The following is a 72,089-nucleotide window of genomic DNA, read 5'->3' as shown; positions in this document are numbered from 1 at the left end:
CCCATCCCTTGGTTGAACTTGATGGACATGTGTCTTTTTTCAACCGTACAAACTATGTAACAAGGGTAATTTTTTGCGTCAATGTCCCCAGAAACCGTGAAACCTTAGCACCTAGTATTTATTGTTTGACTGACTACCCAGGTGAACCGACGCCTTCTACAAAATTCTCTCCCAAACTATGGATTCCTGTGACAATCTCCTCTGGTGAAGAATCGCACACTGTTTCCGTTATCTGGATTCTGGAGCGGCCGCGAACTTCATCCATCAGGCCTTAGTAGACAGTCTCCAGTTGCCCACGACTCCTCTGGAGAAACCTCTAGCAGTTGCTTCTGTGAATGATAAACTTCTGCCAGACCCAATTCTTGCCAGGAACATATTGCCTTTTATGTTCTTCCTAAGGCTATTAACCAAATCCTGCTGGGACTACCATGGCTTCACCAACACGCTCCTGTCCTCGACCGGGATCCCCACTGGAGAACCTCTCTGGAATTCCAATGTCTACACCGATGCCTGGTTAAGGTTCGACCCTGTCCAGTCCCCGTTACCTCAGTCGCTCTCTGGTATGCCTCCACAGTATGCCTGTTATGTGGATCTCTTCAGCAAGAAGGAGGCTGAGATTCTGCCTCCCCATTGTCCCCTATGACTGTACGATTGAATTGCTCCCGAAGCTTCACGTCTTCATGGACGGGATTATCCTCTCTCCTTGCCTGAGACCCAGGCCATGAAAACCAGGTATACGTCAAGGAGAACCTCGAGAGGGGGTTGATCAGGAAATCTATTTCTCCAGCCGGAGCCAGAATCTTTTTTTGGAAAATTAAATATGGTTCTCTTCGGCCTTGTATCGATTTATTGTGGTTTGAAACAAATCACTGTCGAGAACAAGTACCCCTTACCGCTGATCTCACAGCTCTTCGACAGAATACATGGGGCCAAGATTTTCACAAAGCTGGATCTACGCGGGGCTTAGAACTTGATCCATATCCGCAAAGGCGACGAATGGAAAACCGCATTCAACACCAGAGACGGTCACTACAAATATCTTGTGATGCCCTTTGGATTGTGTAACGCTCTAGCTGTGTTATTCGTGAACAACATATTCTGGGATTTACTATATGTCTGTATGGTGGTATATCTGAATAATATCTTGATCTTCTCCCCAGATCTGACGACTCACCGGAAGCATGTTCGCCAAGTCCTGTCGCGATTAAGGGGGATTAACCTCTACGCCGAACTAGAAAAGTGCCTATTCGAAAGTAATTCCTTGCCCTTTCTGGGCTATATAGTTTCCAATCATGGACTCCAGTTTCTCCGGATCCATCTGAAGTCCGTCTTAGAGTTGCCATGTCCTCAAGGGCTCCGTGCCATACAAAGATTTCTTGGCTTCGCAATTTTCGATCGCAAGTTCATCCCAAACTTCCCTTCGCTTACCGCCCCTATCTTTGCTCACACCAACATAGGGCGGGAACGCTGAAGTCTGGACCCCTTAAGCATTTATAAATCTCAAGAGGGCCCTCACTTCTGCCTCCGTTCTTCACCAACCTGATGTTTCTTGCCAATTCTGGTTGGAGGTTGGCGCTTGTTCCATTAATGCTGGAGCACTTCTCTTTCAAACTCAAAGGGTAAGGTGGTTTCCTGTGGCTCCTTCTCTGCTGCAGAAAGAAACTACTCCTATAGGGACCATGAGAAAAGTCTTTAAAAAAGTGGAGGTATTTGCTAGATGGGGCTGCTCATCCTATTATCTACACTGATTTACAAAAATCTCACTTATTCGGTAGATGCAGATCATCAGGATTCCTGATGAAGTGATGATGTAGCAGGCTGTGAGCTGCATGCCCTATGGAGAGAAGCAGGTGTGATCTTCATACCCTGTGCTGTGCTCTGAGTATGCTTTGTGCGTCTCTGGAATGTTTCATAGTATCTGAGTGGCCAGAAAAAAACGATGTGCTCTCTGCGCTCCTGCTATCAACCCCCTTGCTACTTGGAGGAGACTGAGAAGGGAGTAAACGGCATGTGAAGACTGGAAAGCCTGTGTCTAACCCCCAGCTGTGATCTTATCAGAAACGCTGCTGAATGTTGTTGCTGAGTCCTTTTGCTACACCACTTCCTTAAGGTGAACTATCCTGCTGGAGAAGGGGAAGCTTGGGGACAGGCTGTCGGCCATTGTGAGGGTATGTTCACACGATAGCAGGCATTTACGGCTGAAATGACAGATTGTTTTCTGAAGAAAACAGCTGCCTCGTTTCAGCCGTAAATGCTCCTCCTCGTAATATACGAGGCGTCTGTGACGCTCGTATATCTTGAGCTGCTCTTGATTGAGTTCAATGAAGAACAACTCAAATTACATTGCAAAGAAGTGCCCTGCACTTCTTTGCCGAGGCAGTCAATTTACGCGTCGTCGTTTGACAGTTGCCAAACGACGACGCGTAAATTACAGGTCGTCTGCACAATACGTCGGCAAACCCATTCAAATGAATGGGCAGATGTTTGCCGACGTATTGCAGCCCTATTTTCAGACGTAAAACGAGGCAAAATACGCCTAGTTTACGTCTGAAAATAGGTCATGTGAACCCAGCCTTATAGCTACAGGAACTCTGCTTTGCTAGGTCGGTGAGCTTAGCACAGAAGATTGACAATCTATTCTATAAAGGAGCTGGACATAGCAGTGCTGTGAGGCCGGCACCCGTGCTGCAATACAGTGTTGCTGTAGGAGGGGAAGCTTGGGGACAGGCTGTCAGCCGTTGTAATAGCGTTGATAACACTGAACAGCTACAGGAACCTTTACCCTCAGCTTTGCCTGACATTTTAAACCCACTTTTTCCCTCCAGTCCACTGGCTGGTGGTGTCACTGAGAGAAGGCTGTTCATATGATAATGAAGTGTACTCCTCCACTTACACATTTCTATTGAGATACCCAAAAATGGTCATGTTTTTTTGCACGGATCTTCTAGAAATATAATACCTCCATTCACCTGTGCATACATTTACCAACCAGGGCATATCAAACACCACTGTAATAGGCCCATGTTTTTAGCCAATTCCGTGTAGTTTTTCTGGGTGTGTGTGTGTAAAGGATCTGCCTGACACAGCTTCTGTGTCGACGCCCATGGTTACTCACTCTACACTTGCTCCTAAGTCTGGTCGAGTGACCCCCTTCTTCCACCAATCAGCCAGGGAGGCTGAGGAGTGGGAGAGCCTATCACAGCCTGGCCAGACGGAGCTAGCTCCCGCCCTCTGTCTATTTATACCTTCACTTCCTGCTCCTCCTTTGCCTGTGATTCTTTCAGTCTGTTTCCTGGCCCTGCTGCTGCTGCTTACTATTTTTCTTCTGCTTCATATTGACCCTGGCTTGACTGACTATTCTCGTGCTCTGCGTTTTGTACCTCCGCCCACTCCTGGTTTGACTCGGCTCGTTCACTACTCTTGTTGCTCACGGGGTTGCCGTGGGCAACCGCCCCATTTCCCTTAGCTTCTGTTACCCTTGTCTGTTTGTCTGTCGTGCACTTAGTGAGCGTAGGGACCGTCGCCCAGTTGTACGCCGTCGCTTAGGACGGGCCGTTGCAAGTAGGCAGGGACTGAGTGGCGGGTAGATTAGGGCTTACCTGTCTGTCTCCCTACCCCGCCATTACATAATCACAGGCCCATATACCTAGTCTACCCTGGTCCCTGACACAACTATGGAACCCCTTGAGACCCTGGCTCAGCAAATGCAGGGCCTCTCTCTACAGGTCCATGCCCTGGCTCAGAGGGACAATCTGCATGATGCTACCCTGGTAGTGCCCCCACCTCACCTCTTGAACCCCACCTCAAGTTGCCTGACCGGTTCTCAGGTGACCGGAAGACTTTTTTCTCCTTTCGGGAGAGTTGTAGGCTCTATTTTCGCTTAAAGCCCCACTCCTCAGGTTCTGAGAGCCAGCGGGTGGGTATAATTATGTCCCGGCTCCAGGACGGGCCCCAAGAATGGGCCTTCTCCTTGGCTCCTGACGTCCCTGAACTTTCCTCCGTTGATCTTTTCTTTTCTGACGAGACTGACAAGACTGCCTTTGCCGAGAGTCAGCTGGTGACCTTACGTCAGTGTAAGAGACCTGTAGAGGAGTATTATTCTGACATTAGGAAGTGGTGTGTAGCTTCTCGGTTGAATGACCCTGCCTTGAGGTGCCAGTTTAGATTGGGTCTGTCGAACGCCCTGAAAGACCTGCTAGTTAGCTATCCCTCTTCTGACTCCCTAGATCAGGTTATGGCTTTAGTGGTACGACTTGACCGACGTCTCAGGGAACGACGACTTGAACGTTTTTGTGCCTTCTCCTCTGACTCCCCCATGATGCCTCCCGAGGTTCCGTTGCTTCGTTCTTCCACGGAAGACTCTGATGTACCTATGCAACTCGGGGCCTCCGTGTCCCCCCAACAACGTAGAGACTTCCGCAGGAAGAATGGTCTCTGCTTCTATTGTGGGGAGGATAAGCATCAAGTGAACAACTGTCCTAGGCATAAGAATAAGCAGCCGGAAGAGCTTCCGCGCCTAAGTGATCATCGGGGAGGTCACTTGGGCACACAGGTATTTCCCGTAAATATGAAACCTAATAAGATCTTGCTTCCCTTTTCAGGTCTCTTTTGGTGGTAGGTCTGCTACCGGCAGTGCCTTCGTGGATTCAGGGTCTTCTGCTAATATTATGTCTGTGGAATTTGCTATGTCTCTAACTATGCCATTGATTGATTTGCCTAAACCTGTTCCGGTAGTGGGTATCGACTCCACTCCACTTGCTAATGGTTATTTTACACAGCATACCCCTCTTTTTGAACTCCTTGTTGGCTCCATGCATTTGGAGCAGTGCTCTGTACTGGTTATGCAGGGATTATCGTCCGATTTGGTTTTAGGCCTTCCCTGGTTGCAGTTGCATAATCCCACGTTTAACTGGAATACTGGGGATGTTACCAAATGGGGTAATGAATGCATGACGTCAAGTTTTTCTGTTAATTTTATTTCTCTCCCTGAGGAGGTGAACACTCTACCTGAGTTTATTCAGGACTTCGCTGATGGTTTTTTCTAAAAAGGCCTCTGAAGCGTTACCTCCTCATAGAGAATACGATTGCGCAATCGATTTTTGTACCAGGAGCTAAGCTCCCTAAGGGTAGGATATTTAATCTCTCTTGTCCCGAACGTGAAGCCATGAGAGAGTATATCCAGGAATGCCTGGCCAAGGGTTACATTCGCCCCTCTACTTCGCCGGTAGGTGCTGGCTTCTTCTTTGTAGGGAAGAAGGACGGTGGTCTTAGGCCGTGCATTGATTACCGAAATTTGAATAAGGTCACTGTAAGGAACCAGTATCCCCTTCCTTTGATTCCTGATCTCTTCAATCAGGTTCAGGGGGCCCAATGGTTCTCTAAGTTTGATCTACGGAGGGCTTATAACCTTATCTGCATCAAAGAGGGGGATGAGTGGAAGACTGCGTTTAACACGCCCGAAGGTCATTTCGAATACCTCGTCATGCCCTTTGGGTTGTGTAATGCTCCCGCGGTCTTCCAGAATTTCATAAATGAGATTTTAAGAGACTACCTGGGGGTATTTCTTGTAGTGTACCTTGATGACATCCTAGTGTTTTCCAAGGACTGGTCCTCCCACATTGAGCATGTCCGGAAGGTGCTCCAGGCCCTTCGGGAAAACAAACTGTTTTCTAAAACCGAAAAATGTGTGTTTGAGGTGCAGGAGATACAATTTTTGGGTCAAATCCTCACTCCTCATGAATTCCGCATGGACCCTGCCAAGGTTCAGGCTGTGGCGGAATGGGGTTTGCTAATTATTACAGGAGATTTATTGCTAACTTCTCGGTCATCGCTAAGCCTCTTACGGATCAGCCTAATCAAATGGAGCCATTTATCGTGGAGGTTGACGCCTCCGAGGTGGGAGTGGGTGCTGTTTTGTCCCAGGGTACCAGGTCCCTCCCCCATCTCCGTCCCTGTGCCTACTTCTCCAGGAACTTCTCACCCACTGAGAGTAACTACGACATTGGCAACCGCGAACTCTTAGCCATTAAATGGGCATTTGAAGAGTGGCGCCACTTCCTGGAGGGGGCTAGGCACCAGGTAACGGTCCTTACTGACCACAAGAATCTGGTTTTCCTAGAATCTGCCCGGAGGCTAAACCCGAGACAAGCTCGATGGGCGTTATTTTTTACTAGATTCAACTTTTTGGTCACCTATAGGGCTGGGTCTAAAAATAGCTTCATGGCCAGCCCTCCTTCGGAGGAAGATTCTGCTTGTGTTTTGCCCCCAGGTATAATCATTTCCTCTGATTCTGATTTAGTCTCTGAAATTGCGGCTGATCAAGGTTCAGCTCCCGGGAACCTTCCTGAGAACAAGCGGTTTGTTCCCCTGCAATTCCGGCTAAGGGAAAATCATGACTCTGCACTATCTGGCCATCCAGGCACCCTGGGTACCAAGCACCTCATTGCCAGAGACTATTGGTGGCCTGGGTTGCTTAAAGTTGTTAAGGCCTACGTTGCCGCTTGTGAAATTTGTGCTAGGTCCAAGACTCCCAGGTCCCGACCAGCGGGCTTACTATGTTCTTTGCCCATTCCCCAGAGACCTTGGACCCATATCTCCATGGATTTTATCACCGATCTGCCTCCATCTCAAGGCAAGTCGGTGGTATGGGTGGTAGTGGACCGCTTCAGTAAGATGTCCCACTTTGTGCCCCTCAAGAAACTACCAAATGCTAAGACGTTAGCTACCTTGTTTATCAAACACATCCTGCTTCTCCATGGGGTTCCTGTCAATATTGTTTGTGACAGAGGGGTACAATTTGTTTCATTGTTTTGGAGAGCCTTCTGTAAAAAGTTGGAGATTGATCTGTCCTTCTCCTCGGCCTTCCATCCTGAAACTAATGGCCAAACTGAGAGGACTAATCAGTCTCTAGAACAATATTTAAGGTGTTTTATCTCTGACTGTGAATATGATTGGGTCTCCTTCATTTCCCTCGCTGAATTTTCCCTTAATAACCCCTATCAGTAAATAGTCAGGGGTCTCCCCCTTTTTCTGTAATTTTGGGTTCAATCCACGGTTCTCCTCCGTTTCACCTGGTGGTTCCAACAATCCTGAGGTAGATGTCGTTCATCGGGAACTGTGCACAGTCTGGGCCCAGGTTCAGAAGAACCTAGAGGTGTCCCAGAGCATACAAAAGACCCAGGCAGATAGAAGACGTTCTGCTAACCCCTTGTTTGCGGTCGGGGATCTGGTGTGGCTGTCTTCAAGAAATTTGCGCCTTAAAGTCCTGTCCAAAAAATTTGCTCCCAAGTATATAGGGCCGTACAAGGTCATTGAAGTCCTTAACCCTGTCTCCTTCCGACTGGAGTTACCCCCGTCTTTTCGAATACACGATGTGTTTCATGCCTTCCTCCTGAAATGCTGCTCCCCGTCCTTGGCTCCCTCGAGGAAACCTCCGGTCCCTGTTCTCACCCCTGAAGGGGTAGAATTCGAGGTGGCCAAGATTGTGGACAGCAGGATGGTCCAGGGCTCTCTCCAGTATCTGGTCCATTGGAGAGGACTTGGGTACCCGCCCGGGATGTTCACACTGCAGTATTGCTCAGGAGGTTCCATCTTCCGTTCCCCTATAAGCCAGGTCCACCTAGAAAGGGTCCAGTGGCCCCTCATAAAAGGGGGGGTACTGTAAAGGATCTGCCTAACACAGCTTCTGTGTCGACGCCCGTGGTTACTCACTCTGCACTTTTCCCTAAGTCTGGTCGAGTGACCCCTTCTTCCACCAATCCGCCTGGGAGGCTGAGGAGTGGGAGAGCCTATCACAGCCTGGCCAGACGGAGCTAGCTCCCGCCCTCTGTCTATTTATACCTTCACTTCCTGCTCCTCCTTTGCCTGTGATTCTTTCAGTCTGTTTCCTGGCCCTGCTGCTGCTGCTTACTATTTGTCTTCTGCTTCATATTGACCCTGGCTTGACTGACTATTCTCCTGCTCTGCGTTTTATACCACGTCCACTCCTGGTTTAACTCGGCTCGTTCACTACTCTTGTTGCTCACTGGGTTGCCGTGGGCAACAGCCCCATTTCCCTTAGCTTCTGTTACCCTTGTCAGTTTGTCTGTCATGCACTTAGTGAGCGTAGGGACCGTCGCCCAGTTGTACGCCGTCGCTTAGGACGGGCCGTTGCAAGTAGGCAGGGCCTGAGTGGCGGGTGGATTAGGGCTCACCTGTCTGTCTCGCTACCCCGCCATTACAGTGAGGTTGTGAACTTAAAATATATCCAAAGGCTATTTTCCCTGATCATAACTACCTATATTGGTCACTCCAAATATCAACTATGATGGGGTTTGCCTTGATGAATCCTATTTCCTTTAAACTTAGGCCATTGTCACACGTTTCCCCAGGTCAGCATGGCAGACACACAAGTAACCATTTGCATACCTTTTGATGACTGGTCAGAATGTGTGGGTAATTACTTCCAACCCTGGGTGGGAATGTTATCTGATGCTAGATACAGGCCCTAGTGACAAAATTCTTAACACTTCTTCACCTTGGTGAGGAAAGGGCCAATTAAACATTTGCCTAAGAGTGGACGTCCTTTGATGGTCAAAGATTGCATTTCTTAAGGAAAAACAAATGCTTTTTCTGGTCCAGAAGGGGTTATGAACTGACCACTTAATAACCACATTTTTATGATTTTACCTAGAACACCACAAATTTGTATGATTTGTATTGTTCTATTTGTAAAATAAAGCCAGTCCCTTACTATTTACATATATAGTTTTGTCCTGAGTATTTATCAGTTGTACATATTTTGTCACATGGACACCAATATAATTTACACCAGTATGCCTGTTTTTTATAGGTTGTCTCTATATTTCTGTCATAGCCAGCATTACGTTTTTCAGCAATCTTTCCTACAGTAGTTCTCCTGTGGGATCAGACCAGATGGGCTAGCATTTGCTCCCCACATACATCCATGTTCGTGTTGCTGGTTGTCCTACCTTGGATCACTGTTGATAGATACTAACCACTGAATACCAGGAACACCCCAAAAATCCTACCGTTTTGGAGATGCTCTAGCCCAGTCGTCTAGACATCATATTGTAGAATTCCCTATAAAAGCGGAGGTGTCATTGTTCCAGGGTGCGCCAGGGCACGGAGCTCTTACCCCCTTGGCGACATACGATGTACTATTACTGAGATGTCGCCAGCCGACACCTCACTCCAGCAGGCGGAATTAAAGTTTACGTTGATTCCGCACGTTCAACTCTTTAAATGCCGCTGTCAATCAGGAGGGAGCTCCCTCAAACACACCATCGTGTCCACCTGCGACGCGATCGGCCATTTACAATGGTTATGGCAGCCTGGAGGCCTACTAAAGGCCGCCAGGTCTGCCGTCTTTGTACTCCTTTGTAGCTTTGCCTCTGGCAGGGCTTCAAAGGAGACAGTCCATATCACAAAATACTTCAATACATTAGTATTGCAGTATATCATGCTAGCCATCCAACGATCGCTGGTTCAAGTCTCCTAGGGGGACTAAAAAAAAAAAACTTACGATTTTTTAATGTTTAAAAAAATAAAAAGTATTAAAAGTAAAAAAAAAAAACCTTTTCACCTCAAAGTAATGTTAAATAAAAATAAAAGTTGGTATCGCCGTGTCCTCAAAAGTCCAAACTATCACAATAAAGCGTTATTTAACCCGCTCGGTGATCGCAGTAAAAATAATGGTATTGGTAAAAACTACATCTTGCCTCGCAAAAATTAAGCCCTCACATCATTAAATTGACGGAAAAATAAAAAAGTTATGGCTCTCGGAACGTGGTGACACAAAACATTTTTTATATTTTTAGCAAATAGTTTTGTTATTTTAAAAGTGGTAAAACATAAAAGAAAACATAGACATTTGGTATCGCCGTAATCGAATCAACCTGTAGAATAAGGTGCACATTTTTTGTTTTTCCCCCCCACAAAAAATCTGCTTTTTCACATTTCACCGCACAAATAATTTTTTTCAGCTTCCCAGTACATTATGCGGTACAATAAATGGTGCCATAACAAACTACAATTTGTCCCACAAAAAACAAGCCCTCATACGTCTATGTCGACAAAAAAACAAAAGTTATGACTTTTAGAAGGCGGGGAGGAAAAAACGAAAATGAAAAAAGTGAAATTGGCCGTGTCTCCAAGGAGTTAAATGACCTCTGCCCCCTACCTCTTTCAACTGTATCCGCATATCTCAGAACGCGCCCTTTATGCTTTGATTCATAAAAATTTAATTAAAGGTATTAGGAAAAGTGTCTGATATACTAGTACTTCTCAATAATTTAGAATATCATCAAAAAGTGAATTTATTTCAGTACTTAAATTCAAAAAGTGAAACTCCTATATTATATAGATTCATTACACACAGTGATCTATTTCCAGCATTTTTTGTCTTATAATGTTGATGATTATGGTAACCGTTAATAAAAACACAAAATTTAGTATCTCAGAAAATGTAAATATTGGGTAAAAGTTGAAGATTGTAGACTCATGGTGTGACACTCTAATCAGTGAATTAACACAACACCTGCAAAGGTTTCCTAAGCCTCTAAAAGGACTGGTCTGTTGCTAAGTGGTCCAAAGTCCTGTTTTCAGATGAAAGTAAATTTTGCATTTCATCTGGAAATCAAGGTCCCAGAGTCTGGAGGAAGAGTGGAGAGGCATCAATCCAAGTTGCTTGCGGTCCTGTGTGAAGTTTCCACAGTCAGTGATGGTTTGGGGAGCCATGTCATCTATTGGTGTTGGTCCACTTTGTTATATGAAGTCCAGAGTCAATGCAGTCGTCTACCAGGACATTTTCGAGCACTTCATGCTTCCCTCTGCTGACGAGCTTTATGGAGATGCTGATTTCATTTTCCAGCAGTACTTGGCACCTGCCCACACTGCCAAAAGTACCAATACCTGGTTTAATAACCACAGTATCACTGAGCTTTATTGGCCAGCAAACTCACCTGACCTAAACCCCATAGAGAATATATGGGGTATTGTCAAGATGAAGATGAGAGACACCAGACCCAACAATGCAGGCGAGCTGAAGGCCGCTATCAAAGCAACCTGGGCTTCCATAACACCTCAGCAGGGCCACAGGCTGATCGCCTCCATGCCACTCCGCATTGATAAATCCACCTGATGTACAAATAACATCAAGTAGACGGCAAGAATAAAATATATAAATCTTTATTATCCCATACGGGAAAAATTACCCACAAAAAACATACATTTAAAATACAAAGAGCTAAAAACACCCCGGATGGGAATGTGCACCAAGTCCCATGGAAATTACCATATATTATAACATGATGACAGCAATATGATATAATAGTAGAATAGCCAGAAGATCCAATATCTAGAATGATCAACTTTAAACGGCAAGATATAACTCAAAAAGTATGCAAAAGAACATCAAAGTCTAAGTGGATATGTCATTTACATGAAGTGGACATGGTGAAAAGAACACACTCCGATCCGAGGACCACCTCGACGTGCGTTTCGCTTCCTTCGTCAGGAGGTGAAATATGCCTAATGTTTCCCCTCTTAAGTACGCCTCCAAATGAGGTGATGTTAACCGGCGCATGACAGGTCACGCACATCTCCATGCGTCAGACCATCCGCGTCACGGCCGGAAGTTCATACCTGGAAACCAGGACTAGTTCTCAAACCTAGAGGCAACTTCCGGTCCGACGCACGGGAGATCACGCGACCCGCATGCGCACCCATCAAGTACCCAACAGGTGAAGCAGGAAACATACTGTGAATAGGGGAGAGTGTCATAAATCATTCCGGTCCCTGGAACTATCAAACTATCAGTCATACCTATATACATGCACATGAAAATAGACCTGACTATATCAAAAGTATCCTTAATATGCGTATTACACAATACCAAAAATAGATTACTCATTCAATAAATAGAAAAATAATTACATGACTGACCATATATTCAAATATCATCCATATATTAAAATTCTATAAAATTTATTAATGTGCTATATTACACAAATAGTGATTAAATATGATTAAACATAATTGTACCAAATCTAACGCAAAATACCATGTGTCTTGAAAAACCCCCCATAGATAAATAAATTAAGAGGACCAAACCGGACCAGACCCTTGAATATAATTAATAATTCAAATATAAATATAAAGTGCTCACTAATAAGTTGATGGATTCGTAGGTGCTGATCCCAATCGGAAACCCGAAACCAGGAATCACGGGTTACGACCAGGATGAGCAGCACGGATCCAAAAATAAAGTGAAATTTATTACATACACATAGATTTATAAATATATAATATTTACAATAAAATAAATCACATATAAAATTAAATTTAATAACATGATAACAAACACATTTGTGCATACATATCCCCCACAGTGATAAACATTAATTATACATATATATTAGAATACACTAATACACTCAAAATATAAAAATAACCATAAATTTATACACAGTGAATATCAATAGATCAATGAATAAATATCCAATAGGTACAGTGAAGGAAATAAGTATTTGATCCCTTGCTGATTTTGTAAGTTTGCCCACTGTCAAAGACCTGAACAGTCCAGAATTTTTAGGGTAGGTTAATTTTACCAGTGAGAGATAGATTATATTTAAAAAAAAACAGAAAATCACATTGTCAAAATTATATATATTTATTTGCATTGTGCACAGAGAAATAAGTATTTGATCCCTTTGGCAAACAAGACTTAATACTTGGTGGCAAAACCCTTGTTGGCAAGTACAGCAGTCAGACGTTTTTTTGTAGTTGATGAAGAGGTTTGCACACATGTTAGATGGAATTTTGGCTCCCTCCTCTTTGCAGATCATCTGTAAATCATTAAGATTTTGAGGCTGTCGCTCGGCAACTCGGATCTTCAGCTCCCTCCATAAGTTTTCGATGGGATTAAGGTCTGGAGACTGGCTAGGCCACTCCATGACCTTAATGTACTTCTTTGTAGCCACTCCTTTGTTGCCTTGGCTGTATGTTTTGGGTCATTGTCGTGCTGGAAGACCCAGTCACGAGCCATTTTTAATGTCCTGGCGGAGGGAAGGAGGTTGTCACTCAGGATTTGACGGTACATGGCTCCATCCATTCTCCCATTGATGCGGTGAAGTAGTCCTGTGCCCTTAGCAGAGAAACACCACCAAAACATAATGTTTCCATCTCCATGCTTGACAGTGGGGACGGTGTTCTTCGGGTCATAGGCAGCATTTCTCTTCCTCCAAAAACGGCGAGTTGAGTTAATGCCAAAGAGCTCAATTTTAGTCTCATCTGACCACAGCACCTTCTCCCAATCACTCTCAGAATCATCCAGATGTTCATTTGCAAACTTCAAATGGGCCTGTACATGTGCCTTCTTGAGCAGGGGGACCTTGCGGGCACTGCAGGATTTTAATCCATTACGGCGTAATGTGTTACCAATGGTTTTCTTGGTGACTGTGGTCCCAGCTGCCTTGAGATCATTAACAAGTTCCCCCCGTGTAGTTTTCGGCTGAGCTCTCACCTTCCTAAGGATCAAGGATACCTCACGAGGTGAGATTTTGCATGGAGCCCCCAAGTCGATGTCGATTGACAGTCATTTTGTATGTCTTCCATTTTCTTACTATTGCACCAACAGTTGTCTCCTTCTCACCCAGCGTCTTACTTATGGTTTTGTAGCCCATTCCAGCCTTGTGCAGCTCTATGATCTTGTCCCTGACATCCTTAGAAAGCTCTTTGGTCTTGCCCATGTTGTAGAGGTTAGAGTCAGACTGATTAATTGAGTCTGTGGACAGGAGTCTTTTATACTGGTGACCATTTAAGACAGCTGTCTTTAATGCAGGCGCCAAGTTGATATGGAGCGTGTAACTGGTCTGGAGGAGGCTGAACTCTTAATGGTTGGTAGGGGATCAAATACTTATTTCTCTGTGCACAATGCAAATAAATATATATAATTTTGACTGTGATTTTTTTTTTTTTTTTTTTTTTATATATAATCTACCTCTCACTGGTAAAATATACCTAGCCTAAAAATTCTAGACTGTTCATGACTTTGACAGTGGGCAAACTTACAAAATCAGCAAGGGATCAAATACTTATTTCCTCCACTGTATGTGTACACATCAAAAACTTTCCATAACAAAATGTATTATTTAATGATATGCATACGTGTATATACATTCTACATATTAAAAAAAGGGGGGAGGGGGGAAAAGGAGAAGAAAAGAGGGGAGGGGGGGTATTTGGTTAGGAAAAGGGGGGTGAGGAAGGGAGGGAAAACAAGGGAAAGAAAGGGAAGGGAAAGCCTTACATACATATAAATACATAATTCATATAACCACTCGTACATATATAAAAATCCATACACATATAATTCATAGATACAGCCATGTATTATATTTGTAACTTCGCATCTTCCAGCTTATATAATCATCGGCACTAATCCATATACACCGGATTTTTTCGGTATCCCTTTCTACAGGAATCCATTATATCGACACTAGCAGCAAATAAAAAACCGCATTAGTCTTAAACACAGCAATTACAAAAAAGATGCAACACTTTGCCTCCATGCCACACTGCATTGATGCAGTAATTCACGCAAAAGGAGCCCCGACCAAGTATTGAGGGCATATACCGTACATACTTTTCAGTGGGCCGACATTTTGGTATTAAAAATCATTTTTGTAATTTGGGCTTATTTAATATTTCAATTCTCTTAGGGACTACATTTTGGGTTTTCATTAACTGTTAGCCATAATCATCAACATTAATAAATTAAAATAAATGCTGGAAATAGATCACTCTATGTGTACTGAATCTATATAATGAGTTTCACTTTTGGAATTGAATTACTGAAATAAATTAACTTTTTGATGATATTGTAATTCATTGAGAAGGACTAGTATAGACAGATCTACAGTAGGTCATGTATTCAGTCACTGTGTGTTTCCTACAGATGGATCCAGTAGGAGAAATCCACCAGAGAGATGTCCCAGTCCTCTGTATTTCCATGACTGTCCAGAGGAAAATCACAATGTCCAAGAGAATCATCAGGTAGATGGCGCTAAAGTCTCAACAAAATATAAACCTAGGGTAATTGAATCCAAGTTTTAGTTAACTTTTTTTTTTTTTTGTCTGTTTAGGGAGAAAATCTGATTGATATTAAGATTGAAGTTATAGATGAAGCAGAAGAGGAGATGGATTTAAGGGCTGATCAGCAGTGTAAGGAGGGGGAGACTTTCATTAGTTGTAAGACAAAAACCTGTTTTGAGAGTCCCCTGCATACCAAATCTACTCCGATCAAAAAAATTAAGGAAAGACAAATCACGCATCGGATCTTGATGAACGAAAGATTCAAGGTTGAAATCTTTACTGATATAAACTGTGTAATTCGTTGAGATCAAAATGACATATTAACAGTCAATAGAAACCAAAATCATCAACCTATTGGGGACTGGATTCCAAATTTACGCCAAAAATGAAAGTTCAAAATTTAAATCAGACTCATCCAATTTGCATGAATTTTTATCACGACAGCTCTTAATGTGACTCAGTAGTCTGTATGGCCTCCCATCTACCTGTATGCACACACGACAACGTCTGGGCATGCTCCTGATGTCACGGCTGGATCAGGGCATCAGTGAGCTACTGGACAGTCTGTGGCGCTACTAGGGCAGCGTCGGATACGCTAATTCATAATGTCCCAGAGGTTCTCAATTGGATTCAGCTTGGGAGAACGTGAGGGCCAGTCAATGGCATCAATGCCTTTGTCATCCCTGAACTACCTACACACTCAGGTCACATGTGGCTGGGCATTTTCCTGCACCAGCATGAGCACAGGGCCCACTGCACCAATATAAGGTCTGACGATTGCTCTGAGGATATAATTCCCGCGACCTTACAGCAGTAAGGGTACCTTTTGGCCATCATGTAAAGTTTTGTGCGACCCTCCAAAGATATGCCTCCCTAGACCACTACTGACCGACCACCAGTGCGGTCATGCTGGATCATGTTGTAGGCAGCATAACGTTCACCACAGCATCTCCAGAGTCTTTCACGCCAGTCACATGTGCTCGGTGTGAACCTGCTCTCCTCTTTAAAGAGATCGAGGTGCCAATAGCTTCCCTGCCAATTCTGGTGTTCTGTGGCAAACGCCAATCGAGCTTCGCTGTGCTGGTCTACGAGCACAGGTCCCACTACGGGATGTCAGGCCCTCATGCCACCTTCATGGAGTCTGTTTCTGACAGTTTAGTCAGAAACACACACCAGTAGCCATCTGGAGGTCATTTTGTAGGGCTCTGGCAGTGCTTCTCCTGTTCCTTTTTGTACAAAATATCAGATACTGGTCCTGCTGATTGATGCCCTTCTACAGCACTGTCTGGCTCTCCTTGTGTAATGGCCGGTGTCCTCGTTTCTGCTCCATGCTCATGAGACTGTGCTGGAAGACATCACAAACCACCCTGTGACGGCTCGCATCGATGTGCCATCCTGGAGGAGCTGAACTACCTGTGCAACCTGAATGGGTTGCAGGTACCGCCTCATGCTATCGATAGTGACAAGAACACTAGGGAAATGGATAACTGTAGAATAATCAGTCAGGAAGGATAAGGAGAGAGAAATATTCTGTGGCTACCACCTGCATAACCTTTCCCTTTTTAGGGGTTATCTTGCTGATTCCTCCAGTGCACCTGTTGACCCTTTCATTTGCACCAAAGCAGGTGAATGGATGCACAGTCACTTATGCTTCCAAACTGGACAGATTGAGATCACTGAAATTTAATTGACTTGGATATTATACTGTTATGTTTAAGTGTTACCTTAATTTTTTTAAGCATTGTATACAGGGGTGTGTGGAACTTTTTGGTCCTGCAGTCATAGATGTGGTCATAAATTTTGGTGGTTTTTTATATTGATCTGTTAGATTCTTCGCACTCTCTGCTGTATTGTACTGAATTGTTACATATGTGAAATCAGGGGGAAGATCTGACTAATGCAGAAGAAGAGCGGGTGAGGGGCGATCAACCGTGTAAGAGTGAAGTGGAGGAGGAAATTCCAGGAGGTGTTACCACAGGTAAGTAATAATGAATTTATAAAGTTAATTGGGAGGTTTGTTAAGGTTCCTCCTTAGTTCTACATTACAGTAACACTTCAGACAATGTGTTATACATAGTGCAGGACCTGAGGGAGCTGTGACTGCACATAGAAGTACTCTGCAAGGTGTTCTATGATTTCGGTCATTCAAAAGGTGTAGCATGAGGTTTTTAGGGGCACCAGTTGCAATTAACAGCTGCACTAAGGCTGGGGCTAAAAATAGACTTTTTATTGTAGTGAGCAATAAATCGCGGCCCCTAGGAATTCATTGAGTAACTTGAAAATCTCTTAAAAGCTTCTGACAAGTGTGTAGCTCTGAAATCTCAGCATGTAGTAATTTAGAAATAAACGCTAGCAAATCGCTTTATAATATTATCGCTTACTACAAAATTAAGTCTAGCTCCAGCCTATTTGATGGGATCGGGAAGACTCAGTTTAACCACTGAAGCACCGCAGTCAATGCTGATGGGGCCCCCAATTACACTTCCAGCCTTGACAGCATAAGTGTGGTTTCACATACATCACATTTTTTTTGTGGCGTTTTGAACAATTGGCCAATTTTAACAATTCACAATACTTGTTTGTATGTCAATTAATAAAGTTTATTTAACTTTTTGCTCATTGAACCACATGCCTTTGTCATTTCCCCCACCCCCCCCCCCCCCCCCCATTAAATACCTGCACAATACTGGTGGTGTGCACCTTTGTGGTTCCTCTCATCCATCCATTCTATATGTTAGAACTGAGAGGGTAATTGCAAACTTCCCTCAATTCAAAAGTTTGAGTTTCATCAAGTCAAGTAATTTCTGTGATAAAAGTCGTGACTGGTGTAGACCAGAATCGTAGACTCTGTATATTTAAAATTATTTTTCAGAGCTTTAGTAAGGCTGGAATCACATATGTAGTTTTTGTGTCAGTGCTTGGTGTGTTTTTGTTTTAGTGCCAAAGCCAGGGGTGGATTCATAAGGAATGGCTTATACTTTTCGTTCCTCTTCTGGTTTTGGCGTAAAAAAAACTGCATGTGTGTTTTAAGCCTAATAGAAATGTTATACATTTTGTCTACTTTTGTGGTTTGAAAAAACATATTTCAATTATGAAATCTATTTTTACTTTTAATAGAAAATTCCAGTAAGAACTCAGAGGGAAACTTCATGTTCCTGCTAAATTATAAAGTAGAAGATGAAGATATCAAGCAGCAGTCTTCAGGAGAAAATTCCATCACCCTAAATGTACATCCAGGTCTTACCATTACAAATCTATCATACAATTCTCCTAATCATGAGGAACCTTCTCCTGACCAATCACATATTATTACCACAAGTAAGGCTCATAAAGGGGGTAAAAGGTTTCAATGTGGTATACAGTTTACAAAAGGATCAGATCGTTTCACACACAGATGAAGTTACAGAGGGAAGTATCCATACCCCTGTTCAGAGTGTGGGAAGTGCTTTACAGTCAAATCAAGTCTAGTTATACATAAGAAAATTCACACAGGGGAGAAGCCATATTCTTGTTCAGAATGTGGGAAATGTTTTACACAAAAATCAAGTCTTGTTACACATAAGAGAATTCACACAAGGACAGCTTTTGTAATTCTCAGACTATGGGAAATGTTTTATTACTAAAGGCAAACTTTGGGATCATAAGATAAAGAGCAATTTTGATATTCTATATGTAAAAAATGTCTTGTAAGGAAATTACATTTTTAAACTCATGAGAGGATTCATACAGTGTAGAAACCATATTCTTGTTTGGAATGTTGAAAATGCTATAAATAAAATTCTTAATACATCTGGTTTTTCACAGACATTAAAGAGACAATAAGCGTTTTCATTTTATTTAAGTGGAATTAACCTGGATCTGCCAAACACCCAAATTTTATTTACCTGAAGTCTCCTGTGACCGGGACCTATGTGTCTGTGGTAGTTACAGCAGAGCACAGCGTAATCTCGCGAGATTACGCTTCCTCTGCTGTAACTACCACAGACAGAGTAACGAAGTGCACAGATTGTGAATAGACATCCCGTGGAATGTCTATGTACTGTCTAAACACTTCAGTATCGTTAATGTGTTAGTATAAGACAGCGCATAGCGATCTAAAAGGATCCCTATGCGCTGACTAAATGAATGGAGAGGAGTGCATGACGCTGATTGGTCATACACTCCTCTGTACAACGCCTACTTGGTCGAAAGTAAAAACACGCCCACTTGGGCATTAAGATACTCTCTAGCATAAATCTAAAATCGCTAATAAAGTGGTGAAAATAGATCGTTTGCTGTTCCCTACATTATAGCGCCAATCTCCTTTATGTAGGAGATAGGGCACTTATTATGTGGTGACAGAGCCTCTTTAAAGACCTAAAATTAGATTCAAGTTATTCAGATTTGGTAAAGTTTAGAAGATATGTTAGGGTGGATTCACAAGCGGCAGATTTATAGCAGAAACTTCTGCAACTGACCATTGTTCCAAATATTTGAGTGGGGTTGTTTCTGCAGCATTCACATGGATTCAGCAAGCTCCATTCAGATGAAGGGAACAGTCCCAGACATTCCGGTAATAAATCTGCTGTGTGTGACTATATCCTTATACTGGAGACACACATACAGTTGTTTTATTTTCAGTGGTCTTTTTATTGAATAAGTTGTAGACTTACAATATAACAACAATAGAGAAGAGCATCATTCATAGCTGGTGTTTCATCAAGTACAGAGTCTGTATGTATAGTATTGCAAAAATAAATAATCTGCATACGAAATAAATTTCTGGCGACCATAATCATCAATCATAATCATTGGGGACACAGTCCGTGGGTGCATGCCCAATTGACCTGCTAACGTGACGGCAGGAATCTGAAACTTCGTCCGTGTCTCCTTCCTCAGAGATGCTGGCACGCACTACTCTCTCCTCCGGCCAGTGCCCATAGGGTGCATGCGCTCTTACCCGGTCTTAAAGGGCTAGCGCGCACCAGGAATATCACCTCAAAGCACAGCCGAGACTTTAAAAAGAACTCTGCCCACTTCCTCATTGCCTGAGCAATGTTGTGTCTAACCCTGTGTTAGTCTGCAGAGGTTCCCAAGTCCAGTGTCCGTGATGATATCAGTGTCCGGGCCAAGCCAGCTTCTGATAGTCCGGCACAAGCCAGCTATCCAGGTACTCTCATCCTAGTTACTGTCATTGACGTTTGTTTGGCCAGCTGCTACTCCATTACGGCGGAATGGACCAGTGGGTCCACATTCCCCATAGCCGTGATAGTTTGCTCAGGCCATGGATCCCGCTGGTCAACCCAAGACGCTGGTCCAAGTAATTCAGCGGACATGCGAGATCTCCGTGCATGCCAGGATCAGCTTCTGCAAGCGGTCAATTCTATTGTCACACGCTTGGATCTTGCTTCTGTTTCCTATTTGGGTGGGGTTGTTTCTGCAGCATGCACATGGATTCAGCAAGCTCCATTCAGATGACGGGAACAGTCCCATACATTTCGGTAATACATCTGTGTGTGACTGTATCCTTAGACTGGAGACACACATGCAGTTGTTATATTTTCAGTGGTCTTTTTATTGAATAAGTTGTAGACTTACAATATAACAAGGGAGCAGCATCAATCATAGTTGGTGTTTCATCAAGTACAGAGTCTGTATGTATAGTATTGCAAAAAAAAAACTGCATACAAAATACATTTCTTGTTTGTTACATTGGGGGACACAGTCCGTGGGTGCATGCCCCATTTACCGGCAGCCGCGACCGCAGCAATCTGAAACGTCGCCAGTGTCTCCTTCCCCGGAGATGCTGGCGTGAACTACACTCTCCTCTGGCCAGTGCCCATAGGGTGCACATGCTTGTCCCTGGTCTTAAAGGTCCAGCGCGCACACCAGGAATATCACCCCAAATCACAACCGAGAACTTTCCCACTTCCTCATTACCTGAGCAATGTTGTGTCTAACCCTGTGTTAGTCTGCAAAGGTTCCCAAGTCCGGTGTCCGTGACGACTTCGGTGTCTGTGCCAAGCCAGCTTCCAGTTATCCAGCACGAGCCAGCTTCTGATTATCTATCACACGCCAGCTATCCAGGTACACTCGTCCTACTGACATTTGTTTGGCCAGCTGCTACTCCATTACGGCAGATTGGCCCAGTGGTTCCACATTCCCCACAGCCGTGACAGTTTGCTCAGGTGAAGTATCCTGCTGGTCAACCCAAGACGCCGGTCCAAGCAATGCAAGCAGACATGCGAGATCTCTGAGCACGCCAGGATCAGCTTCTGCAAGCGGTCAATTCTATTGCCACACGCTTGCTTCTGTTGCCTCCTCGACTACCTCTCATCACTCCAGTCAGATCTGTGGCCAGAATTGAATTGCCACTTCCACCTTGTTACGATGAGGATGCAAGTAACTGTCGAGGCTGCCTCAACCAGTGCAAGATCCACTTCCAGCTGCATGCACATCTATTGCCTTTTGATCTGACCAAAGTTGCCTTTATTCTCTACCTTCTCTCTGGCAAAGCTCTGGTATGGGCGAACCCTATCTGGGAATGTGAGGGGTTGAAGTCTTCCAACCTGCAGTGGTTCTTAGAGACTTTCCGCACAGTATTTGAAGATGCAGGCCATACGTCTTCTGCCGCTGCTTCACTTCTGACGGTAGGGGAGTACGCCATACAATTATGCACCATGGCAGCCGAACAACTCTCCTGGAACAACGAGGCCTTGGTGGTAAGCTTCCGGCAGGGGTTAGCAAGTAAAGTTAAAAAGGAACTGGCAGGTTGTGATCTCCCTTCTACCTTGGATGCTCCTAATCCTTCTGGCTACACATATCGACATTGATTATCTATCACAAGCCAGCTATCCAGATACACTCATCCTAGTGACTGTCATTGACATTTGTTTGGCCAGCTGCTACATTTGTTTGGCTTGCGTTTGCCATAGTAACTATCGGCAAACCCAGCGATTTCGGACCGGGGTCTGCCGATATGTTAGAAACCCCCAAAATTCGGCGATTGCACCTGATCGCCGAATTTAAGGGCTTCATTCGCCGAAACCAGCGGCAAAGGACCGCTGGTCGGCAAGAGTGGAGTGTCAGCCGTTTCCCGATGCACACTGTTGCCGACAGTGTGCATCGGGAAAAACTCAGTAACTGTACGTCCTTGTGCGGGAAGTAACTTCCCACGACGACGGACAGTTACGTCCTGGTGCGGATAGGGGTTAAAGGCCATTTTGTGCGCCAATGTCCACAAAAGCCAGGAAACTCCAGCACCTAGGGTTTGTTGAAGAGACAAACCTAGGTGGGATGACGCCAAACGTCAAAGCCTCTCCCAAGTTATCTATTCCTGTGACCGTCATCTCTAGAGAGACATCACATTCCTCCTCCTGCCTATCTGGATTCCGGAGCAGCTGCAAGTTTTAACCAGTAGGATTTAGTGGATCACCTACATCTACCCACAGTTCTTCTGGAGAGACCCCTGGCTGTTACCTCTGTGAATGAACTACCATTGCCCGAACCTATTGTGTCTGTCACTAAATCACTGACACTACAAATCGGAGTTCTTCACTCAGAACAGATTACCTTCCTCGTTCTACCTAAAGCTATCAACCCTGTTTTGCTGGGCCTGCCTTGGCTTCGTCTATACACTTCGGTTCTCGACTGGAGTTCTGGAGAAGTAATGGGGGCACAGAAGCCTTAGCCATTGCCTGCCACAAGCTCATCCTGTTTTGCCTCCACTGCCTCAGTCACTCTCTGATCTACCATCTCATTATCCTAGTTTTGCAGACGTCTTCAGTAAGAAGTAGGCAAAGACTCTTCCCACTCATCGCATCTATGACTGCCCTGTTGAGTTACTTACTGATGCCTCACCACCGCGAGGGCGAGTTTATCCTCTCTCCCTGCCAGAGACTCTAGCCATGTCCCCCTATGTTAAAGAGAACCTCGAGAGAGGGTTCATCCAGAAGTCTTCCTCCCCGGCCGGATTCTTCTTCATGAAGAAAAACTATGGATCTCTTTGTCCATGTCTCGACTACCGGGGGCTGAACCAAATTACTGTCAAAAATAAGTATCCCCTGCCGCTCATTTCTGAACTTTTTGATAGAAATCGTGGGCCAAGGTGTTCACAAAGCAAGATCTACGCGCAGCTTATAACTTGATCCGTATCCGCATAGGTGACGGGTGTAAAACGGCATTTAACACCCGAGACGGCCACTACGAATATCTCATGATGCCCTTTGGTCTATGTAACGCTCCAATTGTGTTCCAGGGGTTTGCAAATGACATTTTCCGGGACATGTTGTATGTCTGTTTGGTGGTCTATCTGGATGACATCCTGATCTAATCTCCTGAATTGATAACGCATCGGAGGCATGTTCACCAAGCTCTGTCGCGGTTAAGGGGTAATCGTCTATATGCTAAACTCGAGAAGTGTGTGTTCGACAAGAACTCTCTGTCTTTCCTGGGCTACATCGTATCTGATGGTGGACTTAAGATGGATCCTGAGGAGGTGAAATGGCCACGTGCACAGGTTCATACAGCGTTTTCTGGGATTCTCTATCCTCTACCGGCAATTCATCCCGAACTTCTCGTCTCTGACTGCTCCAATCTCAGCCCTCACCAAGAAGGGGGTGAATGCCAAGGTTTGGCCACAGGAGGCATAATCAGTGTTTATTAACCTCAAAAGCGTCCGATTTCAGTTTTTGCTTCACTTCCTTCCTACATTCAAGAATGTGAAGGCTGAAGCCCTGTCTCGCTCCTTTGAAACCAATGACTCTGAGGAAACTCCTCAATACATCATAAATCCTTCTAGGATTATTGTTCCCAACCCTCTGCAACTTAGAGACATTCCCTCTGGAAAAACTTTTGTCCATCTTGCTGACAGGAAGAGAATTCTTAGCTGGGGACACAACTCTAAACTACCTGGGCAGTCCGGTGTCCGTAAGACACAGGACTTGATAGCTTGTCACTATTGGTGGCACACTCTGCCTGGAGAAGTTGAGGACTATGTCTCCTCATATATGAACTGTGCCTCTAACAAGTTTACTCGCTCCAAACCTGCTGGTCTGCTACTACACCCTGCCTGTTCCTGATGCCCCTTGGCAGCATATGACTATGGACCTTATCACTGACCTTCCCCCCTCAGCTGGATGTACTACGATCTGGGTAGTAATGGATTGTTTCTCTAAAATGGCACCTTTTATTGAATGGTCTTCCGTCTGCGCCTCGCCTGGCAAATCTGTTTTTTCTGCACATCTTCTGGCTACACGGAATTCTTCTTCTGCATATTGTCTCGGACCGGGGTGTACAGTTTACATCCAAGTTCTGGAGAGCCCTGTGCAACCTGCCAGACGTAAAACTGGACATCTCTTCTGCCTCTTACCCACAGTCCAATTGTCAAGTAGTCAAATTTTAGAGAATTATCTCTGTTATTTTGTTTCCGCCCAACACGACAATTGGGTGCAACTCCTGCCATGGACAGAATTCTTGTACAACAATCACACAAGTGAGTCTACTGCCTCATCTCCTTTCTATAATGTGTACAGCTGGCATCTTCGAGTTCCTCTTCCTGTGTCAGCCATGACTCAGGTACTAGCAGCAAATTCTTCATTTGGGAGTTTTATTCACATCTGGCAGAAAACAGTGGACCGCATGAAAAAGCATGCCGATAAAAGAAGAAAAGTTCCTCCTCAGTTCTTTCCTGGGGTCAAGGTCTGGCTATCCTCGAGAAACATTAGACTCAAGGTGCCCTCTTACAAATTCACTCCCAAGTTCCTCGGTCCTTTCGAAGTTCTGCAACGGATTAACCCTGTATCCTATGAACTTCGGTTGCCTCCTGCTCTCAAGATTACCAACTCATTTCATGTGTCCCTCCTTAAGCCTGTGGTTCTAAACCGCTTCAGTAAAGCTCCTAGGTCTGCAGTTGATCTCAGCGGTTTCTTCTGATGTGTTCGAGGTGAAGGAGATTCTGAACTATAAGAGAGTAGGAGAAAGAACGTTCTATCTAGTGGACTGGAGAGGGTTTGGTCCTGGAAGGAGGTCCTGGGAGCCAGAAGAGAACCTCAATGCCCCTACCCTCATAAGGGGTGTAACGGGGGGTACTCTCAGGCCTGTGGTAGCGGACCGCCGCCATTCTTTACCTTGCAACGGCCGCGTCTACAGACCGTTGGCATCCTGCAAACGAGCCCTATAATCCAAAGTGACAATGCTTTCCTAGAAAATACTATGAAACTAGAGAAAGAACTGGAGTCCTGCAAGAATAAAATTATGGATATGGAAGACAGGGCCAGAAGAAACAATATGCGCCTGAGGGGGATACCAGAAACAGTTAAGGACGACCAATTGTAAAGATTCATATGGAGAGGGATTAGGGGAAGTTGGAGGTCTGGACAGAGAACTGGCAAATTATGTTTAATGTTGATAAATGTAAGGTTATGCACTTGGGCCGAGGAAACTAACTTTAAAATTATGCATTAAATGGTAAAACACTGGGTAAAACTGCTACTGGAAAAGATCTGGGGCTATTGGTGGACAGTATATTTCCCTTTTGCAGCCAGTGCGAGGCAGCTTCTGCCAAGGCAAATAAAATCATGGGATGCGTCAAAAGAGGCCTAAATGCCCATGATAAGAACATAGTTTTGCCTCTACTCAAATCACAAGTCATACCACTCGTGGAATATTGTGTACAATTTAGGCACCTGTGTAGAAGGACATGGCGAAACTAGAACGGATGCAAAGGGAAACCAAGGTAATTAGGGGAGTGGGCGGATTGCAGTACCAAGAAAGGTTATCAAACTTGGGGCTATTCTGTTTAGTAAATAAGACGTCTTAGGGGCGATCTAATTACGATGTACAGATATATAATTGGACAGTGCAGAGATCTTTCTATAGTTCAATGTTTTTATTGAATTTTTCATAAACAAGAGGGGAAGGCAGGTACATACAGGTTATAACAAATTGAGACATATAGGAATTACACAGTTCAAGTGTTGCATAAGAAATTACATCTCAAATGCAACCTTTTTATATACATAATTACATAATTTATACGGTATAAAGTTAGGTCATTTTCCGGGTTAGCTATTCACAAGAAGAAAAAATTAAAAAGACCTAAATAAACCTGCATAAGGGAATGTGGGAAAGGATGTTCTTGTGGGGTTATACTTCCACAGATTTACTCTGTGGGAGATAAAAGATAATAAGGGGAGTTGAACGGAACAACAACTGTGAACAATCTCTCTCTTTATTTGTTGATGAACATCTTACCGGTCTCATAAGAGACCCATATGTTCCTCAGTCGATCATGGCTCACAAGGCCTCCATCTAATCCATTTTTATGAGAAAATAAACTTTTTCAAAATACAATTTAAATGGCGGGGATGTCGGGTGTGTCCAAGATAATTTTTATGGCTTCAGCGGCAGGCCTGAAAGCTAACTTCATGCTCCCCGAAGTGCATAAGATATTTTCCACATTAATGTGGTCGAATATGGCCCAAATAGGGTTGAATGGGACACAGTTGACCAAATGAGTGGTAATGAAGTGCACTTTTGTCCAGAATGACTGAATCCTTGGACAACTCCAAAGACAATTATATATATATCCGCTGAATCTTCTTGCCACCTAAAACACTTATCAGTGGAAAATACAGTCAATTTGAAGCCCCGAACTGAAGATATATATGCCATATAGTAGATCTGCTGTCATTTCAGTATATCTACTTGAGCGAAGGTATCTTATGTGTTGTGAGTTGTGGTATGTCCCTACACCATCTGGTCAAAGCGACCTGAGATTCCTGATAATCCAAGGGACTATGTATCAATTTATAATATCTGGAGGTGTGGCCCCTGCCCACAGGGGGACGAGCCGATATTGAACGAAAGCCTGTGTTCCATTCCAAGGGAGGGAGATGTTGTAGTAAGCGCTTGACATAACTACGTGCTTGTAGATAAACAAAGATCTTTCTAATGATATTTTTACATCTGGGCCTGTAACAAGGACAAGGAAGCATTCTCTACGTCTAGAGGAAATAAGGTTTCACCATCATCACAGATGGTGATTCTTTATTGTCAGAGCAATGAGACTATGGGACTCTGCCACAGGATGTTGTGGTTGTTGATTTTTTGAACAAGTTCTAGGAGGGCCTGGATGCCTTTCTTGAAAAATATAATATTACAAGTTATGAGTACTAGATTCTGGAGATGGGACGTTGATCCAGAGATTTATTCTGATTGCCATATTTGGAGTCACGGAGGAATTTCCCCCCCAAATTAGGCAACTGACATCAACCTTACTCTGGATCAACATGGTAGGATTATAGGTTAGAGAAGGCAGAGTTACTAAATGGGTTCTTTACCTCTGTATATACAACAGAAGAAAGAGCAGCTGATGTAGCCGGTGCCAGTGTTATTAATATATCAGTTGATATACTGAATTGGCTGAATGTAGATATGGTCCAAGCTAAGTTAAATAAAATGTACACAAGGCCCCGGGACCAGATGAGTTACACCCTAGAAGTCTTAAAGAGCTTAGTTCAGTTATTTCTGTCCCCCTCTTCATAATATTTAGAGATTCTCTAGTGACTGGTATAGTGCCAAGGGACTGGCTCAGGGCAAATGTGGTGCCTATTTTCAAAAAGGGCTCTAGGTCTTCCCCGGGTAATTATATGCCAGTAAGCTTAACATCCATCGTGGGGAAAATGTTTGAGGGGCTATTGAGGGAATATATACAGGATTATGTGACAAAAAAATAGTATAATAAGTGACAGCCAGCACGGTTTTACTAAGGACAGAAGTTGTCAAACCAACCTGATTTGTTTTTATGAAGAGGTGAGCAGAAGCCTAGACAGAGGGGCCACTGTGGAAATAGTGTTTTTGGACTTTGCAAAGGCATTTGACATTGTCCCTCATAATGATAGATAAAAGAAAACAGGACACGGCGCCAGAAGAAGTTTGTTTTTCCAGGGAAACAAAATATGTGCTTCCTTTTCCAAATTGCAAATACTGGCAGGTAAATGCAAAGAGGTGCAAGCTGCTGCCGATCCCCAAACACAAACACCTAAAGGAGTTGCCTTGATGAAAATTGTAAAGAAAATAAAAAAGAGGGATACTGTAGGCGCTGCTTGGTTGATAAAAGTTGGTTTATTGCATAAAGCAAGGTGAATAGGTTGCTACGCGTTTCAACGCCGGACTGGCGTCTTCCTCAGGCAGATAACACATACAGTACAAGATCATGCATATATATACACATACAAGTGAACAGTGATAGGGCCAATTCAGTAAAAAAAACGCCAAAAAACGGGGAAAGGTCACAGAAACAACTCTTGTTTATAAAGTTGGAAAAAAATAAATAAAAGTTGGACAAAAAAAAAAAAAGGCCAATGTGGCATATGGATGGTCCATGTGTAGCAGTATGACCTAACCGACATAGATCATGTGCTAGGTAGGAAGCCCATAAGTAACAGTCAGTTCATGTTAAAAAGCTAAAATAATTCATATTTAATATTTAATAAATTTCATCGAAAAAATGAGGTAAATGGCGTATGTGATTAGATGAATATGATATAAATATGGAACATATAATATCAAAGACTCCTTACTGTTTATCGGATAGAGGGACGTCACGCCTCCGGGAGCCATCACAAACAAGGACCTTGGAACGCATCATGGAAAGCACAAACAAATGGCGTTGTATGGGCGTCATGACTACCATCATGGCAACTCATGACCATGAAACGCACGGTGGACCGCAAACCGCACCACACGGAGCAAAGTACAGAGGGGAGATGAATGGTAGGTGCAAACCTATCTTTTTATATTAATAAACATTTGTGCTTCATAATCATCGCAATTAATAGAATATTAGATACTAGGCTATTAAAATATCAAATGATTAAACTATTAAAATATCGAAATGCTCCGTTGAGAGAGAGAGAGAGAGAGATAAGTGTATGCATAAAATATAGTATTACGATAGTAATTTGTTTGGAAAACAGAATAATAAAACAATGATAATACAAGGGTAATAATAATAATGCAACAGTATAGTAATAATAATATAGTTGCTGAAATACAATTTAAACAAGATGTATTATTAGATTGACAATGGGATGATAAGTACAATGAAAATATAATAAAAAATATGGCAAGAGGAGATTGTTTAAAAAATAAGACAGTTGTTAAGATACAGTTGCTGGGGCCGGGGATATTATTAGATTGACAATGGGAAGGGAGATAGAATGGCGGAATTAATCTAATGAAGATTCCGTGATGTCATTAAGCCCATTAGGATGTAAGGTCCCCAACTTATAGATCCAGAAATTCTCCTTCTGTTTAAGTCTGGTAAATCTGTCAGAAAGTTCACACGGTATGCTTTCAATGGGAGTGACTGTCAGGACATCAAAATTGCATTTATGTTCCAGAGCGCAATGTCGGGATACGCTATGTTTCAGATAACCATTTTTAACATTAAACCTATGTTTATTCATCCTATCCCTAAGGGTTTGGGTTGTGCGCCCTACATATTGGAGGTTGCATGTGCATTGTAGTAAGTAGACCACATAGCTGCTGCCGCAATTCAAAAAGCTTTTGATGTCTTGGTATTGATATTCAAACAACATAGGCATCTTGTTTTCCCACAACGGAACGAGCCGTAGGTAGTCAGAGGTGTTTTAGGGGGGTGCTGTTGGACAGTGCGTAATTTGCAGGGTGCAATGAGGTTCCTCAAAGTTTTTGCCCTCCTATAGGTGAACCTGCAATAAGTACAGAAATTTAGGTACTATAAAGGTCTTAAGCAGGTTTTTGCGACCCATCCAGGAAAGAAAAGGGACTTTATAACTCTGAAGAAGTTTTTGTACTGAGGTTAATAACGGGAGATAGTTACATTTGTATAGTTTAGAAGGGTCCTTGGTGAGGTGTATGCCTAGATATTTTATAGAAGTAGCTGGCCATTGAATGGGAGAGTGGGCCTTAATCCGATCAATAAGTGTGGTAGGTGCAGATATATTTAGAGCTTCCGATTTCCCAAAATTAACCTTAAAATTGGATATTGTACCAAACATTTCAATAACCGTGTGATATAGGGGATTGAGACAGCTGGATTGGTAGTTAAGACCAAGAGGTCATCCGCAAATGCAGCTATTTTATGAGTATAGGATCCCACCTTCAATCCTTCTATCATGGGGTCCTTCCTAATTTTCAGTAAAAGGGGTTCCATCACCAGTATAAATATTGAAGGCGATAGGGGGCAGCCTTGCCTTGTACCATTACATATATTGAAGGAATTTGAGAGAGTTCCATTCACCCTGATTTTAGCACTGGGAGACTTATAGAGAGTGAAGATGGCCTCAATAAACAATGGAGGAAACCCAAACTTCCGTAATGTAGCTTCAAGAAGCGGCCAACTGACCCTGTCAAAGGCCTTCTCGGCGTCTGTCCCGAGAAGGACCAAGGGTACACCCTTGGATTTGGCGAGTTCGATCAATCTGATGACTCGACACGTGTTGTCTTTCCCTTGTCTGTGCTTTACAAAGCCTGTTTGATCACCCCCAATCAGTCCAGGTAAGATCTGACTGAGCCTAGACGCAAGTGCTTTGCCCCATCATTTAACATCAGTATTAAACAGGGATATCGGCCTATAACTACCGCAAAGAGTCGGATCCTTCCCTTCCTTAGGTAGAATAGTGATATGGGCTTCAAGTGCCTGTCTAGGTAGGGAGCAGCCATTAAATAAGGAGTTACACATAGCAGTAAAGTGTGGGAGCAGAATACATTTAAAAGACTTATAGTATCCGATCGGGAAACCATCGGGACCAGGGCTTTTCCCCGAAGGGATAGTGGAGAGCACTTTCTCCAATTCGGCCTCCGTGAAAGGACGTACTAGCATCTCTATGGCCTCACCCTCCAATGTTGGTAGATCAACTGAATTTAGAAATTAGTTCATAAGTTCAGTATCTATAGCGTCCCCTAAGCCTGTCTTGGCCGGGTTGTTTATGTTATAAAGGCCCTGATAAAATGACTGGAAGGCATCTGCTATAAGCTTAGTATCCGTAACCGAATTCCCGCTAGCCGTCTTAATCTCCGAGATAAAAGTATGTCCTTGGTGTTTACGTATCAGGGCTGACATCATCTTATTACCTCTATCACCGTGTGCATATTGTTTAAACTTCAGAATCTGAAGCATTTTAGCCGACATTGAGAACATCCTTAACTCTATCCATGAGAGCAGACAGTTCCTTCAAGGAAGAGGAAGCCTTGGTCTTTTTATGTGTCCCCTCAAGGCGCGAAATCTGATCAAACAAAGAATCAAGAGTTTTGGTCCTTTGTTTTTTCACATGAGAACCCAAAGAAATTAGTTCACCCCTAATAACAGACTTGTGTGCCTCCCACAAAATAGGCGCAGATATAGACTCAGATACATTATGAAGAAAATACTGAGACAAATGGCTCTCAACAAGATGTGCATTAGAAGCCTCAGCAATCAGGGTATTATTAAGCCTCCAGCTCCAATCCCCCTTTGGGGTATCCGCCAATCTTAAAACTAAAGAAACCGGAGCATGATCCGAGAGCACAATATTTCCAATGTCTACAACTTGCACCCAAGGGATACACTTTTTTGAAAGGAAAATATAATCGAGTCTATGGTATGTGTCATGTGTGGGAGAGAAATATGTGTATTCTTTTTCCGTGGGATGATATAATCTCCACATATCAACCAGATGTAAAGAATGCAGTATCTTATTTAGTCTAGATAATTTTCGAAAAGACACATGTTGAGAGCCAGTTGTATCCAACATAGGATTCAGAGTGAGATTAAAACCCCCACCCACCATTAGAGCCCCTTCAGCGAAATCCCTCAGTAACTTTAAAGTCTGGACTATCCCGGCAGTTTGATTTGCATTTGGTGCATACAAGTTGGCCACGGTATAAATAGTTCCCCCTATTTTCCCCTTCACAAATAAGTACCTGCCATCAACATCCTTCAGTTCTGCCATAAGTGTGAAAGGTACTCTCTTATTAAAAGCAATGCTCACCCCTCTAGCTGCTGCGTGGTAGGTGCTATGATACCATAAAGCAAATTCACCTGTTGGAAGTGAGGGAATTTTATCATGCTTAAAATGTGTCTCCTGAAAAAGGGCTATACTCGCTGCGTCCTTCCTCAACAAACGAAGCACTTGGCTCCGCTTCTGCGGTACGTTCAAACCTCGCACATTATGTGAAACTATCTTAAGTGTAGTCATGTTGTAAAATCATCACCTAAGTCCATATCTAGAAATACAGCCATCAATAGAGCAAGCAGAGGTATTATGAGGAACCTGGAGACAGAGGAATGTAAAAAGAAACCATACAAAGTTTGAGTTGCTGTCCAGTGTCCCTCAACTATGGAGACCCCGGATGCAACCCACAACGACATTAACAAGTTCAGTCTAGAGAAATGTAACTCCTTCAATGTGAAGAAGTGGGGAGATCTGTAATAGAAAATGAGGTTGACCCACATCGTGACAACCCGACCAGACCCATAAAAACGTAACACATACAATCTGAAAAAATAGGCAGCAGGAGTGCCTTACAACTCAAAGAGAAGATCATTCAAATAACGAAATCATCTGTGCAAAATGCGGCAGATAGTAATTTGCATAAATGAAACAGCGCATCAGCGCGCAGGATAAGCGACCCGCTTCTTGTGCGAAGATCTTTTCCCGCCTGGAGAATGGCGGTGAGGGACCTCTGACCACGTGTCAGGTGCGGGTAGAGTAGGAAATCCAGAGAGCTGAGATAAATTAAGCCATGAGGGTGTGGCGATTGGGCTTATACCCAGCAGTTCCCAAGCCGAGTCCAAGTCCTCCGGTTTCTGGATCACAATATTTTTCTCGTTCTTCATGATAGACAGGCCAAACGGAAATAGCCACCGGAACGGCATTTTGTTGATTCTCAGTACCTCCAGCAAGGGCTTTAGGGTGCGGCGCTTAGCCAACGTAGAGGCTGCCAAATCTTGAAAGAAGATAATGGAGGAACCGTCATATTTGAAATCAGGGGATGCTCTAGCCGCCTTCAGAATTGCTGCAGCGTCAGTATAGCTTAACATGCCACAAATAACGTCCCTAGGGGGGTCATCGAAGCGTGGCTTTGCGCGTAGCGCCCTGTGGATCCTTTCAATTTTAATAACTGCTGCAGCCTCCGTCCCCACCAGGGAGCCAAAGATCTCAAGGGCCACTTTAGGCAGGGCCTCGTATGCTATATTTTCGGGCAATCCCCGAATTCTGACATTTTTGCGACAACTCCTATTCTCCTGATCCTCAAATTGCAAGAGTGCCATGTTAATGTGATCTTGTTGCACCTGGAGAGATTCATGTACTGCAGAGCCAAATGTAAGCACAGCATTATGTGCAGTTTCAAGTGTCTCCACTCTTTCCCCCATATGACATAAAGCAGCTTTAATATCTGCAAGGTCCTTAGCAAGGGGGCTCAGGGCTATGTATAGAATGCTCCTTATAAAATCCCTAGATACAGGGGCAATATCCGACTTACCCCCTGCATCAGAACGATCTCCCATGCTCTCATCATCAGAGTCAGCTTCAGCCGCATGGTCCGGCGCCATCTTGGAAGTCCCCACAGGAGCTTTATCCAGCCGTTTGCGGAGGAATTTATCCTGATCCGCTTGAGTTTTCCCCGCCTTTGGGGTGGCAGAGGGTTCCCTGCTCTTCTCCTTGATCGTTTTCCCCATCGTGGTGCAAAAGGTCCTGCTGGTTCAGGTAGGTTCGGTCGGGTTGTGCGACGAGCTCCGCCCCCCGACAGCGCTTGAGTGGAGCCAATTTAATCCTACAACAGGACAAAGCACACCTCCAAATTATGCAAGAACTATTTAGGGAAGAAGCAGGCAGCTGGTATTCTATCTGTAATGGTGTGGCCAGCGCAGTCACCAGATCTCAACCCCATAGAGCTGTTGTGGGAGCAGCTTGACCGTATGGTACGCGAGAAGTGCCCATCAAGCCAATCCAACTTGTGGGAGGGGCTTCTGGAAGCATGGGGTGAAATTTCTCCCGATTACCTCAGCAAATTAACAGCTAGAATGCCAAAGGTCTGCAATGCTGTAATTGCTGCAAATGGAGCATTCTTTGAGGAAAGTAAAGTTTGAAGGAGAAAATTATTATTTCAAATAAAAATCATTATTCCTAACCTTGTCAATGTCTTGACTATATTTTCTAGTCATTTTGCAACTCATTTGATAAATATAAGTGTGAGTTTTAATGGAAAACACAATATTGTCTGGGTGACCCCAAACTTTTGAACGGTAGTGTATATAACGTACAGAACATCAAAATGGCTTCTACCCTGTGTGACTTATCTGATGAGTACGAAGTTTGCCATTAGTAGTAAAACATTTCCCACATTCTGAACATGAATACGGCTTCTCTCTTGTGTGGATTCTATTATGTATAACAAGATGTGATTTATATGTAAAACATTTCCCACATTCTGAACATGATTATGGCTTCTCTCCTGTGTGACTTCTCTCATGTACAGCAAAATGTGATTTATTTGTAAAACATTTCCCACATTCTGAACATAAATACGGCTTCTCTCCTGTGTGACTGCTCTCATGTGTAACAAGATGTGATTTATCTGTAAAACATTTCCCACATTCTGAACATGAACACGGCTTCTCTCTTGTGTGGATTCTCTTATGTCTAATAAGATTTGATTTATCTGTAAAACATTTCCCACATTCTGAACATGAATACGGCTTCTCTCCTGTGTGACTTCTCTCATGTGTAACAAGATCTGATTTTTGTGTAAAACATTTCCCACATTCTGAACATGAATACGGCTTCTCTCCTGTGTGACTTCTCTCATGTATAACAAGATATGATTTTTGTGTAAAACATTTCCCACATTCTGAACATGAATACGGCTTCTCTCCTGTGTGAATTCTCCTATGCCTAGCAATACTTGATTTCACTGTAAAACAGTTCCCACATTCTGAACATGAATACGGCTTCTCTCCTGTGTGAATTCTCTCATGTCTAACAAGACATGATTTGTATGAAAAGCGTTTCCCACATTCTGAACATGGATATGGCTCCTTTCCTGTGTGAATTCTTCTGTTTGTAAAAAGACCTGAGATTTTTATGAGCTGTTTACCACATTGATACCTTTCATCCCTTTTATGAGCTGTACTTGTGGTAACAATCTGTGATTGGTTAGTAGAAGGTTCCGCATTATTAGTGGAATTACAGGATAGATCGCTACTGTGATGTCCTGGATATACATTAAGGGTAATGAGGTTTTCTCCTGAAGACTGCTGCATGATCTTTTCATCTTCTACTTTAAAATTTATCGATACCATGAAGTTTCCCTCAGACTTCTTAGTGGGATTTTCTGTTGGGATTAAAAATTTATTTTGTGATTTTGTTTCAAAACACAAAACTTGAAAGATGTACAACATTCATATTAATCTGGAAACACACATGAAGTGTTTTGAGCCAAATCCAGAAGTGGATCAAGCAGGAAGAAGTTTAAGCCATGACTTTTGAATCCACTCCAGGCTTTAGCTCAAAAACCTGTCTTGAAAATTATGTGTGTGATTCCAGCCTTAAAAAGCTTTGTATAAACAGTTTCAAATATATTCATGACAAAAGTCAATTATTCTGGTTTACACCCAGTCCTCCACTTTTAATACATAAAGCTTAACTTGATAAAACATTTTTTGGGAAAAGCAGAAATCTTCTCTGACAATGAAGCCTGTCCTCTGCCAACACATTTGGCCCTTCAATACTCATTAGACATACATCTTAACTTATCTCAAAAGTTATTGACAATCTAATCTTGGCCACAGTTTACATTTAACAAGATAATGTGTCATCACACAAAGCTCACATCTCAGGCTGAATTCACGGATAGGACAATGAGGTCTGTATGTCCTAATGGCTGAACAGTAACCGGATCTCAATTTTATAGAACATCTTTGGGATGTAGTGGAATAGACAGTGTGTGTGAAGTAATCAATCAGAATCTGTAATAGAGGTTTCCAGTACATTGTTGTATCATTCCACTAAGAATTACACTAAGAATTCAGGCTGGGAATGCACCCGGAACTCCGGTGGGAGAGGAGGTGCTTCCCGAGCTCCGCTGGTAGCACACTTTACGACCTCCATCCTCTCTCCCGGAGCCCATCATCCGCCTGGCCGCTGTCCTATTGCACTCCCGCTGTCGAGAAGCACAGTTTGGGACCTTCCTTGCCCGAATCGAACAGGGATGTAATATTACCACTTTACAAAGCATTGGAATATGCAGTTAAGTTCTGGGCTCCAGTTCATTGAAAGGATGCCAATGAGTTGCAAAAAATACAAAGAAGAGCAACGAAGCTAATAAGGGGCATGGAAAATCTAAGTTATGAGGAAACATTAAAAGAATGAAACCTATTTAGCCTTAATCCGCTGGGATCATGGGTTGACACTCGAGAAACACAACAGTCTGCATGGCGGGCTAAAATTGATGATATGGATAACTGCTCGCTTAGAGGTAACATCCGCTTCATTGACCTGCCTGAAGGCGTGGAAAAATCTGACCCTGCTGTGTTTTTGGAACATTGGCTCAAATCAGCATTTGGGGATACTGCTTTTTGTCCTTTGTTCTGTGTGGAACGTGCGCATCGGATCCCGACCAGAGCTCCTCCACCTAGGGCACCCCAGCGTAGTTTTATTGCTATGTTTCTGAATTTCAAACACAGAGATAAATTGCTGAAACTTGTAAGGAAACAAGAGCCTTTGAAACATACCAACTGTAATGTCCGTGGCTGCGGGCTGTCAGCTCCAATCCCCTCCTGACAACCGCAGCCACGGGGTCGGCAAGCGCTGGCCCCAGCCTCCTCAGCAGGCACCAGCGCCCGCTTCCACTCACCTCAGCTGGATCCTGTAGGGTGCGCGCGCGCTCATGCCCGCTCTTAAAGGGGCAGCGCGCGTACCGGACTTTTGATGAACTTTGACCCGTGAGTACTCTGGACTATAAGAGGGGTCCAGTCCCCTGCTTCTATGCCTGAGCGTTGTTGATGTTCCCTAATTTGTCTATGTGATGGTCTCCTAGTGTGTTTCCTGTTCCTTGCATTCCATACCATCCTGGTCTAGCACTGTGTTGTGCCAAAGTCGTGTCATGTTGTATTCCACGTCTGACCTGCTCCACCTCGCCTGACGTCTACCTGCTGCCTTGTCCAAGCCGAGCCTGTCCTGCTGCTGTCTGAGCTGCCACAGGTACCTATACAAACTATAGACAATCACCTGCATCCTGTTGGCCAGCTGCCTTACTGCCAAGGCGGTACGGCCCATTGGGTCCACAGACCCTTCGTGACAGTATGCTCAGGCCATGGACCCCGCTGGTCGATTCAAGACTGTCACGAAGGGTCTGTGGACCCACTGGGCCGTACCGCCTTGGCGGTAAGGCAGCTGGCCAACAGGGCGCAGGTGAATGTCTATAGTTCATATAGGTACCTGTGGCAGCTCAGACAGCAGCAGGGCAGGCTCGGCTTGGACTAGGCAGCAGGTAGACATCAGGCGAGGTGGAGCAGGTCAGATGTGGAATACAGCACAAGACGACTTTGGCACAGCACAGTGCTAGACCAGGATGGTATGGAATGCAAGGAACAGGAAGAGGTACAGGAAACACACTAGGCCATCACATAGACAAATTAGGGAACATCAACAACGCTCAGGCATAGAAGCAGGGGGCTGGATCTCTCTTATAGTCCAGGGTACTCACGGGTCAAAGTTCATCAAAAGTCCGGTACGCGCGCTGCCCCTTTAACCCCTTAGTGACCACTAATACGCCTTTTTACGTCGGTCACTAATGGGCTTTAGGCTAGGCTGACGCCTTTTCACGTCAGCCTAGTCTAAGTCCTGCACGGGTCTCCCGTGCAGGCTGGAGCCGGGGCTCTGCTGTCTGATGACAGCTGAGCTCCTGCTCCAACGCCCGCGATCGAAGTTTACTTCGATCGCGGCCGTTTAACCCATTAAATGCCGCCGTCAATAGCGACCGCGGCATTTAACTTTGTTTACAGAGGGAGTGCGCTCCCTCTGTCACCCATCGGCGGCCCGCGAATGAAATCGCGGGTCTCCGATGGGGTGTCATGGCAGCTGGGGGCTTGATAAAAGCCCCCAGGTCTTCCCTGGACATATTCCTGTTAGGACGCGCCGGAGGCACGTCCTAACAGATTGCCTGTCAGATTTACACTGACAGGCAATAATGCTCTGGTATACGAAGTATACCAGAGCATTATAGCAGCGATCGGAATATCTCACAGTAAAGTCCCCTAGTGGGACTAATAAAATCAGTTATCAAAGTGAAATAAATATTATTAATAAAAAGTACAGTAAAAAAATAAAAAAAACCATTTTTTTCCATAAAAAGTGGTTTTATTTAGTAAAAGTGTAAAAAAATAAAAAAAGTACACATATGTGGTATCGCCGCGACCGTAATGACTCCATTAATAAAGTTAATATGTAATTTAAACCGCAAAGTGAACACCGTAAAAAAAAAACACAAAAAACCATGGCAAAATTGCAATTTTTTTCCATTGCCCCCCAAAAAGTCATAATAAAAATGAATCAATAAGTCCCATGTACCCCAAAACAGTACCATTCAAAACTACGTCTTGTCCCGCAGAAAACAAGCCCAAAAAATCACTACATTGATGGAAAAATAAAAAAATGACGGCTCTTGGAAAGCGACGATGCAAAAACAAATAATTTTAGTTCAAAAGTGTTTTTATTGTGCAAAAGTCGTAAAACATAAAAAAACCTCTACATATGTGGTATCGCCGTAATCGTACCGACCCATAGAATAAAGGTAACATGTTATTTACGTCGCATAGTGAACGGCGTCAATTTAAAAACGCATAGAACAATGGCGGAATTTCAGGTTTTTTTTATAATCCCCCTCAAAAAGGTTAATAAAAGTTAATATAAAAATGATATGTACCCAAAAATGGTGCCATTAAAAAGCACGACTAATCCCGCAAAAAACAAGTCCTCATACAGCTATGTAGACGAAAAAATAAGAACGTTATAGCTCTTTGAATGCGACTATAGAAAAACGAATAAAATAGCTTGGTCATTAAGGCCTAAAATGGGCTGGTCACTAAGGGGTTAAGAGCGGGCATGAGCGTGTGGGCGCACCCTACGGGATCCGGCTGAGGTGAGTAGAAGCGGGCGCTGGCATCTCCTGAGGGGGAGGCTAGGGCCAGCGCTTGCCTATTCGCGGCTGCGGCTGTCAGGAGGGGATTGGAGCTGACAGCCCGCAGCCACGGACATTACACCAACCATGATGTGTGAGTCTTTCCCGACTATTCGTTGGAAGTACAAAAACAGAGGCAGAAGTTTACGAAGGCCGAGCAATATTTGAGGGAGAAACAAATATTCTATTCTTTGCTATACCCACGCAAAACTCAGATTGGTATACAATGGCTCCGCCATATTCCTCGACAAATCGGAAGACGTATTTGCCTGGTTAGAACGTAATGGACTTTAATGGACTCTGGTTTCTACACTCCTGTAGTTTTGTATCTCCTTATGTGGCAGAGACATACTACAGAGGGAAACTGTTCTGCAACATGGAACATGTTCTTAATTTTGCTCCTTGACTGAGCTCTCAATTCTCCTCACCAAAGATTTCAGGTCTAATGGGTGCTGAGAGATGCGACAAATTATCGATCTACGCCAGGTACTCTCACTATTGGGCTCCTATCGCTCCATATTTTCCTATGCTCTAAGGAACTATAATAAAGGGAGAATGTTTTACACCATGGAACATGTTCTTCACTTTACTCTTCGGGTGAAGATTTGGAGTTTCCTCACTGATCTCTTCAGTGATGATGGATGTCAGGTCATCTACCAGGACTTGGATATATTGCCGTAATACTTCTGTCTTCCAAGCTGTAGTTCTCTCGTGTCTATTAATTTTGTGAAAATTCTTGCTGTTTTCTAGGGGGAGGGGGTTGCCCCTATGTTTAACAGACCCCTTTTGCTAACCATTTCAACATACCTTGTAGTTTAGTTTCTGTTTTTTTGCTACTTGCTTCAATTGGGAATGAAACCTGTCTCAAGTTCGGGGGCATGGGTAGGGTGGGTTTGGGTTGGATTTAAATGTTTTTGCCTTTCATAATTGTCTGCTTGTATTTATGTAATTTCTCTGAATATGTGGACTGGTGATTTAATCTATGGGAGTGCTGTTTTGGAGATTTCCATAGGGGACACAAATTCATTATTCAACCACAGTGTGCCATATCTTTCCAGATTTATATTGCCCTTATTATTACTCAGGGAAAAGCTACGCCATCTTAAAATTATCTCCTGGAACGTGAGAGGATTAAATGACAAATTCAAACTTGCTCTAGTGTTTAATTTCTTCTCTACTTACAATCCGCAGGTCGTTCTTTTACAAGAGACCCATTTACTTGGTTCCAAGCTGCAAGCTCTTACACAGCCTTGGGTCAGGCATGGTTATCACGCCTCCTACTCTAGTTACTCCTGTAGGGTCTCTTTGCTGGTTCACAAATCTCTATTATTCGATGTCACGAATGTAAGGACAGATTCACGGGGGAAGTTCATTGTGTTATTCTGCCAAATCCATTTTACATCCTTTATTATAGTGAATATCTATAATCCTCCTCCGGCCCCTATCCAAATACTCACTGATATAATGACGCTAGTAATGGAACTTGGATCTGTTCCTCTTCTGCTCCTAGGGGATTTTAACCTCTTGCTGTGTTCTGTTCCAGATAAACTGGGAGGAGTCCCGGGTTCTTGTTCCCTTTTAACGTATTAGGCTGCCCTGTATAATCTATGGGAAATTTGGCGAGCTAGTTATCCTAACTCTGTAGCTTATTCATGCCACTCACCAGGCTATAGATCCCTCTCCCGAATTGACTTGGCATTTGGTAATGCTGCCTCGGCATATGTAGTGGATGCGCAATACCTCCCTCGTGGAATCTCGGATCACTCTCCCCTCATGGTTACTTTGGGGTTCCCCGAAATGTCAAAGCGTAAGATCTGGAGATTGAGTCCCCTTTGGCTCTCCTGTGCTGAGATTGCGACTACATTGGAAAAATAAATTGTAGGGTTCTGGAGTACTAATCTGGGGTTGGCAGATAGCAATCTGGTATGGGATGCCTTCAAGGCATATATTAGAGGGGTAGTCATACGGGTAATATCCTTGTATAGGAAGGGGCTATCTCAGCAGCGTACAGTTTTGGAAGATGAGTTGGCTGTGGCAGAGGAAGAGTATTTTAGGACTGGAGAGTCGTCAGCCTTTGCTGCCTTCTCCGCGAAACAAAGAGAATATAGTCTTATGTTAACTGAACTTACTAAGAAAAAAATTTATATTCCCGGAAGAGGGTTTTTGAGCATGGAGACGAGAATCGTCTTTTGCTGGCCTACCTGGCTAGAGCGGACACTACTCCAAACCCTATTTTGGAAATAACCTCCTGTACTGGGATGTATGTTAGAAATCCCTTGGCCATTAATGAAGTCTTTGCAAAATTTTACTCTGGACTTATACTCTTCTAAGGTTTCCACTACCCCTTCGTATCTAGAGGCATACTTTGATAATATTGGGTTCCCTACTCTGGAAAGAGACAACGTCGGTATTCTTGAAGCTGATTTGACTATAGAGGAAATTACGGAGGCTATTGCTTCCTTTCCGAACCGGAAAACCCTGGGACTGGATGGTCTGCCCGTAGAATGGTATAAACTACATGATGAATTAATTTCCCCTCATTTGCTTAAACTTTTCCAATCCCTTGATGGGCGGCGATACCCTCCCTCCCTCCATGAGAGAGGCTCTTGTAGTAGTTCCCCAAGCCCTGTAAAGATCCAAAAGAGTGTGGCTCCTACCACCCTATCTCGCTCTTTAATTGAGATATTAAAATATTGGCCAAAATTTTAGCACTGCGTCTGCAAAAAATCATTCCTTATATTATCCATCTGGACGAGTCTGGTTTTATGCCCAGGAAGGCCACTGATGTTAACCTTCGAAGGCTCTTTACCATGTCCTCTGCTGTGGGCTTGGGAGGATCCAGCATTTTTGCGCCTCTAGATCTTGAAAAGGCATTTGACTCGGCAGAATGGTCTTATCTGTGGTCTGTACATGATAAGTTTGGGTTTGGACCCAGATTCATCCGATAGATACAGCTATTATACTACCAACCTATAGCCAGCATTAAGACCAATTGTCACATCTCCCCCTCATTCACACTAGCCCGAGGGACTAGACAGGGTTGCCAACTCTCACCTTTCCTCTTTGCATTAGCCATTGAGCCTCTTGCGTTAGCTATAAGGGCCTCTCCTGACATAAAGGTATTTGTGATGGATGGGGGGGCATGTCTCTCTCTATGCTGACGATATGCTTCTATTCCTTAATGATCCGGGTCCATCTATGCGGGCAATTTTATCTTTGTTTGATTTATTTGCATCCTTCTCTGGACTTCGCGTGAATTGGTCAAAGTCCTTGGTGATGGCGATAGATGATGCAGCTGGGAGGGTTGCACTTCCTTCCCCTCTACAGTGGGTGAATAAAATTACTTATTTATGTGTACTAATTAAGCCCAATATAATAGCTTTATACCAGATAATATCACTCCTTTGGTACAGTCTCTTAAGATGGACCTTGATAGATGGAAACACCTCCCTCTCACAACTATGGGTAGAATTAATCTTTTTAAAATGAAGTCCCTGCCCAGGTTTTTATATATTTTTAATAACTCTCCAGTGTGGCTACCACTATCACTGTATACTAATATCGATAAAGATCTTCGATCTTTTGTCAGGGGGATCTCCTAGAATTGCTCTGGACACACTACAATGCCCCACTGTGCGAGGGGTGGTTGGCTCTCCCGAATTTATATCTTTACTTCCTTGCCAGCCAATTGGTGTACGTTTGGTGGTGTTTTACTCATAGGCTTAACCCCTGTACTGAGCTGGAGGTTTCACTTCTTGGTTCCTATAAATCCCTAGTGAAATCTATTTATAGGAACGCCCCTTCCTCCAGGATACACTCTTACAGTCCCAATGCAGAATACTCTAAAGGTTTGGCAGAGATCAATGCTGCTATTTAAGTCAGAGGGGGAACCCTTGTCACATAGGACTCCACTATGGTATAACCCGCTTTTACCGCAGCTAAGAAGACTCCCTCACCCTAGTGAGTGGGCAGCCCTTGGGTTGTTGACCTTGGAGGAGGTGGTGGTGGATGACAAGATTGCCACTTTCACTCAGCTTAGATCCAAACACCAGATTCATCTCAGGTTCCGCTATTTTAAGCTTAGACATGCTCTTTGGTCGCAATTTGCAGGATATAACCTCAGACTATGTACATCCACGTTGGAGGATTGGGTGATACAGGAGACGTTGGCTAAAACATTGTCCACATTTTATCAGCAGTTGCTTAATGTATCTTCCAATAAACTTGACAAATCCTTGGACCGATGGTCTCGGACTCCTCTCCTCTGTATCTGTGGATGTTCATAAAGAAATGCTATCTGCTCTGACAGGTCCTTTAATATCTACAAGGGACCGACTTATTCAAGTAAAATTTTTCCATCAAAATTTATTACACTCGTTCCAAATTATTTAAAATAGGTTGTATACCTACTCCTGTTTGCCCGCGTTGCTGGGGAGCTGAGGGCTCCTTCCTGCATAAGTTCTGGGAATGTCCAATTATTAATAATTTCTGGGCTGAAACACTAGAATTTCTTGAGCTCCCTCGTATTCTTGACCCTAGAATTTGTCTCCTATTGCTGGTGGAAGAAACTATTCCTACTGTGGCTGTTAGATCTCTCATGACACTACTATTATTGTATGCTAAAAAAAACATACTCCTGCACTGGAAGCATCCTAAGGTTCCTACGTTATCCGCATGGATTGCGTTGATTAACTCTACCCTCCCATGTTTTACACTCACATATGAAGCTCGTGGATGGAACTCTTCGGTGGCCAACCCTCATACTAGCTCTTAACATCATATTGTCTAGGATATCTGGATGTGAACTCTGCTGCCATCTCTGTGTCCCCCACTCCTCCACTGCACTGCTCCCTTCACGGGTACTCACCAAAATCTTTTGTTATTCTTTTGGTGATAAGGAAAGGCTGTTTGTTAAGTTTTGTTTTTGAATATCTATGCATATTGATGTGTCAAAACTTTATTTGTATGTTTCAATTGATAATTGACCTTATACATTGGTACTATTGTATTGTCTCCTCTATGTATTATTGTCAAGTAGGGTTCGTGGACCCACAGTTCCGTACCGCCTTGGCGGTATGGCAGCTGGCCAACAGGGTGCAGGTCAGAGACTATAGTTCATATAGGGTACCTTTGGCAGCTCGGACAGTAGCAAGGCAGGCTTGGCTGGGACTAGGCAGCAGGTAGACATCAGGCGTGGAGTAGCAGGACAGGCGTGGTATACAGCACAGCACGGCAACAGCTCAACCTGGCACTAGATCAAGATACAGGTTACAGGATACAGGAGTAGGGAACACTGGGAGCAGGAAGCACTAGGGGACCATTTGCAAGACAAACTTAGGATACGACAACAACGCTCAGGCGTGGGAGGAAGGGGCTGAGACCTTCTTATAGCCCAGGGTGCTCTGGGAGCAATCAGATAAATCTCCCACATGCGTGCGCTCTGGCTTCTTAGTCTGGACTGAGCTCGCAAGTGCACCCTGGTGGTCACTGTGGAACAGGACGGCCATATGTACAGAGATCTCTGGAGAGAAGGGTGTCGACTGGATGGAAGGAGTTTGTGGTCAGCGACCACGGATGTTACAGTATCCCCCCTCTTACGCCCCCTCCCCTTGGGACCAGAATGAGAGAGAAACCACTTAATGAGGGTAGGAGCATTGAGATTCTCTTCTGGCTCCCAGGACCTCTCTTCTGGACCAAACCCCTTCCAATCTACTAAATAAAAGGTTCTACCTCTTAATTTTTAATGCCTGGGATCCCCTTAGCCTCGAAGGTGTCAGAAGGACCGCTGGAGGCAACCGCAGGTCTAGGAGTCTTGGTAAAGTGGTTCAGAACCACCGGTTTCAGGAGAGAGACATGGAATGAGTTGGGGTTCTTGAGGGTAGGAGGCAGCTGAAGCTTGTAGGCGACAGGGTTGATCTGCTGAAGGATCACGAAGGGTCCGAGGAACCTGGGAGCAAATTTGTACGACGGCACCCTCAGCCGAATATTCCTGGAGGACAGCCAGACCTTCGTGCCAGGAAGAAACTGAGGCGGTTCTCTTCTCCTTGTGTCCTCCCTCCGTTTCATGCGGTCAACCGCCAGCAGGATGGAGGATCGAGTCTGCTGCTAGATCTGCAGAAAGTCCCTAAAAGATGTCAGCAGCTTGTACCTCGGATGTATCAGGCATCGAGAGAGGAATTCGTGGGTGTTGGTCGTAGACAATGAAGAACGGTGTCTTCTGTGTGGACTCGCTGGTGTGATTGTTTTATGAGAAATCAGCCCACGGAAGCAACTGCACCCAGTTATCAAGCTGCTTGGAGATGAAGTGGCGTGAGTAGTTCTCCAAAATCTAATTGATCCTCTCGACCTGACCATTGGACTGAGGATGGTAGGCCGAGGAAAAGTCCAACTTTACAACTAGGAGTCCGCAGAGGGCTCTCCAGAACTTCAAGGTGAATTGAACCCCCCGATCAGACACAATATGCTGCAGTAAGCCGTGCAGGTGGAAGATGTGTTGGATGAACAGCTTGGCCAGTAGAGCAGCAGAAGGAAGGAAGTGGGCCATCTTCGAGAATCAATCCACCACCACCACCGAGACAGCACTGCATCCAGCAGAGAGAGGCAGGTCAGTAATAAAGTCCATAGTTATATGCTGCCAGGGAGCATCGGGCACAGGCAATGGCTGGAGCAGGCCAGCAGGTCTGGAGTGAGCGACCTTGTAGCTGCACACACTGAGCAGGAGGAAACAAAGTCCAAAATGTCCTTGGGCAGAGTGGGTCACCAGAAATGACGGGCAATCAGATCTTGGGTCTTACGGGTCCCCTCGTGACCTGCCAGTCTAGAGGAGTGTCCCCAGCGGAGGATTTTCCCTCGGTCAGCCTGGAGGAATGTCCCCAACTTGCAGGGGATTCACAGAGACAATGCAAGACAGATCAATAATGTTCTGTGGCATCTCCATGGTGTCCTCTGTCTTGAAAGACCTGGACAAGGCATCAGCCCTCACATTCTTGTTGGCCGGACGATAAAGGAGCTCAAACTGGAACCTGGTAAAGAACAGCGACCACCTGGCCTGACGAGGATTCAGGTAGGTGAGGTTCTTGTGGTCCCTAAAAATCAGGATGGATGAGCTGCGCACTCAAGTAGATGTCTCCACTCCTCCAGGGCCAACTTGATGGCCAGTAACTCCCGATCCCCAATCGAGTAGTTGCGTTCTGCGAAAGAGAAGAGCTTCGAGAAATATCCACATACCATAGACTTGCCCTTGGAACCTCTCTGGAACAGGAGTGCCCCAGCACCGACAGAGGATGCGTCCACCTCCAGCGAAAACTGTAGAGAAATGTCGGGATGATGGAGGATAGAAGCTGACGTGAAGGCACTCTTCAGGCTATTGAATGCAGACTCTGCCTCAGGAATCCACACCTTGGCGTTCATGCCCTTCTTAGTGAGGTCAGAGATAGGAGAAGACAGTGAGGAGAAGTTTGGAATAAACGGTCTGTAAATATTGCCAAATCCCAGAAAGCACTGTATGGCCCTCAAGCCTTGCAGAACGGACTTTACCTTTTCAGGATCCATCTTGAGACCTCTATTCCAGACAATGTAGCCGAGGAAGGGCAGAGCATCCTTTTTAAACACGCACCTCTCCAACTTAGCGTACATACGATTCTCTCTTAACCGCAGCAAAACTTGACGGAGATGTCTCTGATGAGTCGCAGGATCTGGAGAAAAAAATCAAGATGTCATCAAGATAGACCACAACACAAACATAGAGGAGGTCACGGAAAATGTCATTAACAAACTCCTGGAAGACCACGGGAGCATTACACAGGCCGAAGGGCATTAGTAGATACTCATAGTGTCCATCACGGGTGTTAAATGCAGTCTTCCATTCGTCACCCTGGTGAATCCGGATTAGGTTGTAAGCCCCACGCAGGTCTAGTTTGGAATTTTTTTTGCCATTACATATACGATCAAATAATTCAGAGATCAGCGGCAACAGATATTTATTCTTCACCGTGATTTGGTGGAGACCCCGTTAGTCAATACAAGGACGCAGGGAGCCATCCTTTTTCTTGATGAAGAAGAACCTGGCTCCTGCTGGGGAGGAAGATTTCCGTATGAAGCCCCTCTCCAAGTTCTCCTTAACATAGGTGGACATGGACAGAGTCTCTGGCAAGGAGAGAGGATATATCCTACCACAGGGAAGGGATGCACCAGGGATCATATAGGACAGTCATAGGCCCGGTGTGGGGGCAGTGTGTCCGCCTCCCTTTTGCTGAAGACGTCCGAAAATGAAGCATAATGACCAGGCAATCCTGCCAATGATCGATGCAGAGAAGGCTGGACCGAACGAATCTGCACCAGGCATCGGCTGTGGCACTCGGGGCCCCACTGGAGAACCTCTCCAGAGTTCCAGTCCAGGACTGGAGCATGTAGTCGGAGCCAAAGCAGACCCAGCAGCACAGGGTTAACGGACTTGGACAGGACATAGAACGGTAGAATTTCAGAGTGGAGAGCGCCTACTTGGAGCCTCAGTGGCTTGGTCACAACCATAACTTGGTCTGGCAGAGGTAGTCTATTTACTGATGCAACCATCAACGGTCTCTCCAGAGGGGTAATTGGAGAGGGTCCACCAGGTCTCTACAAATGAAATTAGCAGCGGATACAGAGTCCAGATACGCAGAGACCTGATGCGTTTTCTCACCGGACACTATGGTCACGGGTATGAACAACTTAGACGGGAGTCCTTCTTAACCCAAGGTTCTCTCCTACCAACCCTAGGCTTTGGGGACACAGACACACAAGATGGCCTCCGAGGCCGCAATAAAGACAGAGTCCAGAAGTGCGTCTGCGTTGTCTCTCCTCTGTAGATAGCTTACATTGGTCCATCCTCACAGACTCCTGAGGAGGATCGGCATCTGAGGACGGCAGGTGTTGCTGCAAGGTAGGGGCCGGACTAGGAAAGCCTCCCTCCCGACGAACCTCTTGGAGCCGTTCTCGGAGCCTTCTATCAATCCGGGCAGCCAGGAGGATGAGGTCATCCAGGGTAGACGGCAGGTCTCGAGCGGCAAGTTTGTCTTTAATCTTAGGAGACAGTCCATGCCAGAATGTAGCCACCAGGGCCTCATTGTTCCACAAAAGTTCTCGCGCCAGGGTGCGGAAGTGGATGGCGTACTCACCCAGAGAGATGTCTCCTTGGCGTAGGTTCAGCAAGGAAGCCGCAGCAGAGGAGACTCGTCCAGGCTCCACAAACACCGTGCAAAATGTCCGGAGTTCCTTGTCTCTCCCAGATAGGATTTGCCCAAGCAAGGGCCATGCCAGTAAGTAGAGAGATGATGAAAGCAACCATTGCGCCATCAGACAAAAATGCCCTAGAATACAGGCTGAAGTGGATCTGGCACTGATTCAAAAATCCACGACAGGTACTTGCGTCTCCATCATAGCGGTCAGGAAGTGGCAAAGAAAAACAAGGATCAACACTGCCAGGAGGTGTAGTCTGAGGAACAGTACTACCAGGAGGTGTAGTAGGAGGAACGGCAGCTTGTGCCTCCTACCGACGTGCGAGAATTTTCAAGGCCTAAAGAAGTTGGTCCTGTCGAGACCGGAGGTCTAGCATATCCGCCCGTATCTCTTGTGACGTCGTCATGGTCTTGGATCGACCCACGGGGTCCATGGCCTGAGCGTACTGTCACGTAGCGTTCGTGGACCCACAGGGCCGTACTGTCTTGGCGGTATGGCAGCTGGCCAACATGGTGCAGGTCAGAGTCTATAGTTCATATAAGGGTACCTGTGGCAGCCTGGACAGTAGCAAGGCAGGCTTTGCTGGGACTAGGCAGCAGGTAGACATAAGGCGTGGAGTAGCAGGACAGGCGTGGTATACAGCACAGCACGGCAACAGCTCAACACGGCACTAGATCAGGATACCAGGAACAGGGAACACTGGGAGCAGGAAACACTAGGCGAACATTTGCAAGACAAACTTAGGATACAACAACAACAACTCTCAGCCGTGGGAGGATGGGGCTGAGACCTTCTTATAGCCTAGGGTGCTCTGGGAGCAATCAGCTAAATCTCCCACATGCGTACGCTTTGGCTTCTTGAGTCTGGACTGAGCTCGCGAGCGCACCCTGGTGGTCACTGTGGAACAGGATGGCCGTATGTGCAGACATCTCTAGAGGGAAGGGCGTCGACTGGATGGAAGGAGTTCGTGGTCAGCCACCATGGACATTACAATTATGCAGGCTTTTCTGCCTTTGTACTTGTACCGCTGTTTGTTATGAGGTCTTAATCAAATTACCTTTTTAAAAAATGGACCTAATAAAGTGGCCACATTCAAGTTTAAGTTATGTGACAATTCAATAGCAAATTGTTGTGCTATTCCTTTGCCGACATTTTTATTTGGTCTTGTTTTTCTCAAAACATATAGGTCTTCAATTTTTCTTAAGAAAATAAATTATATATTTAACTCTGATGGAGTGGAAGAGGCGTAGACGGGACAAATCTGGACGTTTTCAAACGTCCTTGCAGAGATAGGTGTGGACCACCAGGACGTTTATAGTCTATGGGCAGTCAGCAACTGGTTAAAATAGGTGCTTCCTAATAATTAATAATCATTGATCTGTTTTTCTTTTAATCCAATATAAAAAACACATCTTGAAACCTTCTTAAAGACCTTTAAAGCTACCAAATTTTTAGACAACTTTGCAAAATCAATAGATCCTAGGCTTGAGAAAGGCTCTTGTGTTGAGCTGAAAAGTTGCACTGATGGACCAATAAACACCACCACTTTTTGTACTTACACCTTGGATTGCTGTCTGATTTTTGATCTATATATATATATATGTGGCACGAGTGCAGAAGTCATCTTTGTGTAAGTGTCATATTGTCACATTGTCCGTCATGTCCATGGCTGCGGGCCGTCAGGTTCACTCAACTCCTGAAGGCCGCAGCCATGGGTTGGTGAGCGCTGGCCCCAGTCTCCTCCTCAGGAGACGCCAGCGCTTACTTCCACTCACCTAGGCCGGGTCCCGTAGGGTGCGTGCACACGCTCATGCCCGCTCTTAAAGACTTTAATGTGTAATCAGCCAAGGAGTACCCTGGATTATAAGAGGGGCCCAGGTCCTTTCTTCCATGCCTGAGCGTTGTTTGTCGTATACTAGTTTGTCTAAGCAAATGGTCTCCTAGTGTTTTCCAGGTCCCAGTTTTCCCTGTTCCTGTATCCTGTATCCCATGCTATCCTGGTCAAGTGCCGTGCTGAGCTGTATACCACGCCTGTCCTGCTATACCACACCTGACATCTACCTGCTGCCTAGTCCCAGCCGAGCCTGCCTTGCTACTGTCCGAGCTGCCATAGGTACCCTATATGAACTATAGACTATGACCTGCGCCCTGTTGGCCAGCTGCCATACCGCCAAGGCGGTACGGCCCAGTGGGTCCACGAACCCTACGTGACAGTGTCCTGGCAGTCAACATGATAATTGGACAGGGTAAGAGACAGGTAAGCCATGTGGACTAAACAAACAAACTTGTATACATTATAATTATTATTTTATCTGTTTTCTTCAAAAAACACATCCTGTTCACTACCTCACTCATCGTTGTAGCTGTTTGCTTACAATCCTACCGCCCATTCATGCCTTTGGTAAAGTCTATCCACATCAGTCACTCTCTCCTTCCCTCGCCCATGTACAGCTCCCATGCACTATTCACTTTCCTGAATCACCTCACACCATCTCATCCCACTGCTCAACACAAAAGTCACTCTCATATATCACTGAACCATCTGTAGATTCTCTCCATTCTCCTGCTATTAGCTGCAGGGGACGTCTCCCCTAACCCTGGTCCTCCCATTTCTACTGTCAAGTTCAACCCCGTACCTGCCACACATAGAAATCCTGCTAATCCTAACATTCGTTGAACGTCTTCTCCTGTCTCTTAACTGTGCGCTCTGGAATTCCGGGTCCGTGTGCAACAAACTTACCTTTATTCATAACTTATTCCTTTCTAACTCTCTCAACCTCCTGGCTCTTACAGAAACATGTCTACACTTGTCTGACACTGCTTCTCCATCTTATGGTGGTCTCCACTTTTCTCATTCCCCAGACCAGAGAACAGGCAGGGTGGAGGCGTAGGCATACGGTACCCCAGACCAGAGAACAGGCAGGGTGGAGGAGGAGGCATACTTCTTTACCCACACTGCACTTTCCAGGTCATTCCCCCTGTACCCTTACTCACATTTCCATCCTTCGAAGTCCACACCCTCAGACTCTTTCGCCCATTCTTCCTCTGAGTGTCTACTGTCCCCAGGGCTCACCTGGATCATTTTGCTGCCTGTCTTCTACAATTCATGTCCTCTGAAACACCCTCTCATTATGGGTAATTTTAACATCCCCCTTGAAAGCCCAATCTCCTCATCTGCCTCCCAGTTTCTATCTTTAACCTCCTCCCTCTGCCTTTCCCAACTTACTAATTCCTCTACACATAAAGACGGGCATTCACTTGATCTGGTTTTCCTCCGACTCTCCTCAGTATCTGACTTTATGAACTCTCCTCTCCCGCTCTCTGACCACAATCTTCTCTACTTTACTATCAAACATTATTTGCCTCCTCAGGTCATGCCTACCCCTCAGACATACAGAAATCTACTGTAAAGGATCTGCCAGACACAGCTTCTGTGTCGACACCCGTGGGTAATCAGTCTGCACCTGCTCCTAAGTCTGAGAGAGTGACACGATCTTCTACCAGTCAGGCTGGGAGGCTGAGGAGTGGGAGAGCCTATCACAGCCTGGCCAGACGGAGCTAGCTCCCGCCCTCTATTTATACCTGCATTTCCTGCTCCGCCTTTGCCTGTGATTCTTTTCTGTTTCCTGGCTCTGCTGCTTCTGCTATGATTATTGACCTTGCTTCATTTTTTACCCTGGCTTTACTGACTACGCTCCTGCTCTGCGATTTGTACCTCGTGCACTCCTGGTTTGACTCGGCTCGTTCACTACTCTTGTTGCTCACTGTGTTGCCGTGGGCAACTGCCCCATTTCCCTTAGCTTCTGTGTACCCTTGTCTGTTTGTCTGTCGTGAACTTATTGAACATAGGGACCGTCGCCCAGTTGTAAGCCGTCGCCTAGGACGGGCCGTTGCAAGTAGTCAGGGACTGAGTGGCAGGTAGATTAGGGCTCACCTGTCTGTCTCCCTACCCCGTCATTAAAAGAATCACAGGCAAAGGAGGAGCAGGAAATGCAGGTATAAATAGACAGAGGGCGGGAGCTAGCTCCGTTTGGCCAGGCTGTGATAGGCTATCCCACTCCTCAGCCTCCCAGCCTGACTGGTAGAAGATCGTGTCACTCTCTCAGACTTAGGAGCAGGTGCAGACTGATTACCCACGGGCGTCGACACAGAAGCTGTGTCTGGCAGATCCTTTACATCTACATGTCATTAACACTCAGCAACTGCATTGTCCCCTATCTCTTCCATCTCCTGTGCCAATCTGGCTGCCAAACGTTACAATAACATTCTCAAAAATGCGTTGGATGAAGCAGCCCCTCCTACACTCCGAACCACCCGACACAGACGACAACCATGGCGCACGCCTCAATCCTGCTTTCTTCAGCAGTGCTCGAGATGTGCCGAAAATCTGTAGAGAAAATCTCTTTTGTCAGCAGATTTACTCCATTATAAATTTATGCTCAAAACTTACAACTCTGCCCTCCACCGTGCCAAACAAGTCTATTTCACTTCTCTCATCCACACTATCTAATAATCCAAAATGACTCTCTGATACTTTTCATTCCCTCCTTAGTCCTAAAGTGCAGACGCCGATCACATATCTCAGTGCTGAAGACCTGGCCACTTATTTTAAAGTTAAAATTGACAACATCCGGCATGATATCTCCCAATCCCCTAGTAACATCGATCCCCTTCCATCCCGCACTCCCACTTCACTTTCAGCATTTGACCCAATAACAGAAAGAAGTCTCTAGGCTCCTCTCTTCTTCTCGTCCTACTACCTGCCCCAGTGACCATATCCCCTCCCACCTCGTGCAGTCTCTCTCCCCAGCTGTCACCGGTCACCTGACAAATATTTAACCCCTCTCTTTCTTCTGGAATCTTTCCCTCATCTTTTAACCCCTATCCGCACCAGGACGTAACTGTCCGTCCTCGCGGGAGGTTACTTACCGCACGAGGACGTACAGTTACTGAGTTAATCCCGGTGCACACTGTCGGCGACAGTGTGTACCGGGAACCGGGAGGTCAGCTGTCGCCGACAGCTGACACTCCCCTCTTGCCGGCCAGCGGTCCTTTGCCGCTGATTTCGGCGCATTAACCCCTTAAATTCGGCGATCGGGTGCAATCGCCGAATTTTAGGGGTTTCTAACATATCGGCAGACCCCCGTCCGAAATCGCGGGGTCTGCCGATAGTTAGTATGGCAAACGGAAGCCAAACAATGGCTTCCGGGTCTGCCATGGACGGAAGCCCATCAGGACCAACCTTCGGCTGGTCCTGATAGGCTTCCTGTCAGAGTGACAGGAAGTCACTGTGTCGTTCCCGATGCACACTGTCGGCGACAGTGTGCATCGGGAACTTGGGGATCAGCTGTCCCCGACAGCTGACACTCTCCAGTGTTGCCGATCAGCGGCTCATCGCCGCTGATTTAGGCAATTAACCCATTACATGCGGGGCTCGATTGCGATCTCCGCATGTAGCGGGTTTGTAGCGCATCAACAGCCCCCATGCAATCGTGGGGGCTTCTGATGCTTGTGATGGCACACGGGGGCCAGACAACAGCCCCCAAGTCTGCCATGTATGTCAGCTTATGAGGATCAGCCTCTGCTGATCCTCGTAGACCAACTGTCACACTGACAGTTGGAATACGTTAACTACCTAGGTAGTGTAATGTATTCTAGCAGCGATCAGAGCTGCAGGTCAAAAAAAGAAAGTGTAAAAAGTAAAGAAAAAAGTTAATAAACAAAAATATAAAGTGTAAAAAGTAAAAAAAAGTTAATAAAAATGTTTTATAAAAGTGTAAAAATAAAAGGTTTTGTTTTCCTATAATAAGTCATTTATTATAGGGAAAAAATGAAAACGTTAAAAAAAAGTACACATATTTGGTATCGCCACGTTCGTAACGACCCAATCTATGAAACTATAATGTTAATTTTTCCGCACGGTGAACGCCGCAAACAAAATAAACGGAAAACTGTCAGCATCGCTATTTTTTGGTCACCACCCCTCCCAAGATATAGAATAAAAAGTGATCAAAAAGTCGCATTTACCCCAAAATGGTACCAATAAAAACTACAACCTGTCCCGCAAAAAACAAGACCTCCCACAGCTTTTTTGACGAAAAAAAAAAAAAGTTACGGCTCAGAATAGCGTGTCCCAGAAAATAAATTATTTAATAGAAACGTAATTTTATTGTGCAAACGCTGCAAAACGTAAAAAAACAACTATTCACATATGGTATCGGCGTAATCACACCGACCGGCAGAATAAATTAAAACGTAATTTATTGCGCACGGTGAACGCTGTAATAAATAAAGAATTTAAAGCGCCAAAATCGCTGTTTTTGGGTCACCTTAGCTCTAAAAAAGATCCTGAGGGGCCAAAATGCTCACTATACGCCTAGAAAAATTCCTTGAGGGGTGTAGATTCCAAAATAGGGTCACTTATGGTCCACTGTTTTGGTCCCTCCGGGGCGTTGCAAACCCGACATGGCACTTTAAACCAATCCAGCAAAATCTGCGCTCCAAAATCCAAAAGGCGCTCCCTCCCTTCTGAGCCTTGCTGTGGGTCCAAACATCAGTTTACGACCACATATGGGGTATTGCCGTAATCGGGAGAAATTTCTTTACACATTTTGGGGTGCTTTTTCTCCTTTATTCCTTGTAAAAATGAAAAAATTCTATGTTTCCACAGAAAAATAGGTGATTTTCATCTTCACAGACTAATTCCACTAAATTCTGCAAAAAAACTGTGGGGTCAATATGCTAACTATACCCCTAGAAAAATGCCTTGAGGGGTGTAGTTTCCAAAATGGGGTCACTTTGGTGGGGCTTCGACTGTTTAGGTACCACAAGACCTCCTCAAACCTGACATGGTGCCTAAAATATATTCCTAAAAAAAGGAGGCCCCAAAATCCACTAGGTGCTCCTTTGCTTCTGAGGCCTGTGTTACAGTCCATTAGGACACTAGGGCCACATGTTGGATATTTCTAAAATCTGCAGAATCTGGGCAATAAATATTGAGTTGAGTTTCCAGCTGACACCCGGACTAAAGGCCAGGAACAGCGATCGCTGAAAATGGTTTATGTAACTATTTTTAACACTTTTTAATAGTTCCCCTAGGGGATTTGAACTAGAGATAGTCAGATCGCTGGTTCAAGACACGGCAATACTAATGTATCATAGTGTATTGTAATTTTTACAGGCTCCAGGTGCCCCTCCCAAAACATGATGCCAAGCCCAGTGCATGACCGGATTCATAGAACACCTTGTAGAGAACTTCTATTTGCAGTCACAGCTCCCTCAGCTCCTGCACTATGTATAACACATTGTCTGACGTGTTACTGTAATGTAGAACTAAGGAGGAACCTCACCTTAACAAACCTCCCAATTCACTTTCTAAATTCATTATCACTTACCTCTGGTAACACCTCCTGGAATTTCCTCCTTCACTTCACTCTTACACGGTTGATCGCCCCTCATCCACTCTTCTTCTTCATCCTCCACTTTAATATTAGTCAGATCTTCACCCTGATTTCACATATGTAACAATTCAGTACAATGCAGCAGAGAGTGCAAAGAATCTAACAGATCAACATAAGAAACCACCAAAATCTATGACCCCATCTTTGACCGCAGGACCAAATAGCTCCACACCCCCCTATATAGATCTGGTATAGGGCTCAGCTTCATCTACCTGATGATTCCCTGGCACATTGTGATATTCCTCTGGACAGTCCTGGGAATACAGAGGACTGGGACATCTCTCTGGTGGATTTCTCCTACGGGATCCATCTGTAGGAAACACACAGTGACTGAATACATTACTACTGTATATCTGTCTATATATTACACACTTCTCTCTACACTTCTAAGTTTACTGATCAGAGCCGAGATTACAATGTTGAGGTCCTCAATACCTGTGCCGATGTTCCTGCACCTTGTAAGCCGCAGACCTAAAGTAGACTGTGGCTTACCAAAGCGAACAGCGGGGCGCCAACGGCTCCCTGCTCCGCCATTGTATTTAACTGTATCTGCCTTCTGTGGTCGCGGATACACATGAAAGTGGCGGGACACAGAGCGACTCTATATTAAGAGTTTACTGCAACCCAAAAAAGTGTCAGGGTGTCACCTGCTTATTAGCCTCTTAAAGGCTGTGTACACCTCTGTAGGCAATATTTTATATACATTTTTATTAACCCCTTCACAACGGCCATACGGCTATATACGTTCCAACTGCTGATGCCCCGGGCAGTTGTCACGTAAATAAACGCTGGCAGAGTGAAACAAAGTTTAATGTGTGCAGCGCTGCACTTTCATGTCTGCAGGCTCTCTCCCCGTTAGTTTTATCAAACTTAGATCCCAAACCCCTGCAGATAACACCTCAAGCCCCTGTAGATAGTGCCACCCCCTTGTAGACAGCGCCACTGACGCTCCCTCTAGGAGCGGAATCCCTTACCAGAGCGTTGCCGTCACTTTGGCCGGGAATTGTAATCCTGGAGGGAGACCCTGACGTCTGTCCATATATGAACAGGGACAGCGATGCCAAGGACTCCTCCGGGAGTGGAATCCACGGCCTATTTTTGACCTCTTGAAGAGAGAACCATTTCTCAAATCGGATGTGTCACTTTAGAGGTATGTGCATACGGGGCGGATAAGCTGCAGATTTTCAACAAGTATTTCACTGCTGGGGAATCTGCAGCGTGTTAGAGTAGCAGCAATGAGGATGAGATTTCAACAAATCTCATCCACGCGCTGCGGAAAAAACACGCAGAAAAGAGGTGCGGTGCAGATTCTCAATCTACAACATGTCAATATCTCCTGTGAAAACGCTGCGCAATCTCCACACAGAAAATCCAGTCAGAAGTTCCGTAGTGTTTACGCCCTGTGTGGACGTAACATAAGTGGGAATAAGATTTTATTTATCCAAGTCATTGTGAGATTGTTTTTTGGGAACACATTGTACTTTATATTAGTGGTAGATTTTGCTCCAGACATTCTGTGTTACATAGTTACTAAGGATGAAAAAAGACACAAGTCCATCAAGTGTAACATATAATCTGACCGTGTTGATCCAGAGAAAGACAAAACCCCCCATGAGGTGGATGACAATTGTCTCATTAGGGGAAAACTCCTCCCTGACCCTAAATCTGGAAATCACAATAAATTCCTGGATCACCGTCCCATCTCCAGAATCTAGTACCCATAACTTGTAATAGTAAAGACAACCTCCGATTATACTGACATTATATAGAAAACTATTATACTGCCAGAGTGTGCCGATAATCATCTTTCTAAATTACTTGTATTACCATTTTTAATGACCAATATATATCTGTCTCTTCTAACCTTGTGATGTGCGCGGCCGGTAGACCTCCATCATGACCTCCTCGTACAGATCCTTGTGTCCTTCTAGATACTCCCACTCCTCCATGGAGAAATAGACAGTGACATCCTGACACCTTATAGGAACCTGACACACACAATGATACAGTCATCACCCAGACACCTCCAGTGCTGTTACTGTAGAATTTCCCAGCATTCCCAGCAGTGTCACCTCTCCAGTCAGCAGCTCAGTCATCTTGTAGATCAGTTCTAAGATCTTCTCATGTATCCGGGAGTGAGGGGGAAGCTCTGTGATGGGGCTCGGACTACTGCTCCATCCTCCTGACTCATGGATGATGGGAGTCGTACAGTCACTCGATGTCTTCTTCACTATTGTGTACTCCTGTGTATGGAGAGAGACACTTAGAGAACTGAGCATAGTATTCCCCCCTCAGTAGAAAGAGGGAGATTGTGACCCCGCTGTATAGAGCTCTAGTGACCCCACATCTGTAATACTGGAGACCTACAAAAAGACATAGAGAAAATAGAACGAGGCCAAAGCTAAAAAGGAAATAATAATGGGGGAGGGAACGACTAGATGGACTATGTGCTCTCCTCCTGCCGTCATCTTCTATGTTTCTATATAGATGTCATCCTGATCCTCCTGGTTCCTGGTCATTCTCATTGCTCTACAACATTACTATTGCTGCATTGGTGACATGACACATAACTGACCATATTGGTGGCTGATCTTCAGCTTCTTGACATCACTTGGAAGGTCTGGACGCTGTTATACAGGACACTGGATTCTTCCTATTACTTCCTATTATGTATTGTCCCTTCCCTATGTTGGACTTGTTCTATAATGTAGAAAAGTTTACCTCTCCGCTCAACAGGTAGATGATCTCCAAGGTGAAGTCTAATATTCTTCTGCTCATCTCATTCCTGTCCTTGTCCATCCTTGGTGGGTCACTCAGGAGAAGGAACGTTGTGGAGGAGAAGATGATAAAACTGGAGGAACTGGAGGATCTAGTACTGCAGACGTCTTTATGAAGAAAGGAGAAGATGGAAATCATACAGGGGACAACATCATGTGTGACATACAGAACCTCACTTATTGATCATTGAGAGAAACATCTTCTCAGAGCCGTCACCACATGGAATAAAGGGGTATTCCCAACACTGACATTTCTCCCCAGGATATGCCAGAAATGTCTGATAGATGTGGCTCCACCTCTGGCCTTGCTCGGATGTTTCTGGAACTCCTATACAAGTGAATGGAGAGAGTCGTGCACATGTGTGGTCACCTCTCCATTCATTCTCCACCTGGATGCAGTCATCACCTTACCAGGCAGGTCGGGGGGCCCCTGTTCTCCACATAGAGGTGGGACCCCAATATATCAGACATTTATGGCATATCGCTCAGGTGAGAAGAGCAAAATGAAGACATTTCCCCCCAGACAATGAAGACCTGACTCCTGACAGCCTGACACATGGCGGATACTGGGGAGACATTGCTGACATCTCACAAGACGTGGTGCACACTATGCAGTCAGTGTTTGATATGAACTGTGAGGTTCTGCGTGTATTTATATATAGGGAACATGCGGTGTGATCTCTTATCATCATGTTATAGCGCAGGTGGAGTGGAGAAGAGTGATAGAATGTTTTGTGGGATAAGATTCTGTATAAACTTGTATTTTACTCCTTTAACCCTTTCCTGCTCAGGACATTTACCGCTCAGGAGTTGTTGACAAGACATAGGGAAGACCAGACACCTGCTGCAAAGGCCGGAGACCGGAGAGAACTACGATTATAACCGTTTCACCCCTTCGATGCTGAAGTCAATAGTGACAGTGCACCTAAGTGTTTGGGAGGGGGCTCCTCTGTGAGACCATCCTCACCTCGAGATTGTGGAGTAATGATGAGATGTCAATTTCAATCATGTACAGAAAAATAAAATTAACAATAAAAAATTTTGTAAGGTGAAAATTTTATCGCCCCAAAAATAATGTCCGGACTTATAAATGATGATATTTTACGACTTCTTTCAGCGTGAAGTTAAGGAATTCAGAAAGATTATTGTAAAGTGTCTTTCCATTTCCGGTCAGGACTGGATGACATTATTCAGGTTGGTGTAAGAGTTATTCCAGAGAGACCCCAACACGAGGACAACGTCTCCCCCCGAGTTTATATGAGAGTGAAATACGGAGTCATACTTGTCTCACCACTGAAGGTTATTTCCACCGTGGTCATAAAAAGCCGATCCTGGAATGATAACAAAGCTACAAATAGTTCTTCGTCTTGTACAGATAACGGGGTGTCACTAGTAAGACAGATATAGATTATAACACATCACCTAATTTATCTCATCTGCTCTCTACAATGTCAGGTTCAATGTCAGTTGTACAACATTAATGGTGCAAATACATAAACCTCTTCTAGATACTAACAAGAAAGACGCCAGCAATCTATCAGCCATGTCCAAACACGGCCATCCCCATGACAGGCTTACAGGCCGAGCCCACTCCACACGCTGCGGGTGTGTTACAGCCGACACCTCGCACTAACGGCCAGGATCAGAGAGAACGCCAATCCTGGACATTTAACTACTAAGATGCTGCGGTCAATAGCGATTGCAGAATCTAAGCTTTTAGAAGAGGGGGTGGTCCTCTCTGACAACTCATCAGCCCCTCGCAAAGCAATCACGGGATATGAATGGTTGTCTTGGCAGCCTGTGGGGGGTAATGTAGGTCTGACATTTTTCTGCTCCTATTAACCCCTTAAAGGGTTATTCTCATATACAAAAATCTAGCTATTAAGCTCACCCTTCTAAAGTTAATAATTTTTCTAACTACCTGTCTGTAGCCCAGCGATGTCATTTTCGTGATATTCTTGATTAAAGTCGCTGTCCGTCCCTCTTTGTTTGTAGCTCGTTGTCTAGGGATCCGGCCACCACGTGCATGCGCAATGATATCCTCACCGTCATCTCATGAACGCGCATATCGGCGCATGCTCAGTAGATGCAGGGCAAGGCACTAGTCGTGAGAAGTCTGCGGTCCGCTGAAGGTTTGTGAAGTGTTTATATATATATGTGTGTGTGTGTGTGTGTGTGTGTGTGTGTGTGTGTGTGTGTGTGTGTGTGTGTGTGTGTGTGTGTGTGTGTGTGTGTGTGTGTGTGTGTGTGTGTGTGTGTGTGTGTGTGCGCGCGTGTGTGTGCGCATGTAGGTTTGTGTGTGTGTGTGTATATGTGCTTGTTTTGTGTATATGTGTGTGTGTGTGTGTGTGTGTGTGTGTATGTATGTATGTGTGTTTGTGTGTGTATATGTGTGTTTGTGTGTATATGTGGGTGTGTATATATTTGTGTATATGTGTGTGTGTGTGTGTGTATATATGTGTGTGTATATATGTGTGTGTCTATATGTATATGTGTTTTTCTGTACACAGTGAAGGAAATAAGTATTTGATCCCTTGCTGATTTTGTAAGTTTGCCCACTGTCAAAGACATGAACAGTCTAGAATTTTTAGGCTAGGTTAATTTTACCAGTGAGAGATAGATTATATATAAAAAATAAAAAAACAGAAAATCACATAGTTAAAATTATATATATTTATTTGCATTGTGCACAGAGAAATAAGTGTTTGATCCCCTACCAACCGTTAAGAGTTCAGCCTCCTCCAGACCAGTTACACGCTCCAAATAAACTTGGTGCCTGCATTAAAGACAGCTGTCTTAAATGGTCACCTGTATAAAAGACTCCTGTCCACAGACTCAATTAATCAGTCTGACTCTAACCTCTACAACATGGGCAAGACCAAAGAGCTTTCTAAGGATGTTAGGGACAAGATCATAGACCTGCACAAAGCTGGAATGGGCTACAAAACCATAAGTAAGACGCTGGGTGAGAAGGAGACAACTGTTGGTGCAATAGTAAGAAAATGGAAGACATACAAAATGACTGTCAATCGACATCGATCTGGGGCTCCATGCAAAATCTCACCTCGTGGGGTATACTTGATCATGAGGAAGGTGAGAGCTCAGCCGAAAACTACACGGAGGGAACTTGTTAATGATCTCAAGACAGCTGGGACCACAGTCACCAAGAAAACCATTGGTAACACATTACGCCGTAATGGATTAAAATCCTGCAGTGCCCGCAAGGTCCCCCTGCTCAAGAAGGCACATGTACAGGCCCGCCTGAAGTTTGCAAATGAACTTCTGGATGAATCTGAGAGTGATTGGGAGAAGGTGCTGTGGTCAGATGAGACTAAAATTGAGCTCTTTGGCATTAACTCAACTCGCCGTGTTTGGAGGAAGAGAAATGCTGCCTATGACCCAAAGAACACCGTCCTCACTGTCAAGCATGGAGGTGGAAACATTATGTTTTGGGGGTGTTTCTCTGCTAAGGGCACAGGACTACTTCACCGCATCAATGGGAGAATGGATGGAGCCATGTACCGTCAAATCCTGAGTGACAACCTCCTTCCCTCCACCAGGACATTAAAAATGGCTCGTGGCTGGGTCTTCCAGCACGACAATGACCCGAAACATACAGCCAAGGCAACAAAGGAGTGGCTTAAAAAAGAAGCACATTAAGGTCATGGAGTGGCCTAGCCAGTCTCCAGACCTTAATCCCATCGAAAACTTATGGAGGGAGCTGAAGATCCGAGTTGCCAAGCGACAGCCTCGAAATCTTAACGATTTACAGATGATCTGCAAAGAGGAGTGGGCCAAAATTCCATCTAACATTTGTGCAAACCTCATCATCAAATACAAAAAACATCTGACTGCTGTGCTTGCCAACGAGGGTATTGCCACCAAGTATTAAGTCTTGTTTGGCAAAGGGATCAAACACTTATTTCTCTGTGCACAATGCAAATAAATATATATAATTTTAACTATGTGATTTTCAGTTTTTTTTTTTTTTATATAATCTATCTCTCACTGGTAAAATTAACCTAGCCTAAAAATTCTAGACTGTTCATGTATTTGACAGTGGGCAAACTTACAAAATCAGCAAGGGATCACATACTTATTTCCTTCACTGTATGTGTTTGTGTGTATATGTGTTTGTCTGTATGTGTGTATATATTTGTGTGTTTGTGTGTGTATGTGTATATGTGCGTGTGTATATATATATATATATATATATATATATATATATATATATATATATATATATATAAAAATGTGTGTGTATATATATATGTGTGTGTGTGTTTGTGTATATCTGTGTGTATGTGTATATGTGTGTGGTTTATTTGTGTTTGCATGTATATATGTGTAGGTGAGTATAAGTATTGGTATTGTTCATTGAAAACTTTATTTTTATTTTGTTGCAGATTTTGCTATACCGATTGGACTACATCTTTGATTCATTGGACTACTACGTTTTCTCAAAACATGTAATAAAATGGGTAACGAGGGTTTTGTGGGGGATTTCTTATTTCAATAAAAAAAAAAAAAATTGTGTTTTTTTTTAAACTTTATTAGTGCCTAGATAATGGCAGTTGGCTGATTGACAGTTTCCATTATTAAGGCGGGGCTTAGTGTTAGCCGGTGCAGAGGCTAGCACTAACCACCCATCATTACCCTGGTACCCACTGTCACCAGGGATGTCGGGAAGAGCTGGGTACGATCCAGTACCCGACCATCTGCTGTGATGGTCGGGCACTGGGGCGGCCGCAGGCTGGTTTTATGAGGCTGAGAAGGGCCAAAAACAGTGGACCTTCCCACCCTTGTAATGCTAGGCTGCTGTTGCTGTGTTGTATCTGGCTGGTTATGAAAATGGGGTGGACCCCACATCGTTTTTTTATTCAAATTAACAAATTTAACAACAGATGTGAGGCCCCCCACATTTTTAATAACCAGCTGGATACAACACAGCAGCCTGGCATTACACGGGTGGGAAGAACCACTGGTTTTGTCGATTCCCAAGCTAATATCACCAGCCTGCGGCCGCCCCAGTGATCCACCATCACTGGATCGTACCAGGTTCTTCTCGATAACCGTAGTGGAGGTTGATACCGGGGTAATGGCGGTTTACTGCTAGCCTAATGGACATCGTCAAAAAACTGTCATTATGCATGCGCTAATAAAGTATAAAAAAACATAAGATATTCCAAAAAAAAATGATTTAAATAATTAATCCACCACAGAATCCTCGCTAACCATTTTATTTAAACAAAAATTGTAGATCATCACAGTAGTCCACCGAATATACTACATAGTACAAACTCACATAAGAAGTTCCCACGAAGATCTGAACGGTCCTGTCACTTTTCGTCTTACTGCTACTTTGCGCCACTCCCATTCACAATAACAAAGCAGTGGACGCAGATGACGTAATCACATAAGCACCACAACGCATTGTTACTGTGAATGCTAGCGGCGCCAAGTAGCAGTAAGATGGAAAGTGACGGGACCGTTCAGATCTTCGTGGGAACTTCTTATGGGAGTTTTTTCTATCTTTTCTGTGTTTCGATGGATGCTGATGCAGGACCGGTGCGGTGACTACAGATATTACATGGGGGGGGGGGGGGGGCTGCTTAGCTAGAGGGGGAGAAGTGGCTTGCCGCAACGGGGTGAAGAGTTTTGCTGAGAATGGATGCGTGCTGTTGAAATTCCCGGTATGTTCGTTTTAATCAGGCTTACCATGCCTGGTTGAAACGAACATTCTCCCGATGCTGCTAGAACTACAGTATCTAGCAACATCGGGAACGCGCACACTGCAGAGCGGCTTGATTGACATCGAGCCGCTCACACCCCTTTTTATAAAAGATAACCAGCACTAGCTGAGTTATCAAGTGTAAAAAAAAAAGTAGCTAGGGAATACATTTTTTAAAAATGTTCACAGCAAATGATTTATTATTTAATTTCAGCTTAGAAGGTCTAAAAAAAAATTTGTACTCAATTTGGGAATAACCCTTTAAAGGAACAGTGTCATCACAATTTTTTTTTAAATATGTTAAAGATGTTAGTGCTTTATTAAAAACGTTTATATTTATTTGTGTTTTACTTTTTCTTATTTTTACACTTTTTCTTCCCTATGGGGGCTGCCATTTTTTGTTCCATTTCTGTATGTGTCGATTAACGACACATACAGACATGGAATACGGCAGCCACAGTCCCATAGGGACTGCGAACGGGTCCCGTCCCATCCACTTCTGTGTACGCCGTCTGTGTGTGAACTGCGCATGCGCCGCTCCCACACAGTCCAATTTGAAATGCGCGCCGTCCGGCGCCATTTTCCTGTGGACCGGAAGTCGCGGCCGGACAGTAAGATTACTACTTCCGGTCGCGGCTTCCGGACTTGTGCACTTGGACCAGCGGCAGCAGACAGAGCGGACGGGCCGGAGGGAGCCGCGGCGGCAGGAGCAGATAAGAGATTTCTATGTATGTTCGTGTTTGTGTACGTTTACTACTGTATGTAAACCTACTACACTGTGTGTTAGCTCAAAAAATGGCGACACACAGTGTAGGAGGTTAGACCGTTCAAACCCCTCGTTTATCCCGACACTAGCCAGGATAAAAGGAGGGGGGGGATGCTGAGAGCTCACTAGAGCGAGGGCTTTTTACCCAATTTTGCAATGCTGCAATTTTGGGAATAGCTCCATCTAGTGACCAGCAATGGGAAATATTATAAATTAGAATCTAATTTATAATATTTCCTTACTATTGAAAAAAAGAAAAAAAATTTGAACAATGTTTAATCACCTACACACTAAATGTTTAATTAAAAAAAAACAAACATGTTTTTCTGGCAACACATTCCCTTTAATCTTAATCACGATATACTGCGATACATTCGTATTATAGTGTATTGTACCAGCGATCTAATCATCACTAGTTCACGTCCCCAGGGGAGTAATAAATATATATTTTTTTTAAAACATTTTTTCCTCTAAAGTAATGTACAAAGAAAAATGATAATCATAAGTGGGATCACCGCATCCGTAAAAGTCAAAACCATTACAATATAACATTATTTACCCCGTACCGTGAACGCCGTAAAAAACAAAATTGAATTGCTGTTTTTTGGTCAACTTAGCACCAAAAAAAAGTAAAAAGTGATCAAAAAACTGCAACCCGCCCCGCAAAAAATAATCCCCAACACCGCTCCATGAACAAAAAAATTAAAAAAGTTAGGAAGGGGGGGGGCGGGGAACGAAAACTAAACATGTCCTGGTGGTTAATGGGTTAACCTGCGGTGCGGATTATAAACACGCAGGATATCGGATTTATACCGCGCATTTGTTGCAGAATTTCCCCATTAAGTTCATTGGGAAAGTCAAGTTCCGCAACAAACGCCATTGTTGCCAGAATCCTCTGCGGCTCCGCCGCGTGTTCACAGCAACGCTACAGGTTACACATATATAAAAAAGAAGGCATCATGTGACCCCTGCAGCCAATCACAGGCTGGAGAGGTCACATGTCATTATAGGGGTCACCTGGACACAGCCGGAAGAGCAGGGACGTGTTGCTATGGTAACACTCGGAGAGGTGAGGATCAACCTTGTATTTCTGTAGTAGATATTCGGGAGGATTATACGTCCACCATTTGGGGTGAATATTCGGGGTGATTTCCTTGCGTGTTGTGGGTCGTATTCGCTATGTGTGAATATTCCCTTAAAGGACCAGTGTCACGAAAAAAAAAAATTTTAGATCAATTTGATTTTACTGTTTTATTAAAAAAAAAATTATTTGTGTGTTTGTGTTTAACTTTTTTTTATTTTTTCACTTTTTCTTCCCTTTGGGGGCTGCCATTTTTTTTTCCATTTCTGTATGTGTCGATTTACGACACATACAGACATGGAATACGGCACATACAGTCCCATAGTGAATGAGAACGGGGCCCGTTCCATCTACTATGCTGTACGCCGTCTGTGTGGAAACAGTCCAATTTGAACTGTGCGACGTCCGGCGCCATTTTATTGTGGACCGGATGTCGCGGCCGGACAGTAAGATTACTACTTCCGGTCGCGGCTTCCGGACTTGTGCACTTGGAGCAGAGGTAGCAGACGGAGCGGACGGACCGGAGGGAGCGGCGGCAGGAGCAGGTAAGGTAGGTCTGTGTATGTACGTGTTTTACTGTGTGTTTACTACTGTATGTAAACCAACTACACTGTGTGTTAGCTCAAAAAATGGCGACACACAGTGTAGGAGGTTAGACCGTTCAATCCCCTCGTTTATCCCGGCACTAGCCAGGATAAAGGAGGGGGGATTCTGAGAGCTCACTAGAGCGAGTGAGTTTTCTCAAATTTTGCAGCATAAAGCAATGTGGTTGCTTTACCACATGCAATGCTGCAATTTTGGGAATTGCTCCATCTAGTGACCAGCGCTGGGAAATATTATAAATTAGAATCTAATTTATAATATTTCCCGACTCGTGAAAAAAATTAGAACAATGTTTAATCACCTATACACTAATTGTTTAACTAAAAAAAAAATAATTTTTTTTTCTAGTGACACATTACCTTTAAACTGCACGGTGAACGACATTAACAAGAAATGTATAAAAGTCAGTGAATAAGTTGTATATACCCATACCTCCCAACGATCCCAGAAACAGGATAGTCCCGGTTTTCGGGTGGTGTCCTGCTGTCCTGGGAGGCCGGTTGCATGCCCCGGACTTTGGGTGTCAACTGTATCTGCATCCTCAGGACGCAGATACAGTTGAAGCCAATTCTGAAGCAGGGAACCGTCAGCTCCCTGCTTCAGCATTAGTACAGAAGACTCCCCAGGCACATCGCTACTTTAAGCATTGAGCCCGGGAAGTCCTTAACGTCACTGTCATATATGGACAGAGAGGTAAGTGGCTCCTCCTGGAGCAGAATCCCCGGCCACAGCGCGGCCGATGCTCTGGCTGGGGATTCCGCCCCTTGAGGGAGTCCCAATGGCTACAGGGTTAGTAGTGCTATCTACAGGGAGTGTGGCACTATCTACATGGGCACTGGCACTAGGGGCAGCTAAGGGGCAATTATACTGTATGAGGCAGCTATGGGGCATTATATTGTATGGGGCAGCTATGGGGCATTATAGAGTGTGGAGGAATTATAGGGTATGGGGGCATCATACTGTACGAGGGCAGATATGGGGGCATTATACTGTGTGGGCTGAATCAGGTGTGTATTGTGTGGAGATTGGGCTGGATTAGAGGTGTGGTTTTGTCCGTCTTTACGCTATTTAAAAGTTGGAAGGTCGTAAACCTAATATTACGTCATTACAAAATATGACTCGTCCCACAAAACATCCGACCACTACAAAGACCAGAAATAACAACTTACCCCAAAGAGACCGGCACTGGAGGGGTTAAATCACGGCTAGGAGTCCAGTGTGCGGGGTCACTCAATGATTGACAGCTCTCTGTATACACACTCATACAGGGGTGACTGATAACAGAGAGAACACCCGACCAGCGCTTATCTCTACCTCATACACGGCAATAGCTGAAGGACCTGTGATGACGTCACCACCACATGACAGAATGCAAGAGGGGCGGAGCCTATCAGTAGAGAAGTGCATGAAGGACCGTGATATCAAAATCAACTGACCGGTGTATCAGGGGGCGTGACTTAGAAGTGCAGAGAAGTGATGAAGGACCTGTGATGATAATCACGTGACATGAGGGCTAATGAAGATCATGTGATCAGTGCCAGGAGTGATCGGAGCTAAGCGGTGCGAAATATAATGGGTTGAGGCTAAAGGACCTTTGGTGACGTCAACACCATGTGACCAATGCAGAAGGGACGGAGCTGATTAGTGGGGAAGAGACGTGGGTGGGGGATGACGGACCTGTGATGTTGATCGCGTGACATAACGGGCGGGTCTATGTGAGGGGGCGGGGCTACTGTGCTCTGTAGAGAATTGATGATGATCACGTGACGTTATAGCTTATAGTAACAGCCTGGACATGCTGGGAGTTATAGTCCTCTCCATTTATAGCTATTCCCTGTAATGTCATCTGATATCCCATAATAACAGCCTGGACATGTTGGGAGTTGTAGTTCTCTCCTCATATCTCCTCCTGTAATGTCCTCTGTTATCACATAATAACAGCCTGTAAATGCTGCGAGTTGTAGTTCTCTCCTCTTATACCTCCTCCCTCTAATATCACATAATAACAGTCTGCACATGCTGGGAGTTGTAGTTCTCTCTTATACTCCTCCCTGTAATGACCTCTGAGATCACATAATAACAGTATGGACATGCTGGGAGTTGTAGTCCTCTCCTCTTATACCTCCTCCCTGTAATGTCCTCTGATATCACATAATAACAGTCTGGACATGCTGGGATTTGTAGTCCTCTCCTCCTATACTCCTCCCTGTAATGTCCTCTGATATCCAATAATAACAGTCTGGACATGCTGGGAGTTGTAGTTCTCTCATCTTATACCTCCTCCCTCTAATATCACATAATAACATCCTGGACATGCTGGGAGTTGTAGTTCTCTCCTCTTATACATGAAAAAAGTATCCACAGGGATCCTCTTGTGTTGTTACATCAGGTGTGCACCACCAAAATATAGTCTATGTATGGGGGGAAAGGGATGAAGATGGGAAATAGCGATGTAACAAAAACCCAAAACAATTTTTTTTTATTAGTATTAAAAAAGATGCTCCTGCATCCTTAATATGATGTTAAAATATAACACTTATTCAGTTGTTAGCTCGGCTGTGCTCAGTATATTATACTAGCGGGAAACAGGGTGTACGGTCCCCTGCAACACCCTATATTGTTAAATAAACCCCACCTGGTTGGTTTTATTCTATTTTATTTGAAAACCACCAAATGCGATTGAGGGATAAAGACCAACTTTATTTTGAATTCTACACATTATTAGTGTTAGGCCTGATTTACACGAGCGTGTGCGTTTTGCGCACGTAAAAAACGCAGCGTTTTGCGTGCGCAAAATGCACTTAACAGCTGCGTGTGTCATCAGTGTATGATGCGCGGCTGCAAGATTTTCTCGCAGCCGCCATCATTTTGACGTGGTGCTTTTCTGTTTACATTCAGAGTTTGACAGCTGTTGCCCGAACCACGCAGTTCGCACGGAAGTGCTTCCGTGCGACCTGCGTGGTTTTCACGCATCCATTGACTTCAATGGGTGCGTGATGCGCGAAAAACGGGGAAATATAGAACTTGTCGTGAGTTTTACGCAGCGGACTCACGCTGCGCAAAACTCACGGACTGTCTGCACTGCCCCATAGAGTAATATAGGTGCGTACGACACGCGTGAAAAGCACGCCCATCGCACGCACGTATATTACGCTCGTCTAAATGATGCCTTACACTGTAGTTGTAGAAAAGGCAGCATATATAATTGGCTCAAATATGCTGCAGAGCTTCCTGGTTAGCTGTGTGACAGATGATTGTGGAGTCCACAGCTAGAAGCAGACAGTGTGTCTCACTGCCAGCTTCGTTACACTAAGTACCCGGTCACTGGTTCAGTGAATCGGGTTGTGAATTATAAGGGTATGTGCACACACACTAATTACGTCCGTAATTGACGGACGTATTTCGGCCGCAAGTACCGGACCGAACACACTGCAGGGAGCCGGGCTCCTAGCATCATAGTTATGTACGATGCTAGGAGTCCCTGCTACTCCGTGGAACTGCTGTCCCGTACTGAAAACATGATTACAGTACGGGACATTTGTCCTGCAGAGAGGCAGGGACTCCTAGCATCGTACATAACTATGATGCTAGGAGCTCGGCTCCCTGCACTGTGTTCGGTCCTGGACTTGCGGCCGAAATACGTCCGTCAATTACGGACGTAATTAGTGTGTGTGCACATACCCTAAGTGTAGTCTAACTAATCCCTAACCAGGAAGCTCCGTTTGCCCTGAGTTAGAAGCTGTGCAATCAGCTGCACTGTCAGGCCTCATGCACACTTCCGTTTTTTCCTTCAGGGTGCTATCCGTTTTTGTCACTAATAGCACCCTGAACCCATTCATTTCAATGGGGCCATGCACACTTCAGTTTTTTTGACGGTCCGTTGCTCCGTTCCGATCCAAAGTAGAGCATGTCCTACTTTGGTCCGGGATTCCGTGACCGTGAGGCCCATGCAAGTCAATGGGGCCGTCAAAAAAACTGAAGGCACACGGAAGTCATCCGTGTGCCGTCCGTGTGTGATGGAGCCGTTGCCTAGCAACCACAGGGCGGGAAAAAAAACATTAATAAAATATTACACTAATTGGCAGCCACTTGTCTCTATCAATAACTGATAGAGAAAAGAGGCTGCTGATTAAAAATAAAATAAAAAGCCTTTCATACTTCCCCTTTCGTTGTCTTGGTGACGAGTCCCTCTTCTTCCTCCAGTCCGACCTTCTTTTGTGACGCAGCAGCCTATGATTGGCTGCCGAGGCCGTGGCAGCCAGTGATTGGCTGCAGCGGCAGCCTGTGATTGGCTGCCGAGGCCGCGGCAGCCTGTGATTGGCTTCAGCGGCGACATGGATTGAACGTCATCGCTGGAGGCCGGACAGGAGGAATGTAAGTATGAACGTATTTTCTTTTAAAAAAAATTTATTACATCAAAATTGTATTTTCCGCGCGCCGAGCATGGTACTGTCGCCCTGGACAGTACCATGCTCGGCGCACGGAAACACGGAGTGCACACGGGAGTGCACACGGAAACCACACGGCCGCTAAAACGGGTTCACGGACCCGTCAAAAGCAGCCGTGAAAACGGTGACGTAAGTGTTCACGAGGCCTCACAGCTCGATGATACAAAGCAGGCAGTGAGACCCGCTGTCTGCTTCTAGCTGAGGACTCCACAATCAGCTGTGCTGTCACACGGCTAACCAGGAAGCTTTTTGTGCCCGGAGTTAGAAGCATTGTGATCATCTGCACTGTCACACAGTTCAGTGTTAAGGTATGTGCATACGAGGGCATTACGTCCATAAATGACGGACGTATTTCGGCCGCAAGTCCCGGACCGAACACAGTGCAGGGAGCCGGGCTCCTAGCAGCATACTTATGTACGACGCTAGGAGTCCCTGCCTCGCTGCAGGACAACTGTCCCGTACTGTAATCATGTTTTCAGTACGGGAGAGTTGTCCGGCAGCGAGGCAGGGACTCCTAGCGTCGTACATAAGTATGATGCTAGGAGCCCGGCTCCCTGCACTGTGTTCGGTCCGGTACTTGCGGCCGAAATACGTCCGTCAATTACGGACGTAATGCCCTCGTGTGCACATACCCTTATAAAGCAGGCAGTGAGACACGTTGTCTGCTTTTAGCTGAGGACTCCACAATCAGCTGTCACACAGCTAACCAGGAAGCTCTGCAGCATATT

General features: G+C 44.7%; 1 protein-coding gene across 1 annotated transcript; it reads right to left on the bottom strand.

Moving 5' to 3' along the window:
- Nucleotides 1-34,540: 34,540 nt before the first annotated feature.
- LOC142666721 (uncharacterized) lies at nucleotides 34,541-68,410 on the bottom strand. Its single transcript, XM_075846914.1, has 7 exons — nucleotides 68,083-68,410; nucleotides 58,677-58,840; nucleotides 58,028-58,198; nucleotides 57,820-57,943; nucleotides 56,168-56,265; nucleotides 55,890-56,001; nucleotides 34,541-35,433 (listed from the first exon to the last, which is right to left on the bottom strand). The coding sequence occupies exons 2-7, from the start codon at nucleotides 58,752-58,754 to the stop codon at nucleotides 34,541-34,543; spliced, it is 1,476 nt and encodes a 491-aa protein (XP_075703029.1). The 5' UTR covers nucleotides 58,755-58,840; nucleotides 68,083-68,410.
- Between the last annotated feature and the right edge of the window lie 3,679 nt (nucleotides 68,411-72,089).

Source organism: Rhinoderma darwinii, chromosome 1, assembly GCF_050947455.1.
Source record: "Rhinoderma darwinii isolate aRhiDar2 chromosome 1, aRhiDar2.hap1, whole genome shotgun sequence".
Taxonomy (NCBI): Eukaryota; Metazoa; Chordata; class Amphibia; order Anura; family Rhinodermatidae; genus Rhinoderma; species Rhinoderma darwinii.
This window is presented reverse-complemented; position numbering and strand designations above follow the sequence as displayed.

Bases quoted from the DNA above. Each gene is read 5' to 3' on its own strand.
- LOC142666721 (XM_075846914.1), bottom strand. From the start codon at position 58,754: ATGGACAAGGACAGGAATGAGATGAGCAGAAGAATATTAGACTTCACC. The intron at 56,266-57,819 runs GTTAGAAGAGAC...TGTTTCCTACAG, and splicing joins CCGGCCGCGCACATCACAAG to ATGGATCCCGTAGGAGAAAT. The intron at 56,002-56,167 runs GTAGATGAAGCT...ATGTGAAATCAG, and splicing joins ATGTGCCAGGGAATCATCAG to GGTGAAGATCTGACTAATAT.